The following is a 72,089-nucleotide window of genomic DNA, read 5'->3' as shown; positions in this document are numbered from 1 at the left end:
CTCTTGGACTGCCTGGTGGTCACCCATTCCCTTCCTTCCTCAAGTCCCTTCATCTGTGACCACCTCTCTAAACGTGCTATCCACGATACTCTCAGACTCGTGGTTGCACCACAGTGTCCCCAGCCGCCGTTCCAGCTCTGAAACCCGAGCATCCAGGAGCTGCAGCTGGACACACTTCCCTCACACATGCTGGTCCCAGGCACTGGAAATGTTCCTGGCTTCCCACATGGAGCACGCCGGCTTTGAGCTCTCCTGCCATGACTTATCCCTTTAAATTAAACCTTTTAAATCAATTACTCTAGGGCCCTTCTTTCCTGATCCTCGTTACTACAGAATATACAAACTGTAAGCCACAAAAAGACCTTAAACTATAAGCGATAAAAGTACTAAATACTTACCCGACCTTACCCACTTCTTACCAGTCATTTCTCTCCCTTGTAGCCTCTACTGCTGCAGCAGGGCAAGACCGCTCTCTTAAGATTTAAGAAGTTGGATAGCAAGGAAAAATTGCAAAGAGCACCTCTTCCCCTCTGCACTGAATTTCCACTGTGCACCAAATTGCCAATACCCACACTCACTCTGGCTATGCTCACTCTGGCTATGTCTCACTCAGGATGAGCTCTCTCTCGTGCTCATGTGCCATCCACCTGAAAAGGCTGACTCAGTTTAATGTCCCATCCAAAAGACAGCATCTTCGATAGTGCAGCACTCCCTCAGTACTGACCTCTGGAGTGGCGTTTGAACCCACAACCTCTGTCTCAGATCCTTCAGGAGAAGTGGGGAAAACATTCTGAACTACATTCATGTCTGTTCTCTGAAGTTACAATGGGAGTCTATCTGTTTATACGATCCTTTTTTAGAAATTTAAACACACCATAACATCTGCCACAAACACGTTGCATCAGTTTACAAAAATTAACCTTCTACAATCCTCTTCGTCACATGACGTAACAATAATAGAGTTGTTGACTAGTTCATTTTCTCATTCATTTAGCCTCTCTGCTCTGGAAATGTATTCTACAAATTAATGAAGCAAATTTGTTTACTTACACTTCAATAAAATCAGATATCAGTTCCACAAGCTATTTGCCCAGTAATGAGAATTCTTATTGTTGGACACGTCCTAGTTTTAGCTGAGCAATTTTGTTGGAATATCCAAAATATCACTGCAGAATTTGTTGAAAGATTATGACCTCCATTCTATTGCATGATATTTTTAGTCATGTATTCTGGTCTCTGTTACAGAAAACAATGGTGTAATAAAGTCACAAGTCAGTTTAGAACTGGCTCAATAAAATATTTTTTCAGGCTATAGTGGAATATCAACAGAAATGACATATGGATATTTACTGGGGCAAAAATAGGCTCATTTTAAGAATGCTGAAGCAGATATTTAGACCGTCATTAATTTTCACACTGATTTACTGCAATGAGGAAATTATAGTCAAGATGCTTAGGTTACTTTGGGAAGTATCAGGGTCAACCTTCATTATCTGATGTAGTTATAACATGGCAGTTAATGCCATACATGTATGGACCAGGAAAACAAATTTAGACAGCACTTGGGGTAGGGTAAGATAGGGATGGGCATTCATTTAACCACAAAGCATATTCTGAATTGAAAAAGCCACACTCACCAATGTGGCAACCACAATTCGACCAGTACTAAGCAACATTAGTTAACTAAACAAATTGACAGAATCACTGAATGGTTACAGCACAGAGGGAAGCAATTTGGCCCATCACGTCTGTGTTGGCTCTATGAAGAAGCAATTCACCTCACACCACTCCCCCAGCTTCTCCCTGTAGTCCTGCACATTCTTCCTTTTCAGATAATGATCCAATTCCCTTTTGAAAGCCTCGATTCAACCTGCCTCTAACACACTCTCAGGCAGTGCATTCCAGATCCTAAACCCTCGCTGCATGAAAATGTTTTCCTCATGTTGACATTGCTTCTTTTGTCAGTTACCTTAAATCTGTACCCTCTAGTTCTTGATTCTTCCACGAGTAGGGACAGTTTTTCCCTATCTGCTCTGTCCAGGCCCCTCTTGATTTAGAATATCTCTGCCAAATCTCCTCTCAACCTTCTCTTCTCCAAGGAAAACAATCCCAAGTTCTCCAATCTAATTATGTAGCTGAAGTTCCTCATTCCTGGAACCACTCTCGTGAATATTTTCTGCACCCTCTCTAATACCTTCACGTACTTCCTAAAGTGTGGCTCCAAGAGTTGGATAGAATACTCCAGGTGAAGAACAAACCAGTGTTTTATACATGTTTAACATAACTTCATTGCTTTTATACTCTATGCCCCTACTAATAAAGTCTAGGATACTGTATGCTGTATTAACTGCTCCCTCAACCTGTCCTACCACCTTCAATGATTTATGCAAGTATACACCAAGATCCGTCTTAGTGTATACTTCCTGCACCCCTTTTGGAATTGTACCCTTTATTTTATTGTCTATCCACGTTCTTTTTACCAAAATGAATCACTTCACACTTCTCTGCATTAAATTACATCTGCTATTTGTCCTCCCATTCCACCATCCTGTCTATATCCTTTTGAAGTTTTACATTATCCTCCTCACTGTTCGCAGTACTTCTAAGTTTTGTACTGCGTCAGGAAGATATAATAATTTTCATAATGTTATTGGAATTTATTGTAAAGTAGAGTAATAGTGGAGTTTGTGTCTTTGGGTCTGTGTGTGTGTTTGGGGAGGTTTAATTGAATTAAATACAGCTGGTTTGAAGGCTTTGATGTAAGAAGAGAAGCTGGGTTTGAAATGCTAAATAGGTAAACGGGTGAAGTTTTAGAATGTGAGGTGTAAAGGGAACATTTGCATTTTTAGATAAATTAGGTTAGTGTGAATTTCAAAGAGATGGTAAGATGTTACGCCTAGCCATAATAAATTAAGAAACAGTGTGTTTATTTTTCCAAAATTAGTACTATGATAGATTTTTATTATTAGAGAGGTAAAGTCTAAAGACATAGTAAAACAATGGGAATTTGCATTCAGAGGTGAAAATGTGTATAAAGGAGAGAAGGCTGTCTGCAAGGGCAGGCATTTTAAGATCTAACACAAGTGTGAAAAGCCACCAGCACCTAAGCCTCAAGCTTCTGTCTACAAGGAACCGAAGCTGAGAAAAACTAATTTTGAATTCGACTGCTCAGGGTATGTACTTTGCCTTCGTTTGTTTAAATTTATGTGTTTTACTGTTGCCTTATCTAACTGGGAGTTGCATTAATTAAGGAAGCTAGGAGTTATCATAGTAGTAATTTGTAGACCTATGTATGTACTTAAAATCATTTCTTTTATTAGTAACTGTTTAATTTAGTTTCGTAAAAACCCTCTGAGACTTGGTGGTCTTATCACTACTGAATTCAAGGCACGCATCTTGAAATAAATATACAAGTTGCAGAACAGTTGTGACAGTTGCTTCAAGTTTCCCTTTGGGATTTGAGCAGCTCAGCATTTACCATCATCTGTGCCATAACAACTGTCTGCAAATTTTGAAATTGTGCCCCTTACACCAAGATCTAGGTCATTTATATTTATCAGGAAGACCGATCCCTGGGGATCTCCAGTACAAACTGTCCTCCAATCTGAAAAATGACCATTAATCACCACTCTGTTTCCTGTCATCTGGCCAATTTCATATCCATGTCGCTACTGTCCTTTGTATTCCATGAGCTCTAACTTTGTTCACAAGTCTATTTTGTCGCACTATACCAAATGTCTTTTGGACAGCATGGCCACAAATAGTGCGATGGAAGAAGGAATAGGTGATTACTATAAATGGGTCTTTGCCTTAATTCCAGTTTCTTTAGGTGCATCTTGCCAAGGCTCCTTCAACAGCACCTTCCAAACCTTTGTCACCTAGAAGGATAAGGACAGCAGATGCATTAGAACACCATCTGCAAGATCCTCTCCAAGCCAAACACCTCTTCCCTTGTATCTGACCCCCTTCCCCGTGACCCCCATCCTGCCCCACTTACGTCTCTCCAGGGGCCTGTTACAAATATGAAGCTTGTAAGATTGCTATGTTTTGGAACCTGTGTCTATAATTTAGGGTAAAATGAAGGGGTTCATGTGAACAGTTCTGAAGTCTGCTTGACAACAGGCCTGCGTAACGTGCCTGTTAAAGTTTAAAGGGAGGTCCAGGTTGTTTTGCTGGGAGGAAGGTGTGTGGTGTTCATACTTGGAGACAATGACAGCAACATCTGTGCTCACAGTGGTTAGCCTGGTAGTGTCCAAAGCCCCAGGAAGGTGTTGAGAAAGTCAGGCTGTAAACTGTTATACTTTAAACTGTCCATATCATTCCAAAGTAGGATAGAGTTGGGGTCTAAAGAATTGCTAATCAGCATGTGTTTCACATTGCAATGAAGCTAGGTCTTGAGAGAGAAAGGGTGCAGGGGAAGCCATTGTCAGATTGGATTACGAGTTTCCTAAAATATCACTGAATATCACACACAAAATTAGTCCACTTGGATCTGGGAGAGAGAAAGCAGCTAGAGGCTGAATCTCTCTGAATTTCTGCGTGAATGTGGCTGGGATCTCACGCTCGGATTGAACAGATCAAATTCATGCGGCATTAATACGAGGCTAGAAGATTTGCCTAGCTAGAGAGAAGATCACCAGGAAAACCCTCACCATGAAGGTCCATTTTGGGGTTACAAGTTACCAGGCTGAGAAAGGGAAAAAAGGAAAGTAAACCTTTGGGAGCTAAGGATCACTTTGGACCGGTTCTGGGAAAATTGAATGTTTATTTAAAGGGAAATGTAATGTATACCTGTAAAGTGGGTTTTCAGTTGTTTTAAAAGGGGAAAGTTCTGTTCCGTAGTTTAAATTATAAATTGCAGAATAGTGTTTAGTCAAGAGTGCTTTTAGTCTGTTACGTAAAAGTCTTAAAATGTCGAATCTTGTGTCATCCTTTCAGCTTTCAACTGGATATTTGAATATATTTTTAAAAGGTAACAGTCTCTAAGGAGATCATAACAGATCCCATGATGATCCCTGGTGAATGTCCCTATGTGCTATCAGCTACAGCCACTCCTAGTGGCGCAGTCAGTAACGGAGAGCTGCTGGATTCTGATTGGCTTGCAGCTCTCCGGGGTGAGATTTCCACCCTACTGGGGACTGAATAGGACAGGGGTGGTGGGTTGGAGGACTGTTCCAGACTCATGGACAAAATAAGCTTGGAGTGTGGATGAGGGGAGAAAGGAAATTTTAAAAAAGTGAATTCAGGGCTAGGACCAATGTTCCCTCAAAGCTGCATGGGTGTGTGGCTATGCAGCAATTGAGAATGTGCCATACAGGAAGCTAAAAGGCTGTGCACAAGCAACATGTTTCCTTTAAGATGTGCACCTGCGTAACCATACAGAAATCTTAATGGGACCACAGAGTTCAGCAAAGGGACATTAGAGAAAATATTGGCTAAGATAGGAGGAAACATGGGGCAAGGTTTGGCTTGGTTGGCTAGACGAAGGGGAGGGAGGCTGTAGAGACAGCTGAATGGATGGTCTCAATCCTAGCAAATAATTGGCAAATTAAGTTCAACACAGATAAATGTAAGATGGTACATTTTAGTAGAAAGAATAGGGAGGTCACTTATTACTTGGCAGGTGCAAGTATGGGTGGGGCAGAGGAACAAAAGCATCTCGGAGTGCAAATACACCAACCACTAAAAGTTGTGACACTGGTCAGCAAGGCCATTAACAAAAACCAAAGCACTAGGCTTTATTTCTAGAGGGATATAATTGAAAAGTAGGGAAGTTATGCTAAACCTGTATCAAATCTTGAATCTAGACCACACTTACAGTACAATGTGTGCAGTTCTAGTTGTTATATTGTCAAATGGATATAGATGCATTGGAAAGGGTGTAGAGAAGATTTACAAAGATGATACCAGGAATGTAAGGGTATACATATCAGGAAAGGATTAACAGGCTGGGTTTTTTTTTCTTGCAAAGGAAGGCTGGGGGTGACCTAATAAATAAACGATGAAAGGCTTTGATAGAGTGGATACAGGGATAATGGGAGGAATTATCCCAGATTTGCAAAAGGTGCGGCAGCAGGCTGGAAAAAGGGATGGTATACCTGCCGGTGGCAATGGCTTCTCACACTGTATTGTCCCAATCCCAACATGTCCCACCTCGTTGATAATGCATTCCTGTGAAAGATGCCAGGCCGCTGGCATGGTAAGGTGGGGGGGGGTGGGGGGAGGGCTGAATCAGAGAGTGGTGGCCAGCCTTTGATTCACCTACCCTGACGTCACCTCAGGCCTTCAGTAATCCGGGCGCCATATTTAAAGGGCGCCCCTGCACAGAGCTATCTCTCTCTAAGGGATCGGAAGCTGCTGCAAAGTCATGGCTGCCAAAGGGACGAAATATGCTGCCCCCAAATTTAGTGACACCTCTCTCAGGCACCTACTAGACACCGTGGAGGCCTGTCGTGAAGACCCCTACCCCCGCTCTGTGCGAAGACCAGCAAGCAAGGTTGCCAATTCAACATGAGAGGTGGTGACAGCAGTGGTCAGTGCCAATCCCCTGCAAAAGTGAACAGCCACCCAGTGCCACAAGAGGGTGAATGATCTCCTCCCTTCCGCCAGGGTAAGTCACGCTTCTCATCATTCTCAACTCAAACACTCACAAACCCATCACACATCCACAGGGATCTCACTCATTGCCAGTTCAACAATCATCACCATTCACCTTCTCACACACACACCTTCATCTCCCCTGAGGATCATGTCCTCTTCCTGTCCATGGCACCACTCACGACCCACACATGCCAGGCATCCTTATCATCTGATTTCCTCTTTTTAGCTCTTTTTAGCTCTGAAGAAGAGTCATATCAACTCGAAACGTTAACTGTGTTTCTCTCCCCAAAGATGCTGCCAGGCCTGCTGAGTTTTACCAGAATTTTATGTTTTTATTTCAGATTTCCAGTGTCAGCAATATTTTGCTTTTATCTTTATCATCTGGTCTGGCAGGTGTCCTGCTTACACTCTCTCCACCTGTTTTCATGCTGGACAAGCTGGCACACAACAAAATAGAGGTCTCAGATTGGTGGAGGAATGCCTGACATCAAGGTCCTCACAGACTTTGAAAACAGAGCCATCCAGCTGGCTGGCGACGATCTAGACTGTTCCTGTGCTGATGGTGAGGTCAGTGGTGCTCAACCAAGTGAGGATCCAGCAGTGCAACATCCATCAGACAACCATGCTGAGTCATGAACAGAACCCCTGTTCCGCAGTCCCCGCCATGCACTAATTATTTCTCCTTACTTTCGCAGGCACATCTGGGAAGCAGCCGAGAAGGTCCATGACTCAGGTCCTCGACTCAAGCCCCAAAGACACCTTGCAAGAAGAATCTGATGACACCCTAACTGAAGACCCATCACAGCGCTCACCCACACCCTCCACAGGTGCAGAGACACACACCTCATTGGGACCTGGTTCTAAAGTAGCCTCAGGGTCATAATCTGGTGAGCACATTGCACTGTCTGATCCACAGCTGGTGGCTGCAGGGACTTCCCAGGTTTCCAACACTGAGAGGACTGCTGCAGACCAGAAATCTGCTGAGTCCAAGTCAGATGACGAGCCTCTGGACTCGGGCATACCTCAGTTGCTGGAGCTGCAAAGGCAAGCTCAGGAACATCAGGAAGGGATGTCTGCTGCACTCCTCAGATTGCAAAGCACAATGGAGGAGTCCATCCACCTTCAGTCTGAGGTGATGCCAACACACTGAGGTCAACACTGGTAGGATGGCGGTGACCATGCAGACATTGGTCCAGGACATTGGTCCTACACTGCTGCATGGGCTGAACTCTATCACTGATGCCACAGTTGGCCTCCAACAGTGTCAATGTGAGAGGGGTGCAAGGCAGTTGATCTCACCCCAGCTTTTCCTCCTCAAGGATTCAGCCAGGGGCCCTCAGTCACCCATAGGGAGGAGGATCAGCAGGTACACACCCTGCGGCCATCCACCCAGGTGAATCTGGGAGTGTCCGGTCCATCTCCCTTTTCCTGTGACCCCATCATCTCCAGCTCCACAGGCTGAGGAGGGTGCCACTGCCACATGGCAGGACAACCAAAGCAGGCTGGAGCCCTCCAGGTCTGAGCCCTCTAGAGGATGACCATCAAGGTCATCACAGACAGGGCGTATCAGTCAGCAGGCTGCCTCCACTTCCGCTGTGGATATCGAAGGAGCACCAAGACAAAGTTAGGAAAGTTAAGAAGATGTAGTTGCACAGCCTGAGCGTGGGTGTTAATCTCTGGTACTTAATGTTCACTATTGTAAATAAACTCCCAAGAATGTCTTCTTGCCCATGGGCGGAATCATCCGTTCCCGCTGGCGTCGGGCGTGCTCGGCGGCGTGAGTGAACAATATGGCGAGAAGGCCAAAAATTGGTTTCACGCCACCTGAAACCAGTTTGCGATCATCCGTTCAGCCCGTCATGGTGGGCTGTGTTTCCCGCCATCAGGCGTTGGGAACCTCATTGTAATACATCCGCATATCATAATAAGGCTAGCCTGCCGGACTCATCCACCCCCGCTGGATCATCTACCCACATAGTGTGATTGCATGCCGATGTGCTTCACAACAGCATATCAGGCATGCATTTGGCGGGCTGCACTTTGAGGGGAACCCGGAGGTGACTGCACAGTAACGTTGAGCAGCACTTGTGAGGGTCACCTGTTGGATTTCAAGGTTAAGTGTGTTGGAGGTTGGGGTGGGGTTAAGGACTGCCCTGTGGTTGAAGTGACTTTGGGGGTGGGGACAAGGGCTTCCCTGCGGTTGAAGGTTGTGCCCTTCACTGACCCAGTGACCCAGTCACTGCTGGAGGCGCTCACAGCCCCTTGCAATGTCACCATCCCGGTTTGGACCAGTCTCCCCGATGCACGTGTGGGGTGGGTGGGGAGGAAAGCGGCCGATCATTAGGGAAACCTTGTATAAAGTGACCATTCCTCTGCAGCTGAGACAGTTCAGGCGCAGCCACATTGACATGCGTGGAGTCGAGTCTCCAGCTCTCTAGCTTATCCGCCCATTCAGGCAAAGCAGAGGCATGAAAGTGCCACCAAGTGCTCCAGAGCTTTTCAGTCCTCAGGCACAGACTGCAAACTAATGAGCGTTTTTTTAAAAATTAAAAGCAGATTTCTTTAATGACAGAGTTTCCCAGGTCTCAGTTAGCCAGTGGCAGCTCCAATCTGACCCAAGACAAGTGAGCATTTTAGTGGACTGTAGAACAGTTGGAATACTGCACATGTTGTACAATCTCCTTACTAAAGCTGGCTATGGAGCAGTCACTGCTGGAAGCGCTCACAGCCCCTTGCAATGTCACCATCCCGGTTTGGACCAGTCTCCCCAATGCGGTGTGGGTTGGGAGAATGCCTGCACCTGAAAGGACAGCAAAGCATGCAGTCCAATGGGCAAAGTTGCTGCTAATTAGTCAGGTGGAGTCGGGCGGAGGTGGGTGGGGTTTCGGGCAGCCATGCAGCGCACTAAACTCTGGCCATCCAAGTGGTGGCCAGCATTCTCCAGGATGCATTAAAGGGCCTTCAGACTTAACCAAGTCAGGTTCTTAGTACACCCAAGCTAACCGACGTGTATCTTTCTTTTAGCCTGCAGGAGGAGTGCATCAGGATCTTGGAACCTGGTGAACTAGCTGTATGCCTCGTGGTGTACAGAGAGTGAAGATGAAGGAGAAGAGAGCAACTGAGGCACCTAGCTGCCCAGAGGGAGGAGTAGCACCCTCTGGAAGAAGGGGTGGCTGGGGCTCCCGCACACACTGCTGAGGAGCCACAGCAAGCTATCGCTGGTCGGTGCCTAGCCAGACTCAGGGTCTATAGATGCTGCCTTTCATTCCTGCAGATGACCGAGAATCATTGTTGCCGAAGACTGCGCATGTCTAGGGAACTGGTTGGTTACATCTGCCAGCTGCTGCAAGATTTGGCACCACATGGACATGGAGGGCAACCACTGCCAGTGGCCACAAAAGTGACAGCTGCGCTCAATTTTTACATCAGTGGCTCCTTTCAGGGCTCCACAGGTGACCTCTGTGGGCTATCACAAATCTCTACCCACAAATGCATCCATGAGGTCACGGATGCCATCTTCGCGAGGGCACACAACTTTGTGCATTTCACCAGAGACCAGGAAATCCAGGATGCAAGAGCGATTGGATTTGCCCAGGTCTTGGGTATCCCACAGGTGCAGGGTATCATCGACTGCACTCATGTGGTGCTCAGATCTCCGTCGCAACACATGGTCAACTATGTCAACCGCAAGGGCTTCCATTCACTGAATGTGCAGCTGGTGTGTGACTGCCACAAACACATCCTGCAGGTCTGCGCACGGTTTCTGGGATGTGTCCACGACTCCTACATTCTCAGTCAGTCACTGAACCATGACATTTCCCAGGGCCTATAGAAGCTGCAGGAATGGCTCCTTGGGCACAAGGGCTACTCACAGGGGATGTGGCTGATATCTCCCGTGCGGCAACCTCAGCCTGCAGCAAAGCGAAGGTACAATAAGCTCATGCTGCAACTCGCAAATTGGTGGAGCAAACCACCAGGATGCTGAAAATGAGGTTCCGGTGCCTGGACTGGTCTGGTGGAGCCCTGCAATACAATCCACAGAGGGTATCATGCATCATCGTCATCTGCTGTGCCCTTTGCAACCTGGCGCTGCAACGGGGAGAGAAGCTGGCTGAGGAGGAGATGCAGAGCTGGAGGTCTCCTCCAATGAGGTGGATGTCAATGGGATGAGGGTGAGGAGGTCCTCAAAGGCGATGATTGGTCGGGATGCCCTCATAGCTGCTAGATTTGTGGAGGATGATGACGACATGCAGTGAGGAGACATAAGATCCTCACATTGCACCAATGAACGTTTGACTCCAGTCTAGCTTATGGCAGCGCACATACCCTCCGTGATAAGGCTCCTGTCATGGAAACCCTAATAGTCCCTCGATTGCAGGAGGATGATGATGACATGCAGTGAGGACACTCCATAGATCTTCAAATAGCCTCTGAGAATGTCTGACTCCTGTCTGGCTGAGGGCAGCTCACTTGTGTTCTGTGTTAAGGTCATATGGAGACGTGGCCATGAAACATTTAAAACATCTGATCCTTTGTCCACCATCAGCACCTGACCCCTTCAGGAGCACAGTGTCGCTGGTCACAGATGCTGAAGAAATGGAGGCCAGCCCCACCTTAAGGATGCTGAGAGCACACAGAGAGAATGGCAGAACTCTATGACGCCTGTCCATGAATTCTGGCAGCAATGGGAAGCACCGTTGAGGTGCAGGCATCCAGGGAGTCCAGGGACTGTGAGACCGGACCATCACTTTGGTCTGAAGGCTACACAAAGCACAGGGAAGAGGCCCTGGACTGAAACACCTGCCTTTATCTTGTGTAGAAAGGCTTGACATCTGAGTGACACGAACACTGCTCATCAGAACAAGGAGACATAGGCAGGGAGACATTCTTGGGATTTTATTTGCAATAGTGAACATTATGTACAAGTGATTAACACCCATCCCCATGCTGTACAACTACATCTTTTTAACTTTCCAAACCCTGCCGCTATGACTTGGTGCTCCCCAGACATCCACAGCAGAGGTGGAAGCAGCCTGCTGATGCTATGCCCTGTCTGAGGTTACCTTTGCGGACATCATAAGAACATAAGAAATAGGAAGAGTAGACCATTCGGCCCCTCAAGCCTGCTCAACCATTCAATAAGATCATAACTGATCTTCCACATTCTCATCTATCCCCAATAACCTTTGATTATCTTGCCTACAAGAATCTATCTAACCCTGCCTTAAAAGTATTCAATGACCCCGCCACCACCACCTTCTGAGGCAGAGAGTTCCAAAGCCGCTCAACCCTCTGATAGAAAAATTTCTCCTCATCTCTGTCCTAAAAGGGTGACCCCTAATTTTAAAACAATGCCCCTAGTTCTGGACTCACCCACAAAAGAAAACATCCTTTTGACGTCCACCTTATCAAGGCTGTTCAGGGTCTTGTACACTTCAATCAAATCACCCTTCATTCTTCTAGACTCCAGTGGAAACAAGCCCAATCTGTCCAACCTTTCCTCATAAGACAACCCACTCATTCCAGGTATCAATCTAGTAAACCTCCTTTGAACCGCCTCCAATGCATTTACATCCATCCTTAAATAAGGAGACTAGAACTGCACATAGTATTTGAGATGCGGTCTCACCAATGCCCTGTATAACTGAAGCATAATATCCTTACTTTTATGTTCAATCTCTCTCGTAATAAAGGATAACATTCCATTAGCCTTCTTAATTACTTGCTGTACCTGCATACTCACTTTTTGTGACTCATGTACTAGAACACCCAGATCCCTCTGCAACTCAGAATTATGCAGCTGTTCTCCATTTAAGTAATACTCTGCTTTTTTGTTCTTCCTGCTAAAGTGAACAACTTCACATTTTCCCACATTAAACTCCATTTTCTAGACCTTTGCCCATTCACTCAACCTATCTATGTCCATCTGCCACCTCCCCATGTCCTCTTCACAACGTACTTTCTTACGTATCTTTGAGTCATTTGCAAATTTAGCTACCATGTCTTCACTCCCCTCATCTATTCCTTCATGTAAATCATAAAAAGTTGAGGCCCCAGTACAGACCCCTGTGAGACTCTACTCATCACATCCTGCCAATCAGAAAAATACCCATTTATGCATACCCTCTGCTTTCTGCCAGCCAGTCAATCTTCTAACCATGCTAATATGTTACCCACTACACCATGCGCTTTTTTTTTCTGTAATAATTTTGATGTGACACATTATCAAATGCCTTCTGAAAATCCAAATACAGTATGTCTACAGGCTCCTCTTTATCCACTGCGCATGTTACTCCTTCAAAAAACTCCAATAGTTTGGTTAAACATAATTTTCCTTTCACAAAACCAAGCTGACTCTTCCCTATTGCCTTGAGCTCTTCTAAGTGCCCAGCTATAACCTCCTTAATGATCAATTCTAATAACTTCCCCACGACAGATGTCAAACTAACTAGCCTATAGTTTCCTGTTTTCTGCCTCCCTCCCTTCTTGAATAGAGGGATTACATTTGCTGTTTTCCAATCTGATAGAACCTTTCCAGAATCTAGAGAATTTTGGAAAATTACAACCAGCGCATCAACTACCTCATTAGCCACTTCTTTTAAGGCTCTAGGGTGTAGTCCATCATCACTTGGATATTTGCCAGTCTGCAGCTCCATCAATTTGCTCAGTACTGTTTCCCTAGTGATTTCAATTTCACCAAGTTCCTTTCTCCTGTTCACCTCCTGATTTGCAGCTATTACAGGAATGTTTTTTGTATCCTCCATAGTGAAAACAGAAGAAAAATATTTGTTCATTTCTTCCACCATTTCCTTATTATCTACTATTAAATCCCCACTGTCACTCTCTAGAGGACGAACACTCACTTTATTTACTCTTATCCTTTTTAAATACCTGTAGAAACTCTTGCTATCTGTTTTTACATTTCTAGCTAGCTTCCTCTCATACTCCAATTTCTTTCTCCTGATTAACCTTTTAGTTATTCTCTGCTGTTCTTAATATTCTGTCAAATAATTTGTTGTGCCACTCATCTTTGCGGAGTTGTATGCTTTTTCATTAAGTTTGATGCTTTCCTTAACATCTTTAGTTAACCACAGATTGGGGGTCCTCCCCTTAGAATTTTTCTTTACAATAGGAATGCACTTATTCTGAATACTCTGAAATATCCCCTTAAATGTCTGCCACTGCTTCTCTATTGATCTATCCTCTAGCCTAGTTTCCTAGTTCACTTCGCTAGCTCAGCTTTCATCCCCACATAATTGCCCTGTTTTAAGTTTAAGATACTAGTCTTAGATCCACTCTTCTCCCTTTCAAACTGGATGTAAAATTCAATCATATTGTGGTCGCTGCTACCTAGGGGTGCCTTTACTCTGAGGTCATTAATTAATCCTGTCAAATTACACAATACCAAGTCAAATATAACCTGCTCTCTGGTTGGTTCCAGAACATGCTGCTCCAAGAAATTATCTCGAAAGCATTCTAAGAACTCCTCATCCAGGCTACACTGCTAATCTGATTTTCCCAGTTTATGTGTAGACTAAAATCACCCATGATTATTGCTGTCCCTTTATCACAAGCATACAATATTTTCTCTTGAATACTTTGTCCTACACTGTGGCTACTATTACGGGGCCTATAGACCACTCCCACTAATGACTTTTTTCCCCTACTATTCTTCATCCCCACCCAAACCGATTCTACATCCTGATCTCCTGAACCAAGGTCATCTCTAACTATTGCACCAATGCCCTTTGATTAACAGTGCTACCCCTCCACCTTTACCTAGCTTCCTATTCTTCTTGAAAGTCATGTATGCTTAAATATTAAGGACCCAATCTTTGTCGTCCTGCAGCTACATCTCCGTAGTTGCCATCAGATCATATTTATTTACTTCAATGTGAGCCATCAATTCATTTACTTTGTTATGAATGCTACATACATTCAGATAGAGAGCCTTCAGTTTTGTCTTTTTGTTACTTTCGTAACATCTAGTCTTGACGGTTGATGTATTCTTAGATTTTTTCTCTCTGTCCCTTCCTGCCATTCTCTGACACTCATTTCTCATATTACTATTTTGCTCTCCTGTCTTGACTCTACACCTTGAATTTCTACCTCTACCCAAACTTAATCCCTCACCCCTCTTGATAAATTTAAAGCCCTCTCTGCTTCCCAAGTTATGCGATTTGCGAGGGCACTCGTCTCAGCATGGTTCAGGTATAAACTGTCCCAATGGCACAGCCCCCACCTTCCCCAGTACTGATGCCAGTTCCCCATAAACCAGAACCCACTTCCCCCACACCAGTCTCTGAGCCTCTAATCTTATTTGCCCTATACCAATTTGCACGTGGCTCAGATAATAATCGAGAGATTACTACCTTTGAGGTTCTGGTTCTTAATTTGGTACCTAGCTCCTCTTACAGACTTTGCAGAACTTCTTTCCTAGTCTACCTATGTCATTGGTACCTACATGGACCAAGACAACTGGATCCTCCCCTTCCCACTGCAAGTTCCTCTCCAGCCCTGAGCAAACCCTGGCACTGGGCAGGCAACATAGCCGACTGGACTCTCGTTCTTTGCTGCAGAGAACAAAGTCAACCCCCCTCTCTATACTGTCCCCTACTACCGCTACATTCCTTATTGCTCCCCCCGCTTGAACGGCTTCCTGTACTATGGTGCCATGGCCAGCCACTCATCCACCTTGCAGACTTCACTTCCATCTACACAAGTTGTGAGCACCTCAAACCTGTTTGACAATTGCAAAGTTTGAGGCTCCTCCACTACTGTTTGCTCAGTCCCATTACCTGCCTCACTGACAGTCACATTCTCCTGTCCCTCACTGCTGACCAAAACAGATGACCCTCTTCTAAGATGGTGACTGTCATCTGGAACAAAGTATCCAGGTATTTCTCCCCTTCCCTTATGTTTCTTTTTTATTCATTCATGAGATCTGGGCTTCGCTGGCTGGGCCAGCATTTATTGCCCATCCCATGTTGCCCTTGAGAAGGTGGTGGTGAGCTGCCTTCTTGAACCGCTGCAGTCCATGTGGTGTAGGTACACCCACAGTGCTGTTAGGGAGGGAGTTCCAGGATTTTGACCCAGTGACAGTGAAGGAACGGTGATATATTTCCAAGTCAGGATGGTGAGTGACTTGGAGGGGAACGTCCAGGTGGTGGTGTTCCCATGTATCTGCTGCCCTTGTCTTTCTAGGTGGTAGTGGTCATGGGTTTGAAAAATGCTGTATAAGGAGCCTTGGTGAATTCCTGCAGTGCATCTTGTAGATGATACACACTGCTGCTACTGTGTGTCGGTGGTGAAGGGAGTGAATATTTGTGGTGCCAATCAAGCGGGCTTTGTCCTGGACGGTGTCAAGCTTCTTGAGTGTTGTAGGAGCTGCACTCATCCAGACAAGTGGGGAGTATTCCATCACACTTCTGACTTGAGCCTTGTAGATGGTGGGCAGGCTTTGGGGGAGCAGGAGGTGAGTTACTCATCACATGATTCCTAGCCTCTGACCTGCTCTTGTAGCCATAGTATTTATATGGCTAGTCCAGTTCAGTTTCTGGTCAATGGTAACGCCCATGATGTTGATAGTGTGAGATTCAGTGATGGTAATGCCATGAACATCAAAAGGCGATGATTAGATTCTCTCTTGTTGGAGATGGTCATTGCCTGGCACTTATGTGGCACGAGTGTTACTTGCCACTTGTCAGCCCAAGCCTGGATATTGTCCAGGTCTTGCTGCATTTGGACATGGACTGCTTCAGTATCTGAGGAGTTGCGAATGGTGCTGAACATTGTGCAATCATCAGCGAACATCCCCACTTCTGACCTTATGATGGAAGGAAGATCATTGATGAAGAAACTGAAGATGGTTGGGCCTAGGACATTACCCTGAGGAATTCCTGCAGTGATGTCCTGGAGCTGGGATGACTGGCCTCCAACAACCACAACCATCTTCCTTTGTGAATGACTCCAGCCAACGGACAGTTTTCCCCGATTCCCATTGACTCCAGTTTTGCTAGGGCTCCTTGATGCCACACTCGGTCAAATGCTGCCTTGATGTCAAGAGCAGTCACTCTCACCTCATCTCGGGAGCTCCGCTCAGGGAGTTGCACAGTGTCTGCATTTCGGCTTCCAGATCAATAATCCTGATCTGGAATTCCTCAAGCTGCTTACACTTCCTGCAGATGTGTTTGTCATGGACCACCTTGGTGTCGAAAAGCTCCCACATCTCATAGCTGCAACATAACACCTGTCCCGCCATTCTAACTTATGTCATTTAATTTACTTTAATTACTTTCTTCCTATTTTTGCTACAATTTACTGTATTTATTGAATGCTAGTACCACTGACAGCTAAGGTTATATGCTTCTTAACTACAAGGTATGTCTTCGTGCTCTTTTATCCTGTGTCTCCGCTGTCCTCATGCTCTTATATCCAGTGTCTCCGCTCTCCTCGTGCTCTTTTATCCTCTGTCTCCACTCTCCTTGAGCTCTTTTATCCTGTGTCTCTGTTTTCCTCGCGCTCTTTTATCCTGTGTCTCTTCTGGAGGGCTGAGACCTGGAGGACATAATTTGGGATCCTGCTGTGTGGCAGCAGCACTCTCCTTGGCCTGTGGATCTGGAGCTGCTGAGGTCACAGGAAGAGGGGATTCAGATGGGTCGAACACTCCTGGAGTTGCCTGGATGGATGGTCCCGCGGGATGCGCCTGCTGATCCTCCTCCCTATGGCCGGTGGAGGGTGTGGGTGAGCGCTATGATGGGTCTTCAGGGAGGGTTGCAGCAGATTCTCCTTCTGAGCTTCCCTCGGGGCTTGACTGAGGGCCCTGGCAGTTTTCCAGATGTGCCTGCAAAAGCAAGGAGAGATAATTGGTGCATGGCAGTGTCCTGTGAAACAGGGGACCTCACTCACAGCATGGTTGTCTGATGGATGTTATACTGCTGGATCCTCACTTGGTTGAGCTTTGCTGACCTCACCACCAGCACAGGAATGGTCCAGATCCCCGCCGGCCAGCTGGATGACTCTGTTTTCAAAGCCTGTGAGGACATTGATGTCAGGCATTCCTCCATTGGTAAGCGACTTCTCTCTGTTGTTGTGTGCCAGCTTGTCCTGTGTGAATAGAGATGGAGAGAGTGTAAGCAGGATGCCTGCCAGGCCTGATGATAGGTATTCCTGGCATGTGTGGGTGGTTATTGGTCCCATGGAGGGGATGAGGACAATGAATCTGTGTGAGAGAGTGAATGGTGATGTCCCTTGAACTGGCAGTGAGTGAGGGCCCTGTGGATGTGTAATGGGTTTGTGAGTGTGTGAGTTGAGAGTGATGAGAAGAGTGACTTACCTTGGTGGAACGGAGGAGATCATTCATCCTCTTGCGGCACTGGGTGGCTGTCCTCTTTTGAAGGGCGTTGGCACTGACCACCGCTGCCACTACCTCCCAAGCCGGATTAGTGAGGTTACTGCCCATCCTGCGGCCAGAGCTGGGGTAGAGGACATCACGGTGGGCCTCCATTGCGCCCAAAAGTCACTTGGGGGATGTGTCATTGAACCTGGGGGCTGCAGTCCTCTTGCCTTTCGGGGCCATGTCTTCCGTGCAGCAGACATGGGCTGGAAGCACTGAGAGGTGTGTGCAGCTGCACTTTAAATATGGCGCCCAGCACGATGAAGCGGCGAGGTGATGGCATGGAGGGTGAATGAGATCCTGCCCACCATGGAAACGGCATGTTTCCTGGGAATGCATGATTAATGTGGCGGGTTTAGGATGAGACAGTGTGAAAAGCCGCCATTGTGGCCGATGGGTAAAATGCCATTTTACCCACCTGCTACTGGACTTAGTGCAAATCTGGGACGATTCCGCCCTATGGCTCCTTGTTATGATGAACAATGTTCACGGCACTCAGATGTGAAACCTTGGTTCCCTCACAAGATGAAGGTAGGAGTCTCAATCCAGGGCCTCTTCTCTGTGCAAGTGACAATCCGGCTTAACACTCACTGGGCATATTAATGATGCCTGTACCTCGATGGTGCTTGTCTTTGCTGCAAGAACATTGTGGGCAGGTGTCACAGAGTTCTGTCATTCTCTCTGTGTGCTCTCAGCACCTTTGAGGTGGGGCTGGCTCCCATCGCTTCAGCATCTGTGACCAGTGATGCTGTGCTTCTGAAGGGGTCAGTTGCTGAAAGATGACAAAGGATCAGGTGCATTTAAAGTTTCCCAGCTGCTTCTCCATGAAATGACCCTGATCACAGAGCACAAGGGAGCTGCCCTCAGCCAGACAGGAGTCAGACATTCTCAGAGGCTATGTGAAGATCTATGGAGTCTTTTCAACGCATGTCGTCATCATCCTCCTGGAATCTAGTGACTGTTAGGGCCCACTGCGTATCCATGACATGAGCCTGAGCACTGAGGGTATGTGCGCTGCCATCAGCCACACAAGAGTCAAACGTTCACAGATGTGAGGTGAGGATGTCAGGACTATCCTCATTACATCTCGTCATCATCCTCCATGAATCTTGCGGCTATGAGGGCCTCCCAAGCGCGCCTGCCCTGTTTGGCCATTGCGATCGCCTCATCGCCGGCATCCTCACCTTCGAGGGCCTCATCACCATCATCCCTTTCGACATCCTCCTCATCGGAGGATGCGTGCAGCTCCGCCATCTCCTGCTCAGCCAGCTCCTCCCCCTGTTGCAAAGCCAGGTTGTGGAGTGCGCAGCAAGCAATGGTGATGCACGATAGCCTCTGGGGACTATATTGCAGGACTCCACCAGACCTGTTGAGGCACCAGGACCTCATTTTCAAGATGCCTACAGTTTGCTCCACCAAAGTCCGGGTTGCAGCATGAGCCTCGTTATATCATCTCTCTGCTGCAGTCTGAGGCCGCTGCACCGGCATCATCAGCCACGTCCTCTGTGGGTAGCCCTTGTCCCCGAGGAGCCAACCCTGCCTCTCTGGTAGATACCAGGGATCTGAGACCAGCTAGGGATGTAGGAGTCGTGTACAGTGCCTGGGAATTATGCACACACCTGCAGGATGTGTTTATGGTGGTCGCACACCAGCTGAACATTCAGTGATTGGAAGCCCTTGCAGTTGACCTAGTTGACTGCTTGTTGCCATGGAGATCAAAGCGTCACGTGAGTGCAGTCGCTGGCACCCTGCACCTGTGGAAAGCCTGAGATCTGTGCAAATCCCAGTGCTCTTGCTTCCTGGCTTTCCTGATCCCGGATGAAATGCACAAAGTTCTGTGCCTTCACGAAGATGGTGTCCTTGACCTCCTGGATACACTTGTGTGTGGAGGTTTGTGAGATCCCACAATGGTCATCTGCAGAGCCCTGGAAGAAGCCACTGGTGTAAAAATTGAGTGGTTTAGTCACTTCCACGCCCACTGGCAGTGGATGCCCTCCATGTCCCAGTAGCATCAAATCCTGCAGCAGGTGACATATGTGACTGACCAGTTCCCTCGACATGCGCAGTCTTTGGCGACACTGGTTCTCGATCATCTGCAGGAATGACAAGCGCCGTCTATCGACCCTGGGTCTAGTGACAGCTCACTGTGGATCTTCAGCTGTGTGTGCGGCAGGCCCTGACACCCCTTCATCTTGAGGGAGGTACTCCTCCCTTTGCTGGGCCAGGCGCCTCTGCCGTTCTCTTCTCCTTCTCTGCTCCCTGTAAGACATGAGACACACCACTAAATCACCAGGCTCTGTGATCCTGATGTCCTCCTCCTGCAGGATCAAAGAGAGAGACACGTGGATTAGCATGGGTGTACCAAGAACCTCTCTCTTGGTTACGTCTGAAGGCCCCTTCATGCATGTGGGAAAATGCTGGCCACCACTTGGATGGCCAGTGTGTAGTGCACTCATTGGCTATCCGAAACCCCACCCACCTCCGCCCCACTCCACTTGACCGATTGGCAGCAGCTTTGCCCATTGGACTGCATGCTGTGCTCTCAGCTCAGGCACAGGCATTCTCCTAACCTGCAATGCTAGGCTGCACTGTTAGCTTGAATCATAATGGAATATGGTCCACACCTTAATAAAGACATTGCAAAGGGCTGTGAGCGCCTCAACCAGTGACTGCGCCATGGCCACCTTTTGCAAGTGGATTTTACAACTTGCCCAGTCAGCCAATTGCTCTGCTGCCCCCTAAAAGACACATTAATTTCCAGTCTGTGCTCATAGCGTGAAAAGTTCTGGAGCATTTGGTGGCACTTTCATGCTTTTGCATTGCTCGAGTGGGCAGAAAAGCTTCAGAGTCCCGACTCCAAGCATGTCAATGGAGCTGCAGCTGAATGATCTCAGCTGTGGAAGAATGTTCACTTCTGACAAACTTTTCCACGTGTGTGGCCACTTCTTTCAGCCTCCCTCCCCCTACCCCACCCCCCAGCACGTTCTTGAGTACTTCCTCCAGTCTGTCTGTGCTGCCTTGCCCTCCACCACACTCCTCCCATGCACTACCCCACCCCGTCTGACCAACACTGGATCCCTTACCCTGACACCACACTGAAAGCCAGCTGGCTAAAAAACAACTTGTCTGTGTGCCCCGCGAATGTGCTGCACCTCACCCTTGATGTCTTACAGGCGATGCTCACGAGCGCTGCGCAAGTTGTGCGCACTCACCTCCGCTTTCCCCTCGAAGTTCAGCTTGCCAGGTGCACACCTTTTAAAGGCACTCGTGAAACACGCCGTTCTGAAGTCATGCCGACGTGGGCAGTAAAATTGGGCATGGGGGTTTAATCTGACAAGCAGGGCTTATAATTAGATGCAAATATATTAAAATGATGCACCCGACGTGCCAGTGATTGGTGGGGCGGACGATCACAAACTGGTTTCACGATGGCGTAAGGCTGATTTTCGGCCTTCTCACCATATTGTCAACACCCCCCGCACCCGCCCCCCACCCCCCCACCCCCCCGCCCCCCCGCCCCCCGCCATGCCCGACACCACTGGGGTTGGAAAATTCCAGCCAATGTTTCCTCTTGCGGGGAAGAGCATAACCAGAGGCCATCAATATATGATAGTCATCAAGAAATCCAATAGGGAATTCAGAAGAAACTTCTTTACCAAAAGACTGGTGAGAATGTGGAACTCGCTACCACAGGGAATGTTTATAGTGAATAGTATTGACTCAGTTAAGGGGAATCCCAACAACCATATGAGAGAGAATGGAAGATGATTGATTTAGATGAGCAGCGATGGAAGGAGGCTTGAGTGGAACATAAAAACTGACACGGGCTAGTTGGGCTGAATGGCCTGTTTCTGAGCTGCATATTCAATGTAATCCTACGTAATGCAACCTTTTGCAATCCATTAGGTGTAGGGAGGGAGTTCCAGGCTTTTAACCCAGCAACGATGAAGAAAAGGTGATATAGTTCCAAATCAGGATGGTGCATGACTTGGAGGAGAACTTGCATGTGGTGATGTTCCCATTCGTCTGCTCCCCTTGTCCTTCTAGGTCTTAGACATCACGGGTTTTGAAGGTGCTGTTGAAGGATTCTTGGATTCTTGGTGAATTGCTGCATCTTCTAGATGATATACACTGCTGCCAATGTGCGCTTGTGGTGAAAGGAATGAATGTTTTAAGATGGTAGATGAGGTGCCAATCAAGGAGGCTGCTGCTTGTCCCGGATGGTGTTTAGCTTCTTGAGTGTTGTTGGAGCTGCACTCATTCAGGCAAGTGATTTGTGCCTTTATCATGGTGAACAGGCTTTGGGGAGTCTGGAGTTGAGAACTCATCACAGAATTCCTCACCTCTGAACTGCTCTTGTAGCCACAGTATTTATATGGCTAGTCCAGTTAAGTCTCTGGCCAATGGTAACCCTTCCGATATTGATTGTGGGGGATTCAGCAATAGTATTGCTGTTGAATATTAATGAGCCGGTCAGATTCTTTCTTGTTGGAGTTGGTCATTACCCAGCATTTGTGTGATGTGAATGTTACCTGCCCAAGCCTGAATGTTGCCTAGGTCTTGCTACGTGCAGACTTAGGCTATTTCAGGATCTGTGAAGTTGCGAATGCAACTGAACATTGTGCAATCATTAGTGAACATCCCAACTCCTGATGGAAGGGAAAGCCATTGATGAAGCAGCTGAAGATGGTTGAGCCTATGACAACAATGAGGAACTCCTGCAGTGATGTCCTGGGGTTGAGATGATTGGCCTCCAACAACTACAGCCACTTTATTTTGTATTAGGTATGACTCCAGCCAGTGGAGAGTTTACCCCCTGATTCCCATTGATTTCAATTTTACTGGTGCTTCTTGATGCCACACTTGGTCAAAAACTGCCTTGATGTCAAGACAGTCACTCTCACCTCACTTCTGGAATTTAGCTCTAATATAATAGCAAACTACTGTGGATGCTGGAGATCTGAAATAAACCATAAAATGCTGGAAATGCTCTGTAGATCTGGCAACACTTATGGAGAGAGAAATAGCATTGACGTTTCAGGTCAGTGACCTTTCATCAGAATGGGGAACACTTAGATATGTAATAGGTTTTGAGCAGTGCAAGTGGGAAGGGTAGGAAGATGAACAAAAGGGGAGGTCTGAGATAGGGTGGAGGACAGGAAAGATTAAATCAAATGATTTCATAATGCAAGGACAAGTAAAGAAACAAAAGACATGTCTAGAGGAGGTGAGAATGGCAGGATTCTACTTAGCTGCTGCGCAAAAGCCAAAAAAAAGGGGAAATAAGAGAGAAACAAGGGAGAAAAAAATGAAACCAGCGAAGAAAAACAAAACAAAATGGTTCCAATGGTAACTTGCCTAGCGGCGCAATTAGCTCTGGGGTACAAGTCTTCAGCACTACAGCCAGATGTTGCCAAGACCCATTGCCTTTGTTGTATCCATGCAGTCAACTGTTTCTAGTTGGAAGTTTTTAATTTAAGTTAGGCATATATGTTTTGCAATTGTATCACAATTGATCTTTGTGATTTAGAATATATTTCATTGAAAAGTGGTATTAAAAAAATAAAATTAAGAAAAAAAGACTTTTAAAATGTGAATTCAATACATGGCATTGCATTCAACGACACTGTATATATGCGATCCAAAGATAATATTGGGAATTTTCACTCCCCTTTAAGGACAGGAAGCTTTATAAGATAAAAATGTAAACAATTACTTTCCCTCATCACACGCTGTCTCTGTGTTAGGTTACAGTGACAAATGTGGTAGCAAGCATATTGCTTCTGTCCTTTAGGTTATGCTGCCTAGGAAACAGATCAGACCGTAGGCACAGAGAAATGAGCAACCAAAGTCCGACCTGCCTACAGGCACTGCATACTGCTCCTGGCAGAGTAAGGATTCTGTTCTGATTTCCATTAACTTTTGCTATAATTCAGAAAGATTTAGAGAGAAAAAAAATAAAATGATTGACAGATTGTTAGAAACAGAATTGCAATATTAATGACCTCATCGCTAGCAGATGATTGCAAAGACATACTTGGGAAGATTATCTCTGTGTGCAGTTCTTTATAACTATATTTATGGTTTTGTTAATATAAAGCATCTTTCACCAGGCTAGACATAGACTATATGTAAAATAGGACCTACAGTTCCTCATCCTCATGTTTGTGGTGGGGGAAGTCAGGCTTCACCATAAAGGGAGACGCACTTTCTTTCCACTACTATTGAGACTTATGCTTTGTTTAAGATCCCATGGATAGGTGTGATAACCCATCCATTTACCCACTGTGTAGCAATGGCTTCAGACTTCCAAACCATTCTGGTCAGGCAATAGAAGTATTGATCATATAATCAAAACTGTCTTCCGATAACAAATGAGGAACACACCAGTCAGTCTGGATACCAAAAGGATAAGGGGGACCGCTCCTCCAACCAGGAGAACAGAATTCTTACCCAACAGTCAGTCAACTCAGGCAGTGTGAGGGGTACTAATTTGTTTTCATCTGCAAAGATTCGACTCTACAGAAACCTGGCCAAAACCTTGTTTGGAAATTCAAAGACTTCCATTCATCTCCAAAAAACTGAGAGACCCCACCCAGACCGGCAGCGTGTACACAAAGGACCCAATCCGAAAGTGATTTGCTTCTTGTATTCAGTTAATATTCTAGCTTCATGCTTCGTTCTCTAGAATCCATCATTACACGTGTGTGTGTGTGTGTGTGTGTGTGTGTCTGTGCATGTGGGGGAACGAGTGTTTTATAAAAAGCAACATTGTCTGAACACTATTCTGTAGGCAACTTACACACAAAACTACAGAAAAGCTTCTCCCCCATTTAACTTTTAAAATGACCAAAATCCCACTCATGGTTGTACTTTGTTAAGCTAACACTTTATTCTTGTGGAACCAGTCCAAAGCTATTCTCCACTGCCACTGGCTTGCTTCCTTTTTTCCTTTCCCAGCCAGGTAACTTCTAATCCCTGAACTGACTTTCACGGTGAGGGTTACCCTGGAGATTACTCCCTCTAACCAAAGCTAGGCGAATCTTCCAGTCTTGTTTAAGTCGTCATAAATTTGGTCTCTTCAGTGTGAGTGTGAGCTCCCAGCCGCATCCTGTGTGCTGAATGATAGTCAGCATTTTCTGTGCTTCAGGTGCAGGACTGACTGTCTCTCTCTCTCAGATTCTTATAGACTGACTGGGTTCAGTGAGGTTCAGTGGTCTCTTAGGAAATCCCATAACCTGATACTACAAAGGCTTGCTATGGACTTTTCCCTTCTCAAAGCTCATCTCCATTGCAGTGTGAATCACATTGGCCTTGTATCCAGCTAGAAATGCTAATTACCTTTCCTCTAGACCCCAACTCCATTTTATCTTGGAATTTAATAGACTGTTTAAAGTATAACTGTTTATTAAACCTGACATTCCTAATACCTCCCTGTCAAAAATGGAGACTTAACAGTTTGCCCACAGTCAGCACAGATGTTCTTTCCATTGTCTATGGGTGATTATCTTGCACCTTCTTCCCAGTAAATCAACCTTGGCCCCCCTTCAACCTTCAACAACCAAGCCACCCAAGCCTGTTGTTAGGCAGAATTCAGAGCAGGTCACATGATCTCCTTCATTTTGCCATATTACCTTGAATTAGAGACAGTCCAAAACAAAGTAATCTTATAAACTTTGTATTTATAACAATGTATGATACTCAGCCTATCCAAGTGTTGTATGTAGTGTTTCCCATTGGATAGTGCTGGGTCCAGTTTTGTTCTTGATTAACATGGATGATTCAGACTTGGGCATCAGGAACACAACTCGCTGATGACAAAAATGTAATTTTCTTAAAAACTGAGAACTACTATACTGGATTTCAATAAGACTCAGGCAGGCTAGTGAATTGAAATGCCAGATGGCAGATAAAAATTACTGTTGGTAAGTGTACGGTAGCATTGGAGAAAAAAAAACATGAGACATGAGATTATAGGGAGCAGGAGCACGCTACTTAGTTCTTTGAGTCTATCCTGCCATTCAATTAGATCATAGCTGGTAATTATCTTGACTCTATCTACCCACTTTGTTTCCACATCCCCAACACCCTTACCTAACAAAAATCTATTATTCTCATTTTTGAAGTTTTCAATTGACCTAACTGTAAGAACTTATTTGGGGAGGGAGTTTCAGATTTTTACTACTGTTTGTGTGAAGTATTATATTGTGAAATCATCGCTGAATACCCTATCTCTAATTTTAAGGTTATGCCCTTTGTTTGAGACTCTCCCACTATTGGAAATGGTTTCTATTTATCCAGCCCTTCAAATAATTTAATCATCCTGAACACCTTAATTATATTACCCCTTAATCTTCTATACTGAAGGAAATTATTTTTTATTATTCATTTATGGGATGTGGGCATTGCTGGCTGGGCCAGCATTTATTGCCCATCCCAATTGTCTTTGAGAAGATGGGGTGAGCTACCTTCTAGAAGCGCTGCAGTCCATGTGGTGTAGGTACACCCAGAGTGCTGTTAGAACATAAGAAATAGGAGTAGGTATAGGCCATTTGGCTCATCAAACCTGCCCCGCCATTCAAGAAGATCATGGCTGATCTGCCCCAGGCCTCAACTCCTCTTTTGTGCCAGCTCCTCGTAACCCTCAACTCCCCGATATTTCAAAAATCTACCTCCTGTTTAAATGCTTTCAGTGATCTAGAGAGGGAATACCAGGATTTTGACATAGCAACAGTGGTAATATATTTCCAAGTCAGGATGGCAAGTGGCATGGAGGGAAACTTCCAGCTGGTGGTGTTTCCAGGTGTCTGCTTCCCTTGTCCTTCTAGATGGTAGTGGTCATGGGTTTGGAAGGTGCTGTCGAAGGAGCCGTGGTGAGTTTCTGCAGTGCATCTTGTTGATGGCACACACTGCTGCCACTGTGCATTGGTGGTGGAGGGAGTGAATGTCTGTAGATGGGGTGCCAATCAAGTGGGCTGCTTTGTACTAGATGGTGTCAAGCTTCTTGAGTGTTGTTGGAGTTGCACTCATGCAGGCAAGTGGAGAGTATTCCATCACATTCTTGACTTCTGCCTTGTGGATGGTGGACAGGCTTTGGGGAATCAGGAGGTGAGGTATTCGCCACAGGATTCCTAGCCTCTGACCTGCTCTTGTAGCCACAGTATTCATATGGCTAGCCCAGTTCAGTTTCTGTTCAATGGTAACCCCCAGGATGTTGATAGTGGAAAATTCAGTGATGGTAATTGTAGAAATGTACTACCGAGAGCCTTCTTTAGTTGAGCAACGAACTTTATTTACAGGGCTGCAGGCCTCTAGCAAGGCTATAATACATTTTCCTAGACTAGGAAAACTCCGCCTCTTTAAGCTTTCCTGTGCTCAGTGCTGATTGGCTGTTCTGATCATGTGACCCTTACTCAGTAAGGCTGGCCTTAAAGCAACAATCACCACATCCCTCCCTCTTTAATTCCTTGTTTTACATTCCTTATTTACACAAATTACTTTATGCAGGTGAATAGAAAACAACATCAAAAATCTTAGAAATAATCACGCTTGCACTTTATCATGAATTCAGGTTATACACTTATATACATAGGTCCAGTAATTTCAAATCAAGTCATTGAGGGGATTCTTTAGTCCGGGTTGAGCGGAGTAATTCTATAGCCTGATGCTGTCTTACAGGATCGACACTAACAGGAACTATGATAACAGGTACCTCTTATGGCACAGGCAGTTCATCACTATGTGATTCAATGGAGCCATCAGTTATATCTATAACAGGTCGTTCAGGTACTTCAGTGCTTACGAGTTCGATAACATCCCTTGGTGCAACACTGACTGTGGAAACATCTTCCTGCTCCTTGGGTGATCCATGTGTTTATGAACGATCCGGCCTTCCACATCTACTTGGTATGAAAGGGGTCCAGTCTCACAGACAATGATTCCTGGGACCCAACTTGGACCATTACCGAAGTTTCTTACATATATGGCTTCATCCACTATAAATTTCAGGGCTCTACTATGCAAATCGTGGCTTGTTTTCTGATTACCTGGTTCTTCTCTACCCTCCCTGCCAAATTTGGAAATACAAGGCTCAGTCTCGTTCTGAGACAACGCTTCATAAGCAGTTCGACTGGTGGAACTCCTGTTGTTGTATGTGGAGTCGTGTGGTAGCTAAGAAGGAAGCATGAGATTTTGATTTCCAAGGTTCCTCCCAACAATTTTTGTAGTCCTGGCGTGAAACTTTGGACAGCTCTCTTGGCTAGTCCATTTGATGCTGGGTGGTAAGGCACAGTTTGGATGTGTTTAATGCCATTTAGATTGCTGAAGTTTTGAAATTCAGCACTTGTAAATATGGCTCTGATACAATGACTTTGGGCAATCTGTGAGTCGAGAAACATTGGCGTGACCTTTTGATGGTAGCATGAGATATAGGTGATTTCACCTCAAAAATCTCCATCCATTTTGTGTGTGCATTGATTATAAGCAAGAATGTTGTGCCTAGGAATGGACTATATTGATCTGCACCCAAGGTTGGCCAGGCCATTCACAAGGGTGTAAGGGGCTGTGGCTGGCAACCTTTGTTGCAGCTGGCACTGTTGACAGTGCTTGACTAGCTTCTTGATATCGGCATCTATACCAGGCCACCACATGTAACTCCTGGCAAGCATTTTCATTTTAGAAATGCCAGAATGAGTGCTGTGTAATTCAGTTAGGAGCAGTTCCCTGCCTGGTACAGGAATAACTACTCTTGCTCCCCAGAGTATAATGCCATCCTGACAAATCAATTCATATTTGTGGGTAAAAAATGGTTTAATTTCCTTGGAGACTGGCTCATTTAACTATCCTATAAGTATCTGGTCTCTCGCTTTGGACAGAAGCGAATCTCGATTGGTCCAGTACCTGATCTGCTTCACGCAGACGGGCAATGTGTCTAAAAAATTCAACGCAAGGACAATTTCTTGGGGCGCTTGAGTACACGAGATGCTTTCTTGCAAGGGTATGTGTCTAAGGGCATCTGCGATCGCTATATGTATCCCAGGTCAGTGCTTCAAAGTGTATTCATAGGTGGACAGAATTAATGCCCATCGCTGAATTCTTGCCGAGGGTATTGGCAGGGTGGCCTTGTCTTCTTTGAAAAGACCCAAAAGCGGTTTATAATCGGGGACGATAATAAAATGCCTGCTGTGTAAGTACTGGTGGAATTTTTTTAACTCTGAAGACCATTGACAGTCCTTCCTTCTCAATCTGCGAATAACCTTTTCCAGACACTGAGAGGGTTCTTGATACGTAACCTATTGGCATCTCAGAGTCATCGTCCATTTCATGGGACAATACTGCACCAACGCCATATGGAGAGGCGTCGCAGGTCAACATCAATTCTTTAGATGGATTGAAGCACACTAACAAGGTTGAGGAATGCAACAGTTGTTTTACTCTGTTGAAGGCTACCTAGTGTGGAGCCTTTCAGGACCAACGATGGTGTTTCTTCAGCAATATGTGCAAGGGGGCCAATACAGTCGATAAGTTGGGTAAAAATCGCCCATAGTAGCTTACTATCCCTAAAAATGATTTCAGTTTGGTGATATTTGTGGGGGAAGGTGCCTCCTTTATCACCTTAGCCTTTTCTTCCGTGGGGTGTAATCCTTGTCCGTCTACATGGTGCCCCAGATAGGTAACCTCGATGGTTTGGAAAGTGTATTTCTCCTTTTTTTAGGTGGGCTCCAGGTTCCAGAAATCTTTTTAATATCTCCTCTAACTTTGCTAAATGCTCAGCCTCTGTTGGTCCACTTATCAGGACTTATCAAGGTATATTACAACATGGTAATCCTTGTTGCAGACACTCCATCGTCCTTTGAAATGTTGCACCTGCTGAGGAAACACCAAAAGGCAGATATATGTACTGGACTAGGCCTTTGTGTGTGTTTATTGTGACATACCCCCAGGATACATTATCTAACTCAAGTTGCAGGTACGCGTGGTTCATATCGAATTTAGCGTAGGATTGACCTCCTGCCAGCTTTGCGTACAAGTCTTCAATTCTTGGAATTGGATATTTATCCAACTTGTTGACCCGATTAACTGTTAACTTATAACCGCCGTAAATGCGGATGGTCTTATCCGGTTTCAGTACGGGGATGATAGGTGCTGCCCATTCTGAAAATTGAACCGGCTGTATGATACGTAGTTCCTCTAACCTGTTTAACTCAGCATCCACTTTTTCTCTTTAGGCATATGGTATTGGTCTTGCCTTAAAAAAAAAATAGGGGGGTTAACTCTGGATCAAAATAAATCATGGCTTGCAAGCAATTGATTTTTCCTAATTTGATGCAAAAGATGCTGTTGTATTTTTTTTTAAACAATTCCAACAGTCCTCCTGCCGCACTTGAAAAATTTCAGATCAATTTAACTTGATTTCTTTTAGCCAATCACGGCCCAGAAGGCTTGGTCCTTCCAAAGTCACTATTATTACTGGGAGCTGGGTTGACTGCTGCCTATAGCTCACAGGTACCATGGCAACGTTTGCTTTTATGGCTTCTACCGTGTGAGTCTTCAACTGGGCAGAAGTTCTCTCCAGGCTTAAGGGTTGGTTACCTTCTCTCAGGTAATGAAATGTGCGCTCACCCATCACTGTGGCTGATGCCCCTGTATCCACCCCCATAACTAGAGGCTTTGCCCTTTACGTGGAGTGTGACAGTTTTGCCTTGACTGCTTTAAGATTAAAAATAGAGTGAATGTCAGAATCAGTTATTTCAGGCTCTTTCACATTATGTACTTTTAACATCTTTGCTGGCTGGTTACTTAGCAGTCTGGGCTTAGCTCTGCAATGTCCTCTCTTAATAGCACTTGGCCTCCTTAAATCTACATGTTTCAGGAGTGTGGTTACCCCCACGTCGGTAACATTTCAACTTCAGGATCGCTGTCTGATTACCTCCGGTATATTTTTTTGATTTCTGGGTGATTCCCACTTCGCGGCTGCTTCTGTGGTTTTGGCACCAAAGCTGGCTACAGTTTCCCGCCCTAACTGGTAAACAGCACCATTTTGTAAGCTCTGTCGCTCCTGCGAATCTTTTTCAGCGTTTTCCATAGCCAGCGCTATCTCCATTGCTCGTTTAAAATTTATATCGACTTCTGTCAGCAATCGATGCTGAATGGAGTCGTTGCGCACGCCACAAACTAACCAATCCCATAGCATGTCATTCAAGGTCGTTCTGAAATCACAACACTCTGACAGTTGCTTCAACTTAGCAATATAAGTCGCGATCGATTTGCCTGGGGCCCTCATTCTCATATTAAATTTGAATCTTTGTATAATAACTGTTGGCTTGGGTTGAAAATGGCCCTTCTCTAAAGCCACGAGCTCACTGAATGATTTAGAGTCGGGCGCGCTTGGGACTGTGAGACTGCGAATAAGGTTGTAGGTTTGACTCCTATAGACGCTCAAGAGAATTGCTTTGTGCTTTGCCTCATCCCCTATTTCGTTGGCCTGGGAATAAAACCCGAGGCGCTACATTTATTAAGTCCAGTCCTCTGTGGAGGAGTCAAAAGGGTTGATCCTCCCAAAGAAAGGCATCCTGGGGAGTATATATTTGTTTCCTTCTTTAAAGTGAGATACTCACAGTTGTAGAGTGAGAGGCACTGCCAGGATCATTTATTCTCATCACCAGATGTAGAGATGTACTACCAAGAGGCTTCTTTAGTTGAACAACTAACTTTATTTATAGAGCTGCTAGATTAGCTACAGGCCTCTAGCAAGGCTATAATACTTTTCTAGACTAGGAAAACTCCACCCCTTATAAGCTTCCCCGTGCTCAGTGCTGATTGGCTGTTCTGACCACATGACCCTTACTCAGTAAGGCTGGCCTTTAAGCAACAATCGCCACAGTAATGTCATTTGTTACAACAGTGGGCTGACGGTAGCTATTACCTACGGGCACTTTGAACTTTTTAAGGAAGACCTGTGTTTTTAAAAAAAATAAATACAAGTAAAGACACTGAGCAATAGATGGCTGATAATGTAAAGTGACCACTTCCTGGAAAATTCCTATGTGGATTATACTAACAGACCTGTCCTGAGAGAACATGGAATGTCGCACCTGAAAGGGTTTCATGGCTTTCTTCAAGCAGAGACACTTGAAAGGGAGATAGGAAAAATGCAAAAGACTGAACTTTAATCTCCTGTGGCTGCGCAGACAAAAGGCTGATTTGGACATCTCAACAGACATCCAAACTCCATCCCCTGTTGAATTATATCTCAGAATGTGTAAATGGTCTGAGGTGAAAGGAATATGGACACTGGGGTGAGTTTATTCCCTTCCAGAATACACAGGGAAAAATCAGTTAAAAAGTTGGTGTGCTGGCGTGTGACTGTGTGTGACAGCAAGAAGAAGAAGGAGAACAAGTTAGTCACCCCCCAACCCCCCCACCCCCTGCCACAGCTTGCTGGCCATAGATCTCTCTCTCTCTTGCTCTCTCTTGTTGCTGGAGGCAAAGCTAAGCAGAAGCCACAATCTAAAGGAAATAGGACAACCTTTCAGCTACCCTGCAGAACCAAGTGTTTCCAAACTAACTGCAAAACTGCCAAAGTCAGCTTTACCGGAACCACCCAACTTAACGGCCACAATGTACTGCCATCTACACCTCAAAGATAAGCCAAAGATGGATTTGTACTTTTTAAAACTTTTATTTGGTCTCTTAACTTCTCATTTCTGACCTGTGTGATGCAGTTTATTTTTTCTTGGTTTTAGTAACTAATAAAGTTACTCTTTCCTTGACTCAAGAAAGCCTGGTCAAATTGGCTCCTTCTAAAAAAAAAATACATTTGGACTGGGAAAAGGTATCCACAGTGGGGGAAGGGGCCCCTTTTAAATTAACCTTGTTGCAACCAACTGAGGGGGTTGAATAAAGAAGAGGAGCCAATTCATTCCTCCTCACCCAGGAGCATAAGGGAAATAGGGTCCCGTTTGGGAAGTTAACGTCGCTGGGTGACCGGTTGGAACGCACTGAATGTCAAGGGGTGATGGTTAGATTCTCTCTTGTCAGAGATGGTCATAGCCTGGCACTTGTGTGGCATGAATGCTACTTGCCACTTGTCAGCCCAAGCCTGGATACTGTCCAGGTCTTGCTGTATTTAGACATGGACTGCTTCCGTAACTGAGGAGTTGTGAACAGTGCTGAATATTGTGCAATCATCAGCGAACATCCCACTTCTGACCTTATGATGAAAGGAAGGTCATTGATGAAATAGCTGAAGATGGTTGAGCCTAGGAAACTACCCCGAGGAACTCCTGCAGTGATGTCCTGGAACTGAGATGATTGGCCTCCAAAAAACACAAACATTTCCCTTTGTGCTAGGTATGACTCTGACCAAGTGGAAAGTTTTCCCCTTCAATCCCATTGACTCCAGTTTTGCTAGGGCTCCTTGATGCCACACTCGGTCAAATGCTGCCTTGATATCAAGGACAGTCACTCTCACCTCAGCTCTGGAGTTCAGCTCTTTTGTCCATGTTTGAACCAAGGATGTAATGAGATTAGGAGCTTAGTGGCTCTGGCAGAACTCAAACTGAGCATCAGTGAGCAGGTTATTGCTAAGCAAGTGCGGCTTGATAGCACTGTTAATGACCTCTTCCATCACTTTACTGATGATCGAAAGTAGACTGATGCGGCGATAATTGGCTGGGATGGATTTGTCCTGCATTTTGTGTGCAGGACATATCTGGGCAATTTTCCACATTGCCGGGTAGATGCCAGTGTTGTAGCTGTACTGAAACAGCTTGGCTAGGGGTGCGGCAAGTTTTGGAGCACAAGTCTTCAGTACCATTGCCGGAATGTCAAGGCCCATAGTCTTTGCAATATCCAGTGCCTTCAGTCGTTTCTTGATATCACGTAGAGTGAATTGAATTGGCTGAAGACTGGCATTTGTGAAGCTGGAGACCGAGATGGATCATTCACTCGGCACTTCTGGCTTCGGCCTTATCTTTTGCTCAAGTGTGCTGAGCTCCCCCATCATTGAGGATGGGGATATTTGTGGAGCCTCCTCCTCCAGTGAGGAGTAGTCTTCGGACAGTAGCCAGGGAGAGGGATGGAGTCAGTGGTGAAAGAATAGAGTTTGTGATGGGGCCCAAGAACAATGATTTCATTCTTCCCAATACTTAATTGGCAGAAATTTCTGTTCATCCAACACAGGATAACGGACAAGCGGTATAACAAGTTCGAGAAAGTGGAGGGGTCGAGAGAGGTTCTGGTGAGGTGTAGCTGGGTGTTGTCAGCAATCATGATTCTACGATTCTAAATGACTGAAATTCAAGGCAATTCATTCCCACTGATATATGAAACATGAGGTTTATATACGCTGATTTGATGCCCATAAGCAAAGGAAAAATCTTTGGATCTGACTATCGGGCAATAGTATTCAATTACAGTGCTGTATTATTATTCCTTCTGTGAACATCCCAAGATGCTTCACAGGAATAGTTTTTTAAATTCATTCATGGGATGTTGGCTTCGCTGGCTGGGACAGCACTTATTGCCATCCCTAATTGCCCTTGAGAAGGTGGTGGTGAGCTGCCTTCTTGAACTGCTGCAGCACATGTGGTGTAAGTACACCCACAGAGCTGTTAGGAAGGGATTTCCAGAATTTTCACCCAGCGACAGTGAAGGAACGGCGATATATTTCCAAGTCAGGATGGTGAGTTACTTGGAGGGGAACCTCCAGTTGGTATTCCCATTTATCTGCTGCCCTTCTCCTTCTAGGTGGTAGTGGTCATGGGTTTGGAAGGTGCTGTCTAAGGAGCCTTGGTGAATTCCTGCAGTGCATCTTGTAGATGGTGCACACTGCTGCTACTGTGCATCGGTGGTGGAGGGAATGAATGTTTGTGGATGTGGTGCCAATCAAGCAGGCTGCTTTGTCCTGGACGCTGTCAAGCTTCTTGAGTATTGTGGGTGCTGCACTCATTCAGGCAAGTAGGGAGTATTCTATCACACTCCTAACTTGTGCCTTGTAGATGGTGGACAGGCTTTGGGGAGTCAGGAGGTGAGTTACTTGTCGCAGGATTCCGAGCCTCTGACCTGCTCTTGTAGCCACAGTATTTAAATGGCTAGTCCAGTTCTGTTTCTGGTCAATGGTAACCCCTAGGACGTTGATAGTGTGGGTTTCAGTGATGGTAATGCCATCAAACATCAAGGGGCGATGGTTGGATTCTCTCTTGTTGGAGATGGTCATTGCCTGACACTTGTGTGGCGCAAATGTTACTTGTCACTTGTCAGCCCAAGCCTGGATATTGTCCAGATCTTGCTGCATTTGGACATGGACTGTTTTAGTATCTGAGGAGTCGTGAATGGTTCTGAACATTGTGCAATCATCAGCGAACATCCCCACTTCTGACCTTATGATGGAAGGAAGATCATTGATGAAGCAGCTGATGGTTTGTCCTAGGACACTATCCTGAGGAACTCCTGCAGTGATGTCCTGGAGCTGGGATGATTGACCTCCAACAACCACAATAATCTCCCTTTGTGCTAGGCATAACTCCAACCAGTGGAAAGTTTTCCCCAATTCCCATTGACTCCAGTTTTGTGAAGGGTCCTTGATGCCACATTGTTAAATGCTGCCTTGACCTCAAGTGTAGTCACTCTCACCTCAACTCTGGAGTTCAGCTCTTTTGTCCATGTTTAAACCAAGGCTGTAATGAGGTCAGGAGCTGAGTGGCCCTGGTGGAACCCAAGCTGGGCATCAGTGAGCAGGTTATTGCTAAGCAAGTGCCGCTTGATAGCACTGTTGATGACCTCTTCCATTACTTTACTGATGACCGAGAGTAGGCTGTTAGAGCAGTAATTGGCTGGGTTGGATTTGTCCTGCTTTTTGTGTACAGGACATGCCCGGGCAATTTGCCCAGGTGATCTATGATGCTGGGGACCTCCGGAGTAGGCCGAGATGGATCATCCACTCAGCACTTCTGACTGAAGATTGTTGCGAATGCTTCAGCCTTATCTTTTGCACTGCTGTGCTGGGCTCCTCCATCATTGAGGATGGGGATATTTGTGGAGCCTCCTCCTGCTGCAGAGAGTTGTTTAATTGTCCATCGCCATTCACGACTGCAGAGCTTAGATCTGATCAGTTGGTTCTGGGATTGCTTAGCTCTGTCTATCACTTGCTGATGCTGTTTGGCACTTTAGTAGTCCTGTGTTGTCACTTCACTAGGTTGACACCTCATTTTTAGGTATGCTGGTGCTGCTTCTGGCATGCCCTCCTGCACTATTTAATGACCCAAGGTTGATCCCCTGGCTTGATGATAATGGTAGAGTGGGGGATATGCTGGGCCATGAGGTTACAGATTGTGTTCGAGTACAGTTCTGCGGCTGCTGATGGCCCACAGCACCTCATGGTTGCCCAGTCTTGAGTTGCTAGATCTGTTCGAAGTCTATCCCATTTAGCACTGTGATAGTGCCACATAACACGATGGAGGGTATCCTCATTGTGAAGGTGGGACTTTGTCTCCACAATGACAGTGTGATGTCACTCCTACCGATACTGTCATGGACAGATTCATCAGTGGCAGGCAGGTTGGTGAAGATGAGGTCAAGCATGTTTTTCCCTCTTGTTGGTTCCCTTACCACCTGCCACAGACCCAGTCCAGCAGCTATGTCATTTAGGACTCGGCCAGCTCAGTCAGTAGTGGTGCTATTAAAGTCCCCCACTCAGAGTACCCTTGTCATCCTCAGTGCTTCCTCAACATGGAGCTCAGATTCATCAGCTGAGGGAGGGTGGTATGTGGTAATCAGCAGGAGGTTTCCTTGTCCATGTTTGACCTGATGCCATGAGACTTCATAAGGTCTGGATTCAATGTTGAGGACTCCCAGGGCAACTCCCTCCCAACTGTATGCCACTGTGCCACCAACTGCAACTGTTCTGCCAGTGGGACAGGACATACCCTGGGATGGTGATAGAGGAGTCTGGGACATTATCTGAAAGGTATGATTCTGTGAGGTTGACTTTATCAGGCTGTTGTTTGACTAGTTTGTGAGATAGCTCTCCCAATTTTAGCACTAGCCTCCAGATGTTAGTCAGGAGTCACATGTAGGCCAGACCAGGTAAGGATAAGGACGACTGATTTCCTTCCCTATTAGTGAAGCAGATAGGTTTTCACAGCAATCGACAATGGTTTAGTGGTCATCATGAGACTTTTAATTCCAGATTTTTATTGAATTCAAATTCCACCATCCGCCATGGTGGGATTCGTACTTGGGTCCCCAGAACATTGCCCTGGGTCTCTGGATTACTAGTCCAGTGACAATACCACTATGCCATCGCCTCCCCACACCAATCTTTGAGCCACGCATTTGCCTCTCTAATCTTATTTACCTGTGGCTCAGGTAGAAATCCAGAGATTATTACCTTTGTGGTTTTGCTTTTTAATTTAGCCCTGAGATGCTCATAGTCCCTCAGCAGAACCTCTTTCCTAGTCCTACCTATGTCATTGGTACCTACGTGGACCACGACAACTGGATTCTTCCCCTTCCACTCCAAGTTCCTCTCCAGCCCAGGAGATGTCCTTAACCTTGACACCAGGTAGGCAACACAGCCTTTGAAACTCTATCTTTGCTGCACAGAACAGTATCTATTCCCCTAACTACACTATCCCCTATTACTACTAGATTTCTCTTTTCTCTCCCCACTTGAATGGTGCTCTGTACCATAGTGCTGTGGTCAGTTCGCTCATCCTCTCTGCAGTTTGTGCCCTCATCCACACTGGGAGTAAGAACCTCGTACCTATTGGACAAGGACACTGGCTGAAGTTCCTCCAAAGCTAAATTCTGGATCCCCATACCTGCCTCACTAGCAGTCACACCCTCCTGTCCCTGACCACAGTCCAAATTTGACATAATTAATCTAAGGGGTGTGACTTTCTCCTGAAACACAGTATCCAGGTAACTCTCCCCTTCCCTGATGAGTCGCAGTGTCCACAGCTCGGACTCCAGCTCATCAACTCTGAGCCAAAGTTCTTCGAACAGCCAACACTTGATGCAGGTGTGGTCATGGTGGATCGCACCGGTGTCCAGCAGCTCCCACATACCACAGATGCAACACATCGCCTACCCAGCCATCTCTATTCTATTTAATTAATTAATTTGGATGTTAAATATTTTAGAAGTGAATTTCTTAACTGTACTCATCAGCTGTAATAACATCTCCTGATTTAAACCACTTGGCCAATCAAAAGAGACATGGAAGAGATAGCCACCAATCATCTACCTGTTTTCCTTTGATGACACATGAGGTGGTGACTTTCGTGGTGTAAAACTTCAAATAGTTGAGTCTGTTATGCCAAAACTTGCTTCTTTGAATGCAAAACCAGTGACAGTTTCTCAGAATAAACCATTGCTATTGATACACAATGAATATTTAACATTTTGTACAATACAATAATTCAATTGTCATTTCCAACATTCCTCGTCAAATGAAATAAAAGGAAAATCTTGTGATGATAACGAATTTAAATTGTAACTTTGTTGTCCACTTGTCACATAATAATTTTTTCAAATACATTCAAGTGTGAAATATATGGACATTTTATATGGGCAACTACTTCTAGGATCAAAAATGTAGCAATGCATAATAATATAGCATTTTACTTTTTTCAAAACAAATACATAATAAATTTATGACTGAAAGAGAAAAATTAGAAAAAGAAGAAAAGAAACCATTCAATTTTGTGGAACGTAGATAAATTTATGTTTCTCAATCATGTCAATATCCTGTTCTAGTTTTTTCATTTTGGTCTCAAGTCGTTCCTTGTGGAGTTGCTTGGAAATAGTATCTATCAAAATGGAAAGACTTTGATACGCATGATTCAATTCCGCCCAGTTCTGCTTTAGCCCCTGAAAGTTACCAGAAATAGAAAAGCAAAAAGATCAGCACCATGTAGCTCAGTTTGAAATTAATAGCATATTAGTTAAGCTACCTTAATATCAACTGGTAATCAAAATAAAATATCCTGAGTTTACTCTGCCTTAAGGGCAGGGCTAATAGGGCACAGCTCTTTAAACCATCCTGCTAAGGAAAGTAGTTTATGGTGATGCTAAACAGATGCAAATATTAAACTTGGCTGATATATCTGAATGGTCTATCAATCATGTTGAATATAAAAGAAAAAGAAAAGAGATTACAATGATTTTCCATCCTATCACAGACCTTCCCTTTTTCCCTTCATCCCTTCCACCTGCTCAAAATCTATTACATTTCTAATTTTTCCCAGGTATAATGAAAGGAAAAAATATGTTTGATAGTACAGGACCTGAGTATTGCTGAAAAAAGAGACATGTCTAAGCTTTTCATTTTGCACTCATCAGGACACTTTGCAAGAATACCAATATAAGGGGAAAATAAAAATTTATACCGTATGTGGAGAGAGTGCTGATTGGTTGGCAAGTGGACTCCAATTGGGGCGTTGCCATGGAGAATGTACCCATGATGGTGACTGACAGTTAACTGTCAGGCATTGTTTGAAACTTAAACTTAAACCTGGCAGCTTGACCCTGATCAGTCAAGATATTGCCCTGAGGAATGAGTCAGCGAATGGCTGTCACTTATTTTGCTTAACTGAAAGAGGTGCAATGTGTGTACATGTTTTTTCTGTCTGCAAAAAACAAGGCCCTGTGTATTAATATATGCAGCTTCCAGTACACTCAAATGTGCCACACTGAGAGCCTGACTGACAATCTTAAATTGGTTGGCAGCGTAATTCTTAGCACACTGAGGATTATTTAGCAAATGTTGTCCAATCGCAGATTCACATCTAATGTTGGACACTGTTTTGAGTTTTGCAAGCACAGGCTATTTGGGTACAGTCTGTACCTTCCCCATTGTGAGCAGCAGCTGAGACATGCTGTTTGAAATGATCCGCCAGTATTTGGGATGTACGGCCTACATACCTAGCATCACACTGGCACTGAAATTCATATTACTCATTTGTGCAGTAGGCAGAACAACTATTTGGCTTGACAGTATCATTCTGTTAGTGGCGAACACCACTCGTGTTGCTACTGCATAGTAGCAGTGTGAACCAGCTAACTTTAGGTTTAGCTCAAAGTTTCGAGATACCTTGCCCTTCCAGGGTAATCTGAGATAGGCCAGGCACTTTTCAGGGTCGAAAGTGACAGCCTTAGGCCTATTCATGAGTTTGTGTGATATACAGCGTGAAATGATCAGATCAGGGTAGCCATTATCCTGCAGGATGCCTTTGATGCGCCCTATTTCAGCATCAAGCTTGCATGGTGAGCAAATGGTTTGGGCCCTATTTATGAGGTTGCCAATAAGACCAATCTTATAGTGTGTGCAACTGTAAGAATCCCAACGCGCATATTGTCTAGCGAAGGTCGGCTGGCAGATTTCTCAACTAGTATGTCAAGGAAGGGGAGTTCATTTGACTGCTCCATTTCATAGGTGAATTTGAGTGCAGGATGGAGCCCATTAAGACACGTAAGGAAATTGATGCATGCAGCAGCGGATTTAAATATAGCAAACGTATCATCCACATATTGGAAATATGTGAAGGTAGGAGGTTAGGTGTCATTACATTGAAGATACGTTTCTCATGGAATCCAACAAAGATGTTTGCGAGAGCTGGGCCTAGAGGGGATCCCATGGCAACACCATCTATTTGAGCATACGTAGTGTCATTAAAACTGAGCTCAACTGGGTGAGTTGCCAACTTCATAAGTCCAATGAATACTGATTCATGCAATGCTGGCCAGTCTAGATCACAATGATACAGTGCCACAGCGCAAATATCTATGGTTTCCTTAAGTGGAATGTTGGTAAATAAACTAGCAATGTTGAGCTTAATCTAAAGGGAAGTTATGGCAGCAGAGCTCGCACTGGTGATATGCTCCTCCTGCACTATGTGGGAAGGCATGGACACTTCCAGTGTCCCTGGTGACCATGTGTGCAGGAAGTATATCCAGCTGCAGCTACTGGCTAATTGCATTTTGGAGCTGGAGCTGTGGTAGATTCACTGTGGAGCATTCGTGATGCTGAGATTGTTATAGACAGCACGTTCAGTGAGGTGGTCACACCGCAGGTAAAACTGAACAGGCAGAAAGGGGATGGGTGACCACCAGGCAGAGTAGAGGAAGGCAGCTAGTGCAGGAGTCCCTTGTGGCCATCCCCCTCTCTAACAGATATACCGTTTTGGATACTGTTGGGAGAGACGACTTCTCAGTGGAAAACAGCAGGAGCCAAGTCCATGGCACCACAGGTGGCTCTGCTGCACATGAGGGGAGGAAGAGTGGCAGGGCTACAGTGATAGGGGATTCAATAGTAAGGGGAACAGACAGGCATTTCTGTGGCCGCAAAAGAGACTCCAGGATGGTATGTTGCCTCCTGGGTGCCAGGGTCAAGGATGTCTCGGAGAGGCTGCAGGGCATTCTGAAGGGGTAGGGCGAACAGCCACTGGTTGTGATACATATTGGTACCAATGACATAGGTAAAAAAGGGATGAGGTCCTACAAGCTGAATATAGGGAATTAGGACGTAAATTAAAAAATAGAACTTCAAAGGTAGTAATCTCAGGATTACTACAAATGGCGTGTGCTAGTGAGAGTAGAAATAACAGGATATATCGGATGAATACATGGCTGAAGAAATGGTGTAGTGTGGAGGGCTTCAGATTCCTGGGACATTGGAACCGGTTCTTGGGGACCAGTACAAACAGGAAGGGTGAAAAATAAACGGGGTCATAGTACAAAATAAAGCTAAGGTGACTAAGGTTAAAAAGACAAGTCTAAAGGCATTGTATCTTAATGCGCGGAGCATTCGCAATAAGGTAGATGAATTAATAGCACAAATAGATAAATACGGTTATGATATAGTTGCAATTACGGAGACATGGCTGCAGGGTGACCAAGGATGGGAACTAAACATCCAGGGGTATTCAATATTTAGGAAGGTCAGACAAATAGGGAAAGGAGGTGGGGTAGTACTGTTAGTAAAAGAGGAAATCAATGTAATAGTGAGGAATGATATTGGCTTGGAAAATCATGATGTGGAATCTGTTTGGGTGGAGATGAGAAACACCAAGGGGCAGAAAATGTTGGTGGGAGTTGTCTATAGGCCCCCCCAAACAGTAACGGAGATGTAAGGGAAGGCATTAAACAGGAAATTAGAGATGTATGCAATAAGGGCACAACTGTAATCAGGGGTGACTTTAATCCACATATAGATTGGACAAACCAAACTAACAATAATACTATGGAGGAGAATTTCTTGCAGTGTGTACATGATGGTTTTTTAGACCAATACATTGAGGAACTAACTAGAGAGCAGGCTATCCTAGACTGGCTATTGTGCAATGCAAAAGGATTAATTAATAATCTTGTTGTGTGGGGTCCCTTGGGGAAGAGCGACCATAAAATGATAGAATTGTCCATTAAGATGGAGAGTGAAGAAGTTGAATCTGAAACTAGGGTCCTGAATCTAAATAAAGAGAACTACGAGGGTTTGAGGTTCGAGTTGGCAATGATGGATTGGGGAACCTTACTATAAGGGTTAATGGTGGATAGGCAATGGCTAATGTTTAAGGAATGCATGCATGAAATAGAACAATTATTCATTCTAGTCTGGAGCAAAAATAAAACAGGAAAGATGGCTCAATCATGGATTACAAAAGATATTACGGATAGTATGAGATCCAAAGATGAGATATATAAAATTGGCAGGAAAAGCAGCAAGCCTGAGGATTGGCAGCAGTTTAGAATTCAGCAAAAGTGGACAAAAAGATTGATCAAGAAATGAAAAATGGAGTATGAGAGCAAACTTGCAGGGAACATAAAAACTGACTGTAAAAGCTTCTACAAATATGTGAAGAGAAAAAGATTAGCAAAAACAAATGTAGGTCCCTTACAGTCAGAAACAAGGGAAATTATAACAGGGAACAAAGAAATGGCAGAAGAATTGAAGGGAAATGATGCTTAACCAATCTACTGGAGTTTTTGAGGATGTAACCAGTAGAATAGATAAGGGAGAACCAGTGGATGTGACATATTTGGATTTCAAGAAGGCTTTTGATAAGGTTCCACATAAGAGGCTAGTGGGATCGGGGGGTAATACACTGGCATGGATTGAAAATTGGTTGACAGACCGGAAACAGAGAGTGGGAATAAATGGGTCTTTTTCCAGAGGGCAGGCGGTGACTAGTGATGTACCGCAGTGATCAGTGCTTGGGCTCCAGCTATTCATGATATATATAAACTTGGATGAGGAAACCAAATGCAATATTTCCAAGTTTGCTGCCAACATAAAACTGGGCGGGGTTGTGAGTTGTGAGGAGGATACAAGGAGGCTTCAGGGCGATTTAGACAAGTTGTGCGTGTGGGCAAGCACATGGCAGATGCTGTATAATGTGGATAAACGTGGAGTTATATGCTTCGGTGTGAAGAACAGAAAGGCAGAGTATTATTTAAATGGTGATATATTGGGAAATGTGGATGTACAAAGGGATCTGGGTGTCCTTGTACACCAGTCAATGAAATAATACAGGCAGGTGCAGCAAGCAATTAGGAAGGCAAATGGTATGCTGGCCTTCATTGCAAGAGGATTCGAGTTCAGAAGTAAGGATGTCTTGCTGCAGTTATACAGGGCCTTGGTGAGACCACACCTGGAATATTACATGCAGTTTTGGTCTCCCTACCTAAGAAAGGATATACTTGCCATAGAGGGAGTGCAGCTAGGGTTCACTAGGCTGATGTCAGGGATGGCAGGACTGTCATAAGAGGAGAGGTTGGTTCGATTGGGCCTGTATTCACTAGAGTTTAGAAGAATGAGAGGGGATCTGATTGAAACGTACAAAATTCTAACCGGGCTAGACAGACTGGATGCAGGGAGGATGCTTCCCCTGGTTGGGGAGTCTAGAACCAGGGGCCACAGTCTCAGGATACGGGGCAGGCCATTTAGGACTGAGATGAGGAAAAATTTCTTCAGAGGGTGGTCAACCTGTGGAATTCTCTACCACAGAAGACTGTGGAGGCCAGGTCACTGAGTATATTCAAGAAAGAAATTGATAATTGTTTAGATATTAGGGGCATCAAGGGGTATGCAGAGAAAGTGGGAATATAGAGTTGAGATAGAGGATCAGCCATGATCATATTGAATGGTGGAGCAGGCTCAAAGGGCTGAATACTCCTGCTCCTAGTTTCTATGTCAGATGAGCACATGAACATAGCATTGCTATTGATACGCAAGTCCTGTATGGCCTTCGCAAACGTGAAGGAGTCCTTCACCGTGCATGTGGAAAACTTGGTCAAAGCTGGTTGTCACAATTCACCCAACCATTTGGCCAATTCATGTTGTGCAGAACCGGTCATAGATAAGATGGAGTGTAAAGGAACATCACTTTTGTGTGTCTTGGGCAGCCCATACATATGCGGATGTAGCAAACTGTGAGGATGATCCCAGTCATATACATCAAGCGATAGCTCATCGATCTTACACAAGTCCAGCAAGCCCGAGCCATTTGCTCACCATGCAAGCTTGATGCTGAAGTAGGCCGCATCAAAGGCATCATGTAGTATAATAGCTGCACTTATTAGATAATTTCGCGCTGTATTCACGCAAACTCATGAATGGGCCTAAGGCTGTCACTTTTGGCTCTGAAAAGTGCCCAGTCTAACTCAGATTACCTTGGAAAGGCAAGGTATCTCAAAAATTTGAGCAACAGGTGAAGCTAGCTGTTTTATGCTGTTACTATGCAGTAGCAACATGAGTGGTATTCGCCACCGACAGAATACTACCATCAAGTCAAAAAGTCGTTCTTCCTATCACACAAATGGGTAATGTTACATATGATTTTCAGTGCCAGTGTGATGCTAGGTATGTAGGCTGTACACCCCAAAGACCGGTGGATTGTGACCAAACAGTATGTCCCAGCTGCTGTTCGCAACAGGCAAGGTACAGACCATACCCAACCAGCTTGTGCTTGCAAAACTCAAAGCACAGTGTCCAACATTAGATGTGATTCCACGATTGGGCATTTACTAAATAATCCTCAGCGTGCTAAGAATTATGTTGACAACCAATTTAAGATTGTCATTCGGGCTCACAGTGTGGCACATTTGCATGTACTGGAAGCTGCATATGTTAACACATAGGGTCCTGTTGTTTGCAGACAGGAAGAACATGTACAAACACTGCGTCTATTTCAGCTAAACAAAATAAGTGACAGCCATTCATTGATTCAGTCCTCAGGGTAATGCCTTGACCAATCAGGGTCAAGCTGCCTGGTTTAAATTTCAAACAATGCCTGACAGTTAACTGTCAGTCACCATCATTGGTGCATTCTCCAAGGCAATGCCTCTGCCAATCGGAGTCCATTTGCCAACCAATCAGCACTCGCTTCACATACGGCATAAATTGTTGTTTTCTCTTTATACTAGCATTCTTGCAAATTGTCCTATGAGTGCAAGATGAAAAGCTTAGACATGTTTCTTTTTTCAGAAAGGAGAAATGTAAGGACAAACCTTTTTATGTAGCGAGTGGTACTGTAGTCTGGAGCTCGCTGTCTACGAGGATGGTGGATGCAGAGATGATCAATGATACCAAAATTGTATGGGTAATTGGAGGAAATAAACTGCAGGTCCACAGGGAGTGTATGGGGAATGGGACTGACTGGATTGTCCTACTGAGCTGACATGGACTCGATGGGCTGAATGACTTCCTTCTGTGTCATAATGACTCTATGAACTGTGAGTGCCAGTGTTAACGGGGAGGGTTAATGAGTGAAAGCATGAACTCGGAAGTGGTAGGAGATGCTGGAGTGATGCCGGACAAAAAAAACGTCAAATAAACTAGGATGGAAGAGGAGACCACTGTCAGTGTAAATTGGGGAGTAGGGGAGAAGTGTGCAATCTTGAATTCACATGGGAAATGGAGAAGTCAGCCAGTATGAACTGCAGTGGAGGAGCTATGAGGTAACAGAATGGTGAAACAGGCCTGATGGTCTCAATGGCCTATTCCTTTTGCTATGTTTCCCTCCCTGGTTTGGAATCTTAGCCAGATATTTGATTTTTTTCAATATATCATGGATATGGATAATCATTGCTAACCGATAACACACTGTTCCGCTCATCTTCAGTCAACATTTTCATGGAACCTTGCCGTATACGCTCCTTTACATAGGCATCATATTCTTCTTGTGCTTTCTTCTCCTCTTTAGTCCGTCGAATCAGATAATCTGGAACTTTACCAAAATCCTGCAAGTGAAATGAACCAGATTAACCCAATGAGTAATAAGTATCCTTTTTTGTTTTACTGTTGAATTAATATTAGACATAATGATTATATATGTAAAATTGCAGGTGTTAAATCTCATATGCAAAAGTTCCTCAGCTCATTGGAGTCACAGAAGCTTCTGGAAGATATATATATGTTGACTTTAAACAGATCTCATTCTTTAAGGTTTGTACATGACATGCAGTTCCTGTCTACAAATCCTTTCTTTGTGTCATGATTTAACATTGTAAAACGTTAGTTAAACATTTCTAATTAGAATTCCAATGTTAAAAGGTCATCATGTACCTGTCACACTTAATGTTATCTGTCAGACCACAAGGGAGACTCTCTAACAGGACTACCAATACTAAATAATACCGTTCTGTAATAATTACTTGTTATAGCATTAGGTGGCATTGTAAATCACTCAAATGCTTTGTGAAATAATTTCTTCCGACATTTCTATTCATCAGTAGCTAAAAATTTTAATGACCAAAATACACTACCGACCTTTAAACTGGATAAAATTTCAAATAATTACATATCTCACAACAATGGTCCACTGATAATTTCTGTTACTTTTAACGCCCTCATTAAATTTTTTACTTGAATGCCTCAGCCTCCCTTAAATGGTTGGACTTTTGACTGGATTTTTCTTTTGCTTGCTGCTATGACTTAGCTGAAAGTAGAGTTTGAATATTGAGCAGGTGTAGGGTACTAAATGTTCCAGAATGCATCAGCAGTCAGTCAATCTGCTAGAATATTTTCCTTTAGCTTCTAGCTGTTTCAGTCCACTTACCTTCCACAATTATTTGAAGAAAAACTACAGGACAAATTTGAAAGCTTTATTCGGATTCAGTTTGTGTATCCATAAGAGAAAAAGTGAAGAGGATAGGAACATAGGACTTAGGAGCAGGAGTAGGCCATTCAGCCCTTTGAGCCTGCTCAGCCATTTGATAAGATCATGAGTAATCTGGATGTGGTCTCAGCTTCATTTTCCTGTCTGCTCCTCATTGCCCTTAACTCCTTTGTCTATCAAAAATCCATCTAACTCAGACTTGAATAAATTCAAGGACCCAGCCACAACTCCTTTCTGGGGAAGAGAATTCCACAGGCTCACAACCCTCTGAGGGAAAAAAAAATCCTCATCTCTGTTATAAAAGGGTGACCTCTTATTCTTAAACTGCGTCCCTGGTTTTAATCCCCCCCCTCACCCCCAAGAGGCAACATCCTCCCAGTAGTTACCCTATCAAGTCCCCTCAAGATCTTAGAGGTTACAATAAGATCACCTTTCATTCTTCTAAACTCCAATGGCTATAGGCTTAACTTGTTCAATCTTACTGCATAAGATAAGCCTTCATCCCAGAAAGGAGTCGAGTGAACCTTCTCTGAATGGCTTCGAATGCAATTATATCCGTTTTCAAGTAAAGAGACCAAAACCGTACTCAATATTCCAGATGTGGTCACGCCAAGGAATGATAAATAGGAGACTGATTTGATTATACATGTGGTGTTGCTTTTATTTCATGTTTGATAAACTTCATAAGATATATTAAGTTTACAGACATTCACAGTGTCTTTTCCAATGTTAAATGCAGCTTGTAGCTACAGCTTGGGTCATAACTGCAATGGTAGAAGTAGGAGTAACATCAGTGGGGTCAGTATGGCTGAAACCCAAGGTTTTCTGAAGAAATGGTGGAGTCATACGGCAGAATTTTAACAGCCAAGGTGAGGCTGGTTTGGGTGCTGGTGACGGTGGGGGGGTGGGTGGTGTTGGGTGATTGCAGGGGGTGGGGTTTGGCGTTTAAAAGTGGCGTCAAGTCGAGAACCCGACATCATTCAGTTCACTTGAGTTTAACCCGGGCAGGTTTGTATGCAAGCAGGGTGCCCCTGTGAGCTGCTGGGCATTAAAATATTCTGAGGCAATTAGCTTTATTAGCCAACGCATGGGCTTCCTGAGCTTTGTCCAACTCAGCAGGGGTCCATGAAGTGAAAACATAGGGATTCATTGAACAATGAAACTGATATGCTGGGAAGCCTTTAAACAGTGAAGTCACAAAGCTTGTGGCCAGCCTCACTGAAAGGCTTCATTTAGAGGCAGTTCTGAAGAACAATCATATTTAACTTGAAATGTTAACTCTGGTTCTCTGTCCACAGATGTTGCCAGACCTGTTAAGTATTTCCAGCACTTCCTCTTTTTATTTCATTGAAAGGCTTGTTGTGCTTGCAAGATTAGTTCTGAGAACCTGATTTCACTGCTTCGAGGGTCATTTCCAACTTTTTGGAAATATTTTCAATTACCTTGAAGTTTACTCACCTTCCCTGCTTTGGACCTTCATTCATGAGAGCAACTTATGCAGCAGTAGCTTGGACCTCTGATGAGGAGCAGCAGCAGGCATACCAGCAGCAGCAAGGAGCCACATCAAATGCAAGAGCACTAGTAGCACCATGAGCAGCAATAACACCAACAGTGGCTGCCTACTCCACAGCCACCTACCAATTCACAGGACAAATGGGATGGAGGATGGTTGGAGGTAGAGCTCCAATTAGAAGGAGGTGACAGCACAGAGTATACAGACAGAGAGTGAGCTTCCTCAATATGGCACAACAGTGCCTCAGGATACTCAGGTTTTCACAGGAGGTCATTTCTGGCATCTGCAGTCTCATATAAAGGAGGCCTAGTTCCAAGAGGACAGGCAGGCAAGCATTTTCAGTAGCCATCAAAGTCACCACTGCCCTGAATTTCTTTGTCTCGAGCTCCTGCCAGGAATATGCTGGTGATATCTCTGGAATCTCACATTCTGCTGCTTATAAATACATCTCTCACAACACAGATGCCTTGTTGTCCAAGGCTGCCATTTATGTGCATTTTGACATGTATGAAGTCAATCAAACACAGAGGGCTATCGGTTTTGTTGCAGTGGTTAGATTCTCACAGGTCCAGGGACTGCACACATGTGGCATTCAAAGCATCTCAATGCAGCCAGGAGTCTTCAGCAATTGCAAAGGATTCCATTCCCTCAATGTTCAGATAGTTTGTGACCATCAGAAGATTATCATGCATGCCTGCTCTAGATATCCAGGAAGCTATCTTGATTCATTCACTCTTGAGCAGTCATATCTCCAACAGGTTTTCAGGCTCCCATTGCCAGTGGCTGGCTCCTGGGAGAGGAGACCTGACCACTGGCTCCTGTAAGGAACCCTACTGGTGAACCAGAGCAGAGATACAACAGGAGCTACATGACCACAAGGGCGATAACAGAGCAACAGATCTGAAGGTGCCCTTCAGTATGCCCCAATTACCTCTCAAATGGTTGTGGTCTGCTGTGCCTTTTCCAACATCATGCTATAGAGGAGTGGAGCTGTAGGAAGAGGAAGCTGCAGAACAATTGGCATCCTCCCTCATCTCTTGCTCTGCCCTGAAAGTTTCACATTTTGTCTCCTGCCCCAATACCGAGTCTGACACTGCACAGGTGCAGGTGGGATAGTCTTTAATGGGCCCTCACCTGCTCAGAGGACATCCGCCACATTCATCTCAACTGTCAGAGCAGGTGAACAAGCAGCCTGCTTCCAACTCTGCTGAGGCCACAGGGATTGCATCATATAGGTGTAAGGGGAAGTGGACGAGAAAGACTTAATTAATTGCTCAGAGGTTCACTTGGGTGTGCATAGCAATGTTTATGGCATTATGTTAATCCTAGTTCAATAAATAAAACACTTATTTGAAATCCTCATTCTCTAGCTCCTATTTGTTCCAACCTCATTCACCTGGGTTAGTAGCCTTCAGGTGAATGGTTCTGATCAGCTCTTAGGAGAATGAGAGGGTATGAATTTGATGGTTGGATTGTTGACTGTAGGAATGAATCGAGTTGGAGGGCAGACATAACATTTCTGATGGCACTGTCAGACGTCCTCATGCACACAAGTTAGGTAAAGCATGCCTGGATGAGGCCATCAAAGGCTTCTTTTGCAGCCAAGTGAATGGTTGCAGGCACCATGGGCACATCTGTGTCCTCAGAGGAGGGTGCCAATTGTTCTGCACTTTCTTCTGGTCAGTGTGGCTATGGTTGTAGATCCATCCTCAATTCTCTGCCTCTCCCTGGAGTCGTACACTCTCTTCTACAATGCAAAAAAGCAAAGAGTTATGAATATGAGAAGTGGAATGTGTGTTGAGGATGGAATGAAAACATTTGAGCAGGGTGACTATGAAGAATAGGTGCGAAATGGCTTTTGGCTGCTCAGATGGTGATTTGAGGAGGTGTGAGATGGAGTCAGAGGAGTGTTGTGCAAGAGACTGCTAAGAAAGTCAGAAAGTGATGTCACCTGAAAATTATGTCATCTTTCCTGACGTAATGAGGTCATTAAACATCTTCTTTCCATGTCCTTGTTTCCAACAGCCTTCACAAGCAAGATTTCCTGCAGTTATTCTGAGCCCTTTTAGAGTCCCTTTAAATAGAGAGTCCTCATCATGCCTGCACTCTGAAAACCCAGAAGCAGGATGCCAATACTGTGGCTGAATTAAAGAGCCATGGTAAAGCCTACTGTAATTATCAATGGGTTCCTGAGCTACTGACCTCCCTGTTGTGCATAGACCTGTCCAGATAAAATTCATGGTGGCAGGGATTATGGTAGGAAGAGAGAGAGAGATTGTCTCTTTGGCAATCAAGAAATAAAGGCATATAAAAACGAGAAGATTCAGCAGTAAGATTACACAAAGAACATTGAGACGAATACCAGATTATCCATTTTAATGATGTGATTTGAGAGATAATTGCTAGCCAGGATTGCTAGCATCAGGATAACTTCTCTGAAGAATTTTTTCAGACTGGATGTCTCGTTCAAAGTATAGCAACTCCAATATGGCATTTCTTTAGTACTGCACCGAGATGTCAGCATAGATTAAGAGTTCAACTCGCTGGAGTGAGGTTTGAATCCATGATTTTCTGATTCAGAGGCCAAAGTGCCAGCTATGAGCCAAAGTTGTCAAATTGACCCCGAGCAACAACACATCCCTCTTCTTCCCTTCCATTGTCCCACATCAATAGAAAGGTAAATGGAATGTTGGCCTTTATTTCAAAAGGAATGGAGTATAAATATAGGGAAGTCTTGGTAAAACTATATAAGGCACTAGTTAGACTACACCTAGAATACCATGAACAGTTTTGGTCCCCTTATCTAAGGAAAGATATACTGGCATTGGAGGCAGTCCAGAGAAGGTTCACTAGGACAATCCCAGGTATGAAAGGATTTTCTGATGAGGAGAGGTTGAGTAGATTGCGTCTGTACTCATTGAAGTTTAGAAGAATGAGAGGCGACCTTATTGAAACATAAGATTCTTAAGGGGCTTGACAGGGTAAATGCTGAGAGGTTGTTTCCCCTTGTGGGACAGTCTAGGACCAGAGGGCATAATCTAAGAGTAAGGGGTCGCCCATTTAAGACAGAGATGAGGAGGAATTTCTTCTCTCAAAGGGTAGTCAATCAGTGGAATTCTTTACTGCAGAGGGCTGTAGAGGCTAGGTCATTAAGAATATTCAAGGCTGAGATAGACAGATTTTTAAACAGTAAGGGAATCAAGGGTTATGGGGAAAAGGCAGGAAAGTGGAGTTGAGGATTATCAGATCAGCCATGATCTCATTGAATTGCAGAGCAGGCTCGATGGGCCGAAGGCCTACTTCTGCTCCTATGTCTTATGGTCTTATGATCACATTTTCTACTGTGTTTGCAAAAAAACAAAGAAGTTCCTGCATTACCTCTATCTGAAAGAAATGATCACAATTGAATGTCTGCTGACATCTGGGTGAAATTAAATAATGAGTTAGTACTGAAGATTTGTGCTCCAAAACTTGCCGCGCTCCTAGCCAAGCTATTCCAGTACTGTTACAACACTGGCATCTACCCAGCTACATGGAAAATTGCCCAGGTATGTCCTGTACACAAAAAGCAGGACAATTCCATTCCAGCCATCTCCATCATCAAGTAAAGTGATGGAAGGAGGCATCAACAGTGCCATCAAGCGGCACTTGCTTAGCATTAATCCACTCACTGACGCCCAGTTTGGGTTCTGCCAGGGCCACTCAGCTCCTGACCTCATTCGAGCCTTCAAACATGGACAAAAGAGCTGAACTCCCGAGGTGAGGGGAGGGTGACTGCCCTTGATATCAGGGCAGCATTTGACTGAGTGTGGCATCAAGGAGCCCAAGCAAAACAGGAGTCAATGGGAATCAGGTTAAAACTCTCCACTGGTTGGAGTCATACCTAGCACAAAGGAAGATGGCTGTGTTTGTTGGAGGACAATCATCTCAGTTCCAGGACATCATTGCAGGAGTTCTTCAGGGTAGTGTCCTAGGCCCAACCATCTTCAGTTGCTTCATCAATGACCTTCCTTCCATCATAAGGTCAGAAGTGGGGGTGTTCACTGATGATTGCACAATGTTCAGCACCATTCAAGACTCTCCAGATGCTGAAGCAGTCCAAGTCCAAATGCAGCAAGACCTTGACAATATCGAGGTTTGGGTATCGAGGTTTGGGTTTACAAGTAGCAACTAACATTCGCGCCACACAAATGCTAGGCAATAACCATCTATAAGAAGAGAGAATTTGACCATTGCCTCATGGCATTCAATGGCATTACCATCACTGAATCTCCCACTGTCAACATCTTGGGGGTTACCATTGACCAGAAACTGAACTGGACTAGCCATATAAATACAATGGCTACAAGAGCAGGTCAGGGGCTCAGAATCCTGCAGCAAGTAACTCACCTTCTAACTCACCAAAGCCTGTCCACCATCTACAAGGCACAAGTCAGGAGTGTGATGCAATACTCCCCACTTGCCTGGATGAGTGCAGCTCCAAGAACACTCAAGAAGCTTGACAGCGTCCAGGACAAAGCAGCCCGCTGGATTGGCAGCACATCCACAAACATTCACCCCTTCTACCACCAGCACACAGTAGGAGCAAATGGTACCATCTACAAGATGCACTGCAGGAATTCACCAAGGCTCCTTCGACAGCACTTTCCAAACCCATGACCACGACTATCTAGAAGGACAAGGGCAGAAAATAGATGGGAATACCACCATCTGGAAGTTCCCTTCCAAGTCACTCACCACCCTGACTTGGAAATATATCACCATTCCTTCACTGTCACTGGGTCAAAATCCTGGAACTCCGTTCCTAACAGCACTGTGGGTGTATCCCACACCACATGGACTGCTGCAGTTCAAGAAGGCAGCTCACTACCACCTTCTCATGGGCAACTCAAGGGATAGGCAATAAATCCTGGCCCAGCCAGTGAAGCCCACATCCTGTGAATGAATAAAAAAGTTCGTAGCCTGCCTAAATCTGTGTTCTATGCAAAGTAGAAGTATGTCCACAGAGGAAAAGTGGTGCAATTCCTGGAGAGATGGGAACCATCAAGCCTGAGAAGACATGAAGAGGAAGTTCTATATTTCCTCATAGGCGAAGTACAGAGGTAAGAGCAGATGGAGAAGTTGGAGGAGTTGGAGACCTGTCAGGAGAAAGGTGGTAATGAGATAAATTGCTTACAGTGCAGAGTGCTTATAGTTTCCAGACATTCTGGTTACTTGAAAAACATCCCATCATTACTCAGCCACACATTATTCACAATTTAGAATGCACTCTCTTAAAATAAATGTTCTTGTATACCTCATTGAGAAACTTGACAGCTGCACAATATCGATTGCTGTTCTTGACTCAGTCATTCTGTCATGGCACCTTACTTATTCAAGCACCAGCCCACACATACCCACTCGGGAGGAGGTAAAAAATGAGATCATAAACATAGACATGGATCTGCTTATGAAAACTATCTCCTGCTATGAACACTAATAAAAGGGGTAGTGCAAGGTTGAGCATTGATAGTTATTGTGATATAGTTTGTTGAAAATTATTAATATTTAGTGTAGATTTTCAGGCTCTGTTTCGCAAGCGCAACAGCAAACTCATTAGGTCTCATACATACACACAAGCTCTTATACATACAGAAATACACACAAGCTCTCTCCTTGGATTGCATGTTAACTTTGGTATTGAACAGTTCAGTCTCCCCTGTGCTGCTTCAGTTCTATCTCAAAGTATACTGGCTGCAAGCTATTCTCCTTCTTGGTTTGTCAGCTGTTGGTTTCATTTCTAGCTAACATCTTGCACTTACCATTATCTAAGTTTGCTCGATGCTTGAAAACCAGATCTACCAAATTAACATTTGGATAACACTGTTCTGTACTTCCACATTGATTTACATAAATTCACCTTTTGGAAAATATATTCTCAAATTTCTTAATTCGTCTAACAGCTGTACATGAGTTTCCTTCAATTTTCCAACACCAATATCACTTCAGGTAATCTGACCAATCATAGCAAACAATTCATCTGAGGAAGTCATTTTGTCAGATTAGAAATAATTGTGTAACCTTTCCTATAGAAACCTGCACTTGCAATGTGTGAGAATATTAGAGTAATGGAAGGCTATGCTAATAACTGTCTTAAGGATCTTAATATATAAAGATGTCAGTTTGAACAACAGAAAAAATGAATGCCTCTTCATCTTAGTTCTACTCCTTGTTCACCATTTGTCCTAGAATCCGCACTGTGCATCAACTAGGAAAATTTACTCTTCACTTCATCCTCCAGTTCAATTTCCTACACGTTCAAGGACTAATTTCTTGTATTTTGTGAATGTTTATTCAATAGTCATAAAGCACTGGGAAAAGGGCAGACAGCCATGTTACAAGATCCCCATCCACTTCATGTTGTCCCAGGATTTCTGCAGCTTTTCCCAGGGGGATGGGATGTCTGTATTAATGATAGGTATAGAATAAGGGCAGCTGTTTAATGCAGCAGAATAGGGAGTTCCCACCTGTTCTCACCTTCCCAACTCATTTACCTCTGTTCGTTGGTGAGGAACCCGCTTCAAGGAGTACCCAGCTGTGGTTCTTAGATGTAGTCCCATATCCCTCTTTAATTAAAGGATCAGAAAGGGGAAGCCAGCACACTTAATGTATGTTACTTTCTTAGGCTTTGCAGGATAATCCCTGGGACTCAAGGCTGATGTTTTTGGATAGCCACTGGAAAAACCTTATGTTGGTGCCCATTTCTATTACTATAGGACTCTTCTACTAATACTAATATAGTCCTAAAAGGCGGTAAGCCTGTACTGAGAGAACATCTGTGTGATTTCAACATCTGAATCTGTTTCCTCAGAGGTATTATTTCTACTGGCTGCACTTCATGGATGAATCTATCAGTGAGCACCAAATGCCTGCCTTAAGCCCAGGTACAGAGAGCATAGAAAAACAGCCCTGCAGTCTCTATGATTGAAGTCCTACATATTAAATAACTACCAAAGTTATCAGTAATACAGGAATAGCCCATTCCCACAAAACTACTGACCACCCAACTTCTCCCCTAGACCCCATATTGGCTGATATTGTTAATGGTTCTCTCTCTTCAATTGCTGTTTCTCTTTCCTTTAAATCTGCTGTCCTCCCTCAAAAAAACCCTTGACCCCCTCCGTCCTTGTAAACTACTGTCCTATTTTTAACTTCCCCTTTTTCTCCAAAGTCCTTGAGAACATGTTGTTTTCTCGCTGGTAGCTCTATTTCAAATCCATCCGGCCTCTCAGAAAGCGGCTCGGGGGCCGGATGGAGCTGGGGAGCGGCATGCCTTGCAAAATTCCGCACCTGCTAACATCAGGGCCAAAACATTCAGCCTCAATATATTGGATGAGCAGAAATCTCCAATTAAGTACTGAGATGACAAATTATTGCCCTTGGTCCTAGCTCCAAACTATTCATTAACTACTGGCTTCATCCCTCTTTCTGGCAACTGTGAGATTAAACCAGGTGGTTCACGAACTTGGAATCATATTTGGTCCAGGATGAGCTTCCAGCCATATTGCTATACCATCAGTAACACCTCCTTTTTCCACCTCTAAAGTTGCCTGGCTTTGCCCTGCCTTACCTCACCTGCTACTGTAAAGCTCATTCATTCATTGTCATCTCCAGTCTTGACTATTCCAACACACTCCTGGCTGATTTCCCATATTCAACCCTCTGTAAACTTGAAGTTACACAAAACTGCATTACTCACGTCCTTATCCAACACCCTTATGCCTGATGCTGACTTACATTAGCTCCCGGTTAAGCAGCATCTTAATTTTCAAATTCTCATCTTGGTTTTCAGGTCTCGCTGTTGCCCCACTATCTCTACAGTCTCTTGCTACCCTACAACCCTCAGAGATATCTGCTGTCCACTAATTCTGCCTTCTTAAGCTCCCCCAATTTTAATTATTCTGCCATTGGTTGTTGTGTCTCCAGCTGCCTAGGACCTAGACACTGCAATTCCCTCCCTAATTCTCTTACTTCTTTTAATATGCTTCTTAAAACTTACCTCTTTAACCAAGCATTTAGCCATCTGCTCTAGAATCGCCTTATGTGGGTCGATGTCTAGTTTGCTTTGTAGCGCTCCTTGGGACTTTTTATTACTTTAAAGATGCTATACAAATGCAAGCTGTTGTTGATCTGCAATTCTAATCTTATAGGTATATTACTATTTTTGATTCATTATTCAGTCGGCAAAATTAATAATATATACTGCTCTTTTGAAATGCCACAAAATAAGGTTATTTTAAAAATGTAAACTGGTCAAAAACATTAATGCTTTATGACACTTTTTGAGATGTAGGTGTTTAACCTTATATTCTTATGTTATCATTCCTAATACCTACTCATAAGCAATTCTCCTTTAAGTCCTATGGAATGATACTCATTTACTTGAATCTTTTTGGGGATTATATTAGTAACCACAGACACTCAAATGGAAAGCTCCTGTTGGGTAATTTTCTTAAATTAATTATATCTTGTTCCAGATAGTTGATTATATGTTTTACCTAAACTGACCAAAGTTGAGTGAAAAGTTAATTTAAATATTTTACAGCTTATTAAGATGATAAGCCAGCAGTGTTAAAGACCCATTCTTCAAAACAATGCCAGTTTTTATCATGTTCTTTCTGAAAAATAATCTGAAGTATAAGGGGGAGGAATTACTTCAAGTTTAGCAATATGATCAGATATTTTAAATTGTCATGGTGACACATGGCTGCAGAACTGGACACTTGAATATTTGGAAGGGAGACTATTTTCTTTCAAGGGACTGAAAATGTTTGGTGTAAGGCAAACATGTATAACATTTCCTTTATATCTGGTGAAGGATTTAAAAGTTTATATGAAAAGTTCATAGAAAGACAGCAAACACTCCATTAACACACAAATGCTGGTATATACCTTTCTGTACAGGAGTGTTGGAAGAAGACCTGATGGTTCCAATAACATTTTATTTCCTCTTCTGGTATCAACAAGGATGGGCACAGGTTTCTTGGGCACCGACATCTGAACGTCAACTATATTGGTTTTAACAAAGTTTTTCTTGGTGTGAAGTCCCATTATTGGCTTTTCAGATGGGATAGAGGATTTTATTCCTTCTACAGGGACTTTGTAAGGCTTCCCTGTGGAATGAAACAGATTATGTTCTTGAGATGATGTAGGTTGCAGATGTCCTTTGTAACCACCATCATTGTTCAGCAACGGCCCAGAAAGAGATGTGATATGATGGTTCCTCCATTCACTGACTGGCTGAGAAGTGACACATCCCAGCTAAACTGTGGAGGAATGAATGAATTTACAGAAAATTCCTAATTGACTCTCCAACAACTGGAAGCACTGCCTGATGTAGCACTAAGCAGTATAAAGGTTCAAGTCTAGGCTAAGTTAGCTGATCTCAGCTATGGCAGTAGTTGGATCACTGCAATTGTTCCCTATATCCCTGGAGTAGAATGAATAAAAGTCAGTAAAAATCAGAAATATGGGAGGAACCTTGATTCCATCAGGAACAGTAACTCACTGAAATTGCACCAATAACTAACGGTAATACTAATAACACTCAGACTCTCCTCACAACCAACAGTAATAGAATAACTTACCAATAGTTTATATTTAATTGACAGTAGTAGTTGTAAATGCCCCAATATTCCACCTTTAACCTGCTACCTCTAGCTGGAATCCCCCTGCATTGCATAAGGTTTGAACTCAGTTACTGTGTGGTGACAACTCTAAACATGAGATCTTCACTCATGCGTTAAAACGGGTCAGTACAGACCAACCTGAACCAAAGCAAGAGATTGCACAAAGAGCAGTGAACTCAGTATTTGGATTTCTTCTCACAGGACACATTGTTCTAAACTCAGCTCCAGCCACTCCCTGAGCTCAGACGCAATAAAGGAGGGTTTCTGTAGAATGATAGATATTACAGAACAGGTGGAAATCTTCCAGCCCCACGTGCTAATGCTTGCTCCTGTAATTCCACTCCCCTTCAGATACTTACATATTCCTCCTTTTCAAATATTTATTCCATTCCTTTTTAAATATTATTCCAGACTTTACCTCAATAGCCATTCTAGTGAAGCATCTTCTGACATAATAGTTCTCAATGCAAATAACTTCCTTCCCTCTTGATTTTTCCAGTTAGAATCCTTGGTTTCCATCCCCTTGTTCTCCTTTCACTGACTAGTGGAAAAAAATCTATTTACCCATCGTGAAGTCTCCTAGTTTCAATCACTTCTGGCTGCTTCTCTCTTGATGCCATTCCCACTCACTACAGTGTTGTTGCTGCTCCTGGCTCTGTAAAAAATTATCGGTCTCCACATTCAACCCATTTCCCTATTGCCTCTCTCTTCCGTCCTCACAGCTTGAGCCCAAGCCCTCCTGATTCTCAGTTACCCTAACCCTAATCTCCAATGCCCCTAACCCAATTTCCAGGCTCCCTCTTCCCCCTGTCCAATCTCCAATTATCTCACCATTCTGAAACTCCTCCTGTTTCTGCCCTCAAGTCACCTACCCTAATCATATTCCACAGTCACCCTCTCCCCCACCTTTATCTCCTGACCGCCATTCTCCCTCTTCCTGCCTGACGTACCAACCTACCTCTCTCTCTCTTCCTGATCTCTCTCTTTCTCTTCCTAATCTTTAATTCATTCTCCCTCTCTTCGCCAGCCCCCAGTATCTCTTTCTTCCCTCACCCCATTCCCTTCTCCCCTATCCCTGGAACCATTCTTCAGTCACTCTCTCCACTTTTCCTGTTTTTGTTCCCTCTCCAAAACTTCATTTTCCGTTTTCCTTCTCTCTTCCTGACTCCTGAGCCTGTCCTTGATTCCAGAATCTAAATGTCACATGGTTAGGATCAGACTTCATTGTGGTGCCCTACATGGGTAACAACTCATGGATTAAAACACATGGAAAGAAAAATCAGCTTGGGTGTACAATAGGTGGTTTATGCAATGGGCCCAATTAAAATTGAAAGTTACCATCGCTCAGTCTAGGCCAATTAATGAAAAACAACTACTTCAAAGCACCAGATTGTAGACTGAGAACTGGCACTAGGGACGAGTAATAAATGCTGGCCTTATGAATGAAATAAAAACTCAGCCAGCCCTGTAGCCTGCGGCCTAAATCCACACTCGTGCACTCCTAAAACATAGGCGCACAGTCTGTGATTTTCCAACCATTAAAATTAATAGGTGAAGAAGTCATGTGCTGTGGGTTAGCTTGTGCAACCATCCCCAACTTGCAGTATAGCATCCTCATGATGCCTCCATTTCAAAGTGAGTTGAACCTTTTGAAATAAAAACTGAAGTATGTAGAAGTGTGTTGAATGTCATATAGAAACTACTGAAATGCGTATTTTAGTTACTACAGTTAGATATTTGAAGTTATAAAATATTTTGCAATATTTTAGAGGCTTACTTTCTGGTAGCGTTTGTTCCTTTGAATGCTTCAATAGGTGGTGTTTTGGGCAAGGAGGCTCAACTTTGGGTAACCCCATTGTTTTGTGTGTTGATTTCTTACTATCCCAGTCTTTTTGTACAACTTTCCGTTGCAATGAATGATACCTGACAAAAAACATCAAAAACTTTCTAAATACTTCTGAGCATTTTCACATGAACAAAGCAACTAGCTGTTGTTTTGGCACAAGCAACATTTGTTTTATTTTAAAAAAGTAAAGCCCAGTTCATACATAGAACCGTTAATTCCAAGCCAAGATTCTTGAGCTCAAGAATTGAATGTTGCAGTGCAGGGTACAAAGTTATATTTAAATTGTACAGTACTTTCTATTGGACTGTTTTATACAGGAATTCATTTAGCGATCCCAGTACGAAGATTGGTTTAAAAATTGCCAAGCGACTTCGAAAACATCCTCCTTTAATTTTCTGTTCTTTTGCTGCTGTCACATACATATTAAGAAGTCTTCATGCTAATTGTCCTAGTGCAGACCTCCCCACCCCACTCCCTGCCAAATATGCACCATGATTTCCTCATAAGAATCTTTCTATATTTAAGCTTTTTGAAGGAATTTGTTGTCCAAAGGATTGATGTTAGGCAGGTCAGGCCACACCAGAGGCACACAGCACCCACCTTCCAGAAGCCACACAGCACAAACCTTTATTGGTCAGAGAAGCAGTGCCCGCAGAGGCTTCAATGTATAACAGTGATTGAAAGATTGCAAATACTGTGGCCACAAGAGCAGGTCAGAGGCTAGGAATCCTCTGGCGAGTAACTCACCTCCTGACTCCCCAAATCTTGTCCACCATCTACAAGGCACAAGTCAGGAGAGTGATGGAGTGCTCCCCATTTGCCTGGATGAGTGCAGCTCCAACAACACAAGAAGCTTGATATCATCCAGGACAAAGCAGCCCTCTTGATTGGCATCACATCCACAAATATTCACTCCCTCCGCCACCGATGCACAGCAGCAGCACTGTGTACCAACTACAAGATGCACCGCAGGAATTCACCAAGGCTACTTAGGCAGCACCTTCCAAACCAATGACCACTATCATCTAGAAGGACAAGGACAGCAGATAGATGGGAACACCACCACCTGGAAGTTCCTCTCCAAGTCACTCACCATCCTGACTTGGAAATATATCTCCATTCCTTCAAGGTTGCAGGGTCAAAATCCTGGAACCCCCTTCCTAACAGCACTGTACCTACACCACATGGACTGCAGCGGTTCAAGACGACAGCTCACTACCAGCTTCTCAAGGGAAACCAAGGATGGGCGATAAATGCTGGCCTAGCCAACGAAACCCACATCTCGTGAATTAATTTAAAAAATTGCACCGACTGCTTCATTTACCTCACTAACACATTAGGGCTGTTGCTGTGCCATTCAGCACTGTGCAGCAAAGGTAGGGCTGGAAAGGGCACAGATGAGGGCTCTAACATATCTAAAACTCCATGGCTGTCAAAGTTACAGCAGCATTTAAATTTCATGCTTTTGGTTCACTCAAGCCTACCATTGTTGAAATTTCCCTCCACTCATTCACTATCTTTCTTTCTCTCCCTCCTTCTTGCTCCCCTTCTTCCCTTCCACTTATACTCTGCTTCCTTGCTGCTCCCCTTCGTCACTCTCAAAGTTGGGAGAGCTGTTGCAAAGACTTTGGTAGAACACAAAGAGACAATACAAACTAAAGGGCACAATTCTACGGGGTTGCAGAAGCAGAAGGATTCCTGGGTGTATATGCGCATAAGTCATTGAAGGTGACAAGACAGGTTGAAAGTGCGGTTAATAAAGCATACAGTATCTAGGCTTTATTAATAGGGGCATAGAGTACAAAAACAAGGAGGTAATGTTAACTGGTTCGGCCTCAACCAAAGTATTGTGTCAGTTCTTGGTACCAGACTTTAGGAAGGATGTGAAGGCATTAGAGAGAGAGAGAAAACAGAAAAGATTCATGAGAATCGTTCCAGGAATGAGCAACTTCAGCAACGTAGATAGATTGGAGAAGTTGGGACTGTTTTTCTTGGCGAAGAGGAGGTTGAGAGGAGACTTGATAGAGGTATTAAAATCATAAGGGGACTGGACAGAGTAGCTATAGAAAAACTATTCCCATTGGTGGAAGGATCGAGAATAAGAGGGCACAGATTTAAGATAATTGGCAAAAGAAGCAATGGAGTCGTGAGGAGAAACTTTTTCAAGCAATGAATAGCTATGATCTGGAATGCGTTGCCTGAGGATGGGGTGGAGGCATGTTCAATACAGAGGGAATTGGATTATTATCTGAAAAGGAAGAATTTGCAGGGTTATGGGGAGAAGATAGGGGAATGACACTAGGTGAACTGCTCATTTGGAGAGCCACTTCAGAAATGATAGGCCAAATGGCCTACTTCTGTGTTGTAATCGTTCTGTGATTCGGTGACTAGTTAAACAACTGTCTGACATAATTATAGTCAAAGAAGGAGACCTCATACTAATGTCTAAGAGTCCTGCTTTATCATCCCAGTATACATCTTGACCAACCAGCAAGACAAAATCCCGCTCCACTCCCCCCCCCCCCCCACCCACAAAGATGCAGACACATAAGAACATAAGAAATAGGAACAGGAGTAGACTATTCGGCCCCTCGAGCCTGCTACACCATTCAATAAGATCATGGCTGATCTTTTTGCGTTTCGATTTTCACATTCCCAGCTAACCCCAACAACCTTTGATTCCCTTGCCTAACAAGAATCTATCTACCTCTGCCTTAAAAATATTCAATGACCCTGCCTCCACCACCTTCTGAGGCACAGGATTCCAAGGTCACGCATCCCTCAGAGAAAAAATTTCTCCCCATCTCTGTCTTAAAAGGGCTACTCCTAATTTTAAAACAGTGCCCCCTAGTTCTGGACTGACCCACAAGAGGAAACATCCTTTCGATGACTACCTTGTCAAGACCGTTCAGGATGGATAGCATCCATTAGCCTTCTTAATTACTTGCGGTACCTGCATAGTAACTTTCTGTGACTCATACTAGACACTATGGACACAGTTGGTTGGAGCATCTGTGGGAGTCCTCAGCTTTAACGTCTTCCCCATGAAATCACATGGCTTGTGGTCAAACATGGGCATGGAAACTTCCAGCTAATCGCGACCTCCTGCTTCAGCTGCTTCATCAATTATCTTTCTTACATAAAAGGTCAGAAGTGGGGATGTTCAAGGTGTTACGAATGTCAGTTTTATAAGATGATTATGTTTCGGACTGTTTCTTTAATTCAAGGTAAAATATACTAATAAAGAGGGGTCATGTGAGGGTCAGCTAAGAGTTCTGCCCGTCAACAAGGTATGGTTTGGTTACCAAGGGGACCGGTAGGGGAGTGGGTCAGATTTTATTAAAATGCACATGTACTTAATGCTTGAAAACAAAGGCAGAAGCAGATGTTCTTGTTATTGAAGACTTTCTGTCTTAGAGACTTTGAACAGAGCACGAGGGCACGGCGCGAGGGGGCGCCGCCGGAGGGAGCGCGCGAGGGGGCGGCGCTGGAGGGAGCGCGCGAGGGGATGGTGCCGGAGGGAGCGCGCGAGGGGGCGGCGCCGGAGGGAGCGCGCGAGGGGGCGGCGCCGGAGGGAGCGCGAGGGCACAGCGGTTGCTGCAGTCTGCAAAGGGAAATGGATATTTTCTCTGTTAACTACTGGGCAGAGTGTTAGGGAAAGCTTGTCTCCTGGTTGAAGAGAAGGAACCCACAGAGATTTAAGAACACTGGAAAATTTTCCCTGGCAAGGATGGGAAAAGAATCACTGGTATGTGCTTTGGTGAAATGGGGAGAAGAGAACTTGTTGAAAGTTAGAAGTGAGTTTAGACTGTTTCATGAAAAGACTACAACTCTGTGGTAAATGTGTTGTAAAGTGTATATGTGACGTGGGTTATCGGTCAAATTAAGATATTAATAAGAATAATCTTTGCTTTAATTTAGACTTTCAGTCACCTACGAAGTAATTTTTAAGTCGATGTCGCTTTTAGTTTAGGGGAGGCAGTAGCATGGTGGTATTGTCACTCGACTGGTGCAGTAATCCAGAGACTCAGGGAAATGCTCTGGAGATCCACGTTTGAACCCCACCATGGCAGATGGTGGAATTTGCATTCAATAAAAATCTGGAATAAAAGTCTAATGGTGACCATGAAACCATTGTTGATTGGCGTAAAAATGCATCTGGTTTGCTAATGTCTTTTAGGGAAGGAAATCTGCCTTCCTCACCTGGTCTGGCCTACATGTGACTCCAGATCCACAGTGATGTGGCTGGCTTTTAAATACCCTCTGAAATGGCCTAGCAAGCTATTCAGTTGTATCAAATCGCTAAAAAGTCAATGAAAAAGAATGAGACTGGACAGATCACCCAGCATTGATCTAGGCAATGGAAACGATAACAGCAAACCCAGCCCAGTGGACCCTGCAAAGTCTTCCTTACTAACATCTGGGGGCTTGTGCCAAAATTGGGAGAGCTGTCTCACAGACAAGTCAATCAACAGCCTGACATAGTCATACTCACGGAATAAAATCTTCCAGATAAATTTCCATACACCACCATCACCATCCCTGGGTATGTCCTGCCCCACCAGCAGGACAGGCCCAGCAGAGGTGACAGCACAGTGGTGTACGGGGAAGGAGATGCCCTGGGAGTCCTCAACATCGAAGTCTCATGGCATCAGGTCAAACATGGGCAAGGAAACATCCTGCTGATTACCATGTACCACACCCATCAGTTGATGAATCAGTGCTCCTCCATGTTGACCATCACTTGGAGGAAGCACTGAGAGTGGCAAGGGCACAGAATGTACTCTGGGTGGGGGACTTCAATGTCCATCATCAAGAGTGGCTATACAGCAACACCAAAGACCAACTGGACAAGTCCTAAAGGACATGGCTGCTAGACTGGGTCTGTGGCAGTTGGAGAGGGAACCAAAAAGAGGGAAAAATCTACTTGACCTCATCCTCACCAACCTGCCTGCCGCAGTTGCATCTGTCCATGACATTAATCGGTAGGAGTGACCACCGCACAGTCGTTGTGGAGACAAAGTCCTGTCTCCACAATGAGGATACCCTTCTTCGTGTTGTGTGACACTACCACCGTGCTAAATGGGAAAGATTTCAAACAGATCTAGTAACTCAAGACTGGGCATTCATGAGATGCTGTGGGCCATCAGCAGCAGCAGAATTGTACTCAACCACAATCTGTAACCTCATGGTCTGGCATATCCCTCATTCGACCATTATCACCAAGCCAGGGGATCAACCCTGGTTCAATGAAGAGTGCAGGAGGGCATGCCAGGCATACCTAAAAATGAGCTGTAAACCCGGTGAAGCTATAATACAGGGCTACTTGCTGCTTATGCTGTTTGGCACACAAGTGATAGACAGATCTAAGCAATTCCACAACCAACGGATCAGATCTAAGTTCTTTGGTCCTGCCTCATCCAGTCGTGAATGGTGGTGGACAATTAAATAACTCACTGGAGCAGGAAGCTCCACAAATCTCTCCATCCTCAACGATGGATGAGCCCAGCACATCAGTGCAAAAGATAAGGCTGAAGCATTTGCTACAACCTTCAGCCAGAAGTGCCAAGTAGATGATTCATTTCGGCCTCTTCTGGAGGCCCCTGGCATCACAGATGCCAGTCATCAGCCAATTTGATTCACTCCACATGATATCAAGAAACGGCTGAAGGCACTGGATACTGCAAAGGCTATGGGCCCTGACCATATTTCGGTAATAATACTGAAGACTTGTGCTCCAAAACTTGCTGTGTCCCTAGCCAAGCTGCTCCACTACAGCTACAACACTAGCATCTACCTGGCAATGTGGAAAATTGCCCAGGTATGTCCTGTACACAAAAAGCAGGACAAATCCATCCCGGCCAATTACCGCCCCATCATTCTACTCTCGATCATCAATAAAGTGATGATGGGTTCATCAACAGTGCTATCAAGCAGTACTTACTTAGCAATAACCTGCTCACTGACACCCAGTTTGGGTTCCATCAAGGTCACTCAGCTTCTGACCTCATTATAGCCTTGGTTCAAACATGGACAAAAGCTGAGGAGAGAGTGACTGGCTTGACATCAAGGCAGCACTTGATCGACTGTAGCGTCAAGGAGCCCATGCAAAACTGGGGTCAATGGGATCGGGGGAAAACTCTCCACTGGTTGGAAACATACCTAGCACAAAGAAAGATGGTTGAGGTTGTTAGAGGTCAATCATCTCAGTTCCAGGACATCACTGCAGGAGTTCCTCAGGATAGTATCCTCGGCCCGACCATCTTCAGCTGCTTCATCAATGGCCTTCCTTTCATCATAAGGTCAGAAGTGGGGATGCTCACTGATGATTGCACAATGTTCAACACCATTTATCACTCCTTAGATACTGAAGCAGTCCATGTCCAAATGCAGCAAGACCTGGACATATCCAGGCTTGGGTTGACAAGTGGCAAGTAACATTCACGCCACACAAGCGTCAGGCAATGATCATCTCCAACAAGAGAGAATCTAACCATCACTTCTTGACATTCAGTGGTATTACCATTACTGAATCCCCCACTATCAACATCCTCGGGGTTACCATCGATCAGAAATTGAATTGGACAAGCCATATAAATACTGTGGCTGCAAAAGCAGGTCAGAGGCTAAGAATCCTGTGGCGATCCAGTAACTCACTTCCTGACTCCCCAAAGCCTGTCCACCATCTGCAAGGCACAAGTCAGGAGTGTGATGGAATGCTCTCTCCTGCCTGGATGAGTGCAGCTCCAACAACACTCAAGAAGCTTGACACCATCCAAGACAAAGCATCCCACTTGATTGCTTATGGATGAGGTGCCAATCACTCTCTCCACCTCCGACGAACAAAGGCAGCAATGTGCACCATTTGCAAGATGCACCATAGAAACTCACCAAGGCTCCTTAGGCAGCAACTCCCAAACCCATGACCATTACCATCTAGAAGGACAAGGGCAGCAGATACATGGGAACACCACCACCTGCAAGTTCCTCTCCAAGCCACTCACCATCCTGACTTGGAAATATAACACCATTCCTTTAACGTTGTTGTGTCAAAATCCTGGAACTCCCTCTCTAACAGCACTGTGGGTGTATCTACATGTTCAAGAAGGCAGCTCACCACCAGCTTCTCAAGGGAAATTATAGATGGGCAATAAATGCTGGCCTAGCCAGTCATACCCAGACCCCATATATGAATTTTTAAAAAACTTGAAATTTTGTCATGCAATCCCTTTAAGTTGGTCATGTGGAATTTAAATACCTTATTAAAAGTTATCAGCCTCTATGGAGACTATTAGAACTGATGATTGCACAGTATTCTATCCAGCTTCATTCTCAACTTCTCAGACAATGAAGTTTACGTGTAGCACGACCTGGGCAATGTGCAGGCTTGGGCTGGTAAGTGGCAAGTGTTACGATCCCCATATAGGTTGATAATTTTTAAAAAGAGATGAATTTTCCTGCAACCAACAGATGGAACTGAAGGTCAAGAGCCTATGTTTTAAGACTTTTACTGTATGCCTCTGTCAAATCTCTCTCCTGAGCAATAGAAGTAGCCAGGTTCACTCCCCACCGAATACAGCAAATTAAATGTGAAATCTTGTTTGCTTAAACTCTGGAAAATTCCACTGCACCCGTTTTACAGCTTTTGGGATCTCTCTCACTCAAGTCCCCAATTTGTTATGATCCCCTAGAGACCAATAACTTTTACAAAGAGCTGAATTTACCAGTGACAGACAGATAGAGCCAAAGGACCAAGGTTCCACATTTTACGACTTTTACTTTAGCAGCAAACTAAAATAAACATATATCAAAATTTGCTAAACAGGTAACTAATACATCAAACTAAAGAAAAGGTATTTTCACATTAACTAACGCAACCAAAATATGTCTTTCAAAACCCTTCCACTGTGCCCCACATGTAGAATTATAGGAACAGCCCCAACGCCACTCCCAGTTCTGCAGCGGAGGTTCACTTCTCCCCGCCATGCCAGGTCGAAACTTCCAGTATCCTCTGACAATTGTTCCACTCAGTCTGAGTTTTCCTGGATCTGATTACCACCAGCAAGCATACCTTAGCAACTCAGTTTCTTAAATCTTTAAGAGCCTTGTCTGGTCTATTCCCTTTCTTTTGAACAGAAACCGAACTCTTACAAGCATTCCACCCTGCTTTCCCACAGCAGTAGCTGTTTTGTTTCTCTGTGACTCAAACAGCAGCTGTCTTTTTTTGAGATACTGTGAAAAAGCGTTAAAGCAGCCATCCCACCTCAGCGAGTTCCTGTTTGAGTTTTTCTCCCCATGACAACCGGATCTATAGGCATGTCTCCAAGCTGAGGTGTTTATCCAAATTCTGTTTTATTTTTACTTAAAGGTATATTTTCAAACATAGCCATCATGTAAAGTTCAGCGTTCATGACACAATAACATTCACCCCCTACAAATGCCAGACAATAATCACCTCCAAAATCAAAGGGCATAACTACTTCTCATGGATTTATAACAGCATGACGATCAGCAAATCCAGAACCATCAGTATTATGATGGTTGTTACTGATTAGAAAACTCAATTGGGCCAGCCACATATATCATGGCTACTAGAACAGTCCCAGGCTGGGTATCCTATGCTGAGTGACTCACCTTCTGACCCTCAAATATCTGTTCACTACCTACTTCACAACTTTCCATCCAGGACAAAACAGTCCACTTGATTGGCAGCCCATCGATCATGTTAAACGTTCATTCCCACCATACCTGGTGCACAATCTATGGGATGCAATTCAGCAACCCACCAAGACATATTCGACACCACCTCGCAAACCTGCATCTTCCACCACCTGGAAGGCTAAGGGTAATAGGCACGGGTAACACCATCACCTCCTAGTCACCCACCATCTGATTTGAGAATGTGTATCATCATTCATTGGTGTTGGGTCAAAATCTAGAACACCCTCACCAACGGCAAAGTCAGGCTACCTTCACCACATGGACTGTAGCAGTTCAAGAAGAAGGCTGTCACCATGTTGGCAAAGGCAACTTGCGATGGTCAGCAGGGTCCATATCCCCGATTACAATTTTAAAACTTCTTCCTTCTCCGCACCCCTCTAAGCTTTCCTCTCCTTCACCTCCCTCTTTCCTTCCTTCTCTCCTCTCCATTCCACTCAATATCTCCCATATCCTGCTCCTCATCACTCTCCTTTCCATTCATTCTTTCTCACTCTTTCCACTGTCCTCCTTCACCCTGTCCTCCTTCTCCTCCCTCTGACCGCCTTGCCCACTTTCTCCCTCCCTGTTCCCTCTTCCCCCTCCTTCCTCTGCTCCCCTTTCAATTCCTTCCTCCCCCTCCCTTTCTCTGTCCCATTACCCCACCGTCCTCCCTTTCTACTTTTTTTATTTGTTCATGGAACATGGTCATGTGTAGGCCAGACCAGATAAGGATGGCAGATTTCCTTCCCAAATGAACGTTAATGAACCAGATGGGTTTTTATAACAATTGACAATGGTTTCATGGTCATCATCTGACTTTTAATTCCAGATTTTTATTGAATTCAAATTCCACCATCTGCCGTGATGGAATTTGAACCCCGGTGCCCAGTGCATTACCCTGGGTCTCTGGATTACTAGTCCAGTGACAATGCCACTATACCACCGCCTCCCCTTTCACTCCCTCTGTCCTGCTTCCCCCTCTCTTTCTGTCCCACTGTCCTGCACCCCCCACCCATTCCATCCCTCTGTCCTGGGTCACTCTCCCTTTCTGTCTCTATGTCCCACCCCCTTTCCATCTCCCTTTCATTTCCCCTGCCCCGCATCCCCCTCCCTCTCCATCCATTTGTCCCACGTACACCCAACCTTTCCATCCCCCACCCTTTCACCCATCCCTTCCCCTCTCTTCCATCCCCACTCCCCCTCCCCTCTCTTCCATCCCCAATCCCCCTCCCCTCCACCTCCACTCCCCCTCCCCTCCACCTCTCCATCCTCCTCCCCCATCCATCCCATTCCCCTCCCCCATTCCCCCCTTTTGTACCCTCCCCCTCCCCTGTGCCCCCCCCCATCCCCACCCTCTGACCTCCTTCCCCTTCCCTCCACCACACCTTTCCCACCATGCCCCCTTTCCCTCCATACTCACTCCCTTATCCTCTGCCCTACCTTTACCTCTATCCCCCTCCATCCACCCCACCTTTTCCTCTGTGCCCCCTTTCCCTCCGCCCGCTTTTACCTCCCTCTGTCCACCTTCCCCCTCCCTCCGTCGCCCCCCAACTCCTCTCACTCTCCATTCCCTTCTCAGATTCTACCCCGCAATGTCCGGTGGGGAGCCATTCCCTGTGACTCGCGCCGGCCGGACTCTCACTTGAGCGGGTGGCGAGGCGGCGGCTCCGACCGAGGGAGCAGGTTGTAGATACACTCCCTCGGAGTCTCCTCGTCCATCGCGGCTGAGGCAAAATGTTTCAAGGCGGTGGAACGACCGAGCGAAGGAGCCACGTTACCATGGAGACCGTTACCAACAACAAGCTGGGTCCCAAGAGACGTCACTTCCGCCCTGCTTTCCCGGCCTGTGATTGGCTAAAACATTAAATCATCATTACACATCCCCACTATCCCGTTCCCGTTTGAAATTAAGGGTCTGCGCGAGAGAATAACAGAAAGAGATAGAATACAGAGAGATAAAAACAAAAAACTACTGCGGATGCTGGAAATCCAAAACAAAAACAGAATTACCTGGAAAAACTCAGCAGGTCTGGCAGCATCGGTGGAGAAAAGAGTTGACGTTTCGAGTCCACATGACCCTTCAACAGAACTGGGTATAGTTAGGAGAGGGATGAAATATAAGCTGGTCTAAGGTGGGGGGCGGGGGGGGGGGAGAGAGAAGTTGAGGGTGGGGTGGTTGTAGGGACAAGCAAGCAGTGATAGGAGCAGATAATCAAAAGATGTCACAGACAAAAGGATCAAAGAGGTGTTGATGGTGGTGATATTATCTAAGAAAATGTGCTAATTAAGAATGGATGGCAGGACACTCAAGGTACAGCTCTAGTAGGGTTGGGGTGGAAAGACTGACAAGGTATTAGTTGTAGATTTAAAAATAATGGAAATAGGTGGGAAAAGAAAAATCTATATAAATTATTGAAAAAAACAAAAGGGAGGGGGAAGAAACGGGGTGGGGATGGGGGGAGGGAGTTTAAGATCTAAAGTTGTTGAATTCAATATTCAGCCCGGAATCTGTAAAGTGCCTAGTCGGAAGATGAGTTGCTATTCCTCCAGTTTGCGTTGGGCTTCACTGGAACAATGCAGCAAGCCAAGGACAGACATGTGGGCAAGAGAGCACGGTGGAGTGTTAAAATGGCAAGCGACAGGGAGGTTTGGGTTTTTCTTGCGGACAGACCGCAGGTGTTCTGCAAAGCGGTCGCCCAGTTTGCATTTGGTCTCTCCAATGTAGAGGAGACCGCATTGGGAGCAACGAATGCAGTAGACTAAGTTAGGATACAGAGAGAGTTAGAGAGAAAACAGCGATAGAAAGAGAAAACAGACAGAGAGAAAATAGAGAGAGAGAAAACAGACAGAGAGAAGATAGAGAGAAAACAGCGATAGAAAGAGAAAACAGACAGAGAAAATAGAGAGAGAGAGAGAAAACAGAGAAAATAGAGAGATAGAGAGAGAAAATAGAGAAAATAGAGAGATAGAGAGAGAAAACAAAGAGGGAGAGAGAGAGAAAACCGAGAGAAAACCGAGAGATAGAGAGAAAACCGAGAGATAGAGAGAAAACCGAAAGATAGAGAGAAAACCGAGAGATAGAGAGAAAACCGAGAGATAGAGGGAGAATAGAGAGAGAAAGCAGAGAGATAGCGAGAGAGAAACAGAGGGATAGAGAGAGAAAACAAAGAGGGAGAGAGGGAGAAAACAGAGAGCTAGAGAGAAAACAGATAGAAAGAGAGAAAACCGAGAAATAGAGAGAGAGAAAACC

At 44.7% G+C, this 72,089-nt stretch overlaps 1 protein-coding gene across 1 annotated transcript; it reads right to left on the bottom strand.

Moving 5' to 3' along the window:
• Nucleotides 1-37,548: 37,548 nt before the first annotated feature.
• Nucleotides 37,549-70,620, bottom strand: enkur (enkurin, TRPC channel interacting protein). Its single transcript, XM_078534729.1, has 5 exons — nucleotides 70,482-70,620; nucleotides 60,071-60,216; nucleotides 57,557-57,777; nucleotides 46,088-46,234; nucleotides 37,549-38,869 (listed from the first exon to the last, which is right to left on the bottom strand). Exons 1-5 carry the CDS (start codon nucleotides 70,556-70,558, stop codon nucleotides 38,696-38,698), a joined length of 765 nt encoding a protein of 254 aa, XP_078390855.1. The 5' UTR covers nucleotides 70,559-70,620; the 3' UTR covers nucleotides 37,549-38,695.
• Nucleotides 70,621-72,089: the final 1,469 nt, after the last annotated feature.

The sequence above is a fragment of the Cetorhinus maximus genome, chromosome 3 (genome assembly GCF_964194155.1).
Source record: "Cetorhinus maximus chromosome 3, sCetMax3.hap1.1, whole genome shotgun sequence".
Lineage (NCBI taxonomy): Eukaryota > Metazoa > Chordata > Chondrichthyes > Lamniformes > Cetorhinidae > Cetorhinus > Cetorhinus maximus.
The sequence above is the reverse complement of the archived record's forward strand: the minus strand, read 5'-3'. Positions and strand labels throughout refer to the sequence as shown.

Excerpts from the sequence above, each read along its gene's own strand:
- enkur (XM_078534729.1), bottom strand. The coding sequence starts at position 70,558 with ATGGACGAGGAGACTCCGAGGGAGTGTATCTACAACCTGCTCCCTCGG. Across the intron at positions 60,217-70,481 it reads CCGCCTCGCCACCCGCTCAA|GTATCATTCATTGCAACGGA; the intron begins GTGAGAGTCCGG and ends GTTTTTTGTCAG. Across the intron at positions 57,778-60,070 it reads GGAACAAACGCTACCAGAAA|GGAAGCCTTACAAAGTCCCT; the intron begins GTAAGCCTCTAA and ends TTCATTCCACAG.